The following is a 72089-nucleotide window of genomic DNA, read 5'->3' on the forward strand; positions in this document are numbered from 1 at the left end:
TACATATATGATATTATAATGTTAATAAAACAAGTATGTATTGAGAATGGGATCCAATGAAGTGAAGAGTTGGGGAATGGTGACCTAAAATACATGTCATTCAACTACCTATTTTTGGCACAATTGTTTCACTTAATTTTTATAACGAAATAAAATGAACTCATTTTACTGTTAATTTAAGGTTTCAAAAATTAAGCTCATAACATAAACTTCTTCGTCCTTTAACTCTGTTACAAAGATGAATTGTTAATCATGTTCAAAAACATAATGTTTAAACAATTACCTTAGGCATACAGTTGATGTGTATAATTTCCTTAACTGGATCTCTTTACCTACAGTAGTATGTACAATATTTCATGTCTTTTTATATTTTATTCCCTGAAATAAACAAAAATGCTGTTTACAGATCTCCTTCAGTTCGTGAACAAAAGTGGATTATAGACAACTGTAGAACGAATCCACTTCCTCCATTAGGACCTCGAAAAGATCTTTACGAAGAATGGAGCGAGCCGCTTTTAAATTTGCGATCTAAAGAACACCATCCCTCCACTATAATTTCTTCCAAGTCAATGTATTCTCTTAGCTATCAAGATATGGAAGTAAGTATATTAAAGTAATATTATATCAATGAATTTTCTTATAAAGCATAGAGCGTAATAATGCTGAAATTATCCAATCTTTAAATGACATAAAATAACACGGCAGTATCAAAAATTATATCAATTCTTGTAAGATCAAACATTGGTAGATAAAATACGTGAACACCAAACAGATATTTATCAACAATTTTTTCTTCAGGTGGACAAGCTAAAAAATATACGTCAATCCATATCAGAATTTTCTTCTGGTTAATAGAATATTTATATGTAAATTATGATATTCATTTAATAGATAGAACACTATTTATAATTTAACGCTTCAAAGGAATTAACACTAATAACAATAGATGATAGAAGTTTTAAAGATTAATTTAATATTAATGGATATTATACCTAATTCTTTTAATTTATTAAGATAATCGTTTTATGATTATAGAATTGTTATAGTTTTAAAAATATAAATTTGTAATATAATATTGAATTTTATTCTTATTTAAAAAGTGTACACCTAACCTTATTCTTTGAGAAAGTTACAAAGTTTTAAAATTGTGTTCTTAAATTTTACTTCTAATGCTCATGTTTACTCTAGAATCTAGATCATCTCCTATATGATATAAACCTATTTTTTCGTTTATATAATACTACGTTACCTATATTACATTCAACATATAATGCGTTTTATACGGTCTTATGATACTTTCCGTCCACGTTTTCAGAGAAAAATATAAACAATCCCGAGGTTTTACCGGTATAGCTATCGTTCCCGTAGTATTCAAATAATCTTTGTTCCAATTTTAATCCAAATCTGTTATGTAGTTTAGGCATGACGAATATACAGACAGACAGAGTTACTTTCACATTTATAATATTAATAGTGATTGTTTAAATTTATTGAAATGAAACGTTATTAATACTTTAATGAGACATTTTTTTGGCATTTTATTTTATTTTTTAAAAACATGTTGTTTATCATTACAGGATATCCATGAATACGGTACTTGCTATTGGAGGAAGCCTTCAGAAGGCCCTTGGACCAAACGTTTTATAACGTTCGAATCTTAATTATATATTTTTTTTAAATAATTGATTGATTTTTGTTTTAATTAAATAGTTATATTTGAATTTTAAATTTTATTTTTTATATTTAATTTGCTATACGTGTTTATACAAGTTACGCCATATTTCGCCATATTCGAAAGAAAAAGTTTGATTTAAATGGCTGTTGTTTTTCGATTTCAACATGAAAAAATTTTTTACCGTATATTGTGTTGTCCTCGCGGCTATTCAGGATTTTAAATTATTATTTTAAAAAGGGGATATCAAAGATTTTAAGTAATTCAAATAAAAATGGCGTTCTCACAACACTGTCTTATCAGAAATACACATATTATTTCTTTTTCTAGCCAAAAATATAGGACTATTAAAATAATAAAAAGTATTTACGTTTATTTATTCCATTCGTAGCCATAAAAGTCTTCAGGTATTTGGATATTGTGTAGGTTCAGCATAAGATTTAAGACTTACGTCAATGTCAACTCGTTATAAATTTACGAAAAAAGCATGGACGTCGTCTAAAATTTTAGACGGACGTCCTTTTACTGCTTAAAAAGTATAAGTGCAAATAAGTTAAAGAAATAAAATAAATGTAAGAAATCGTATATGAATGATCTCAATAATTTAGTTCCTATAATATATACGAACGTTAAAAAGTATTTAATCCTCGTTATATCTACCGAATATTGATATATTTTCACCCAGGTTATATATGTTTGCGGTCTTGCGGCACATTATTTGTTAGTGTTTGTGTGTTTTGCTGCATAAAATGAAAACAGAATGAAGTGCCACTACGAAGTTCTGTGTATCTCGCGAGATGCAAGTGCATCTGACATCAAAAAAGCCTACCGCAAACTTGCGTTGCAGTGGCATCCGGATAAAAACCTAGAAAACTTACAGGAAGCAAAAGAACAGTTTCAACTTGTTCAAACTGCCTATGAAGTTCTTTCTGATCCCCAAGAACGCGCTTGGTAAGTCTCAAAATAACTATATAATTATTTAAATACATTTTCACCATTCAAATACAACAATCAACTCATAAAAATAAAAAACATTAAATTATAATTTATAGGTATGACAATCACCGTGAGCAGCTATTGAAAGGAGCAGGGAGTTCATACAATGATGATAGCCTTGATGTATATCCTTACTTTAGTCCGTCCTGCTACAAAGGCTTTGGAGATGATCCACAAGGATTTTATGCAGTCTATTTTGAAGTAGGTTTTTAAAATTATTTTTTTATATATCGCAATTGTTTTGTAGGTATTAAAGTAAATATTATATTTATGATGTAGTTATTTGTGTATGTGTTACAAATAAAATGAAATTTCCTATAATCAATTTACATGAATATTAAGTGACAGAATTGTTTATATATTCTAAAAAAATGTTTAATTTCATTGAAGTATTAAGTAATAATATTTCAATGAAAAATTTTTCTTTATTATCTATTGCATGCTGTAGTTATAATGATTTATTTTTTAACCAGCTTGTATCTTTTTTAATTTCAGGTCTTCTCCAAATTGGCTACTGAAGAAACAGACTTCCTTGATGATCCTGAAGATGTGGCTAAAATTCCAAAGTTTGGAAATTCCTCAACCCCTTATGAAGAAGTCCATGAATTTTATGCATATTGGATGGCCTTCTCTACCAACAAAAGTAATGTTACAATTACCTAAATAATGTTACAGATATCATTCAAAACAAGTTACTGAACACAGATTACACAATTAAAGATGGTTGTTTAAAAAGAAACCCATATAATTTTGCAGCATGTATTGCATAGAAATACAATTATAAATTTAATTGTAGAATGCAGAATTTACGATATTGCTTGCTACATCATAATTTAGAGATATCTTTCTTATAAGAAATCTATATCGCACAGTGCAACCTTTAAAAATGTGAGATGTTATTTGATGCAAAAATTAGTGAACAGGGGCAGCTCTAGCTCATGGAGGGCCCATGTGCAATGTAACCCTGCACTATAGGTTAAGCCGCCCCTGCTAGTGAACTGATTTGATAACCATAAATTTTAGTAATAATATCCAGGTATGATACGAAACTGGGAACAGTAATTACAAGTCACTTGATAATGAAATCTTCCAGTGTAAGCTCATAATTACCTCAATTGGATGTAAAGTAAATCAAGAGTCATCTAAAGATATAAAGAATTAGTATTTTAGTTAAGGTATCCTGATATATATTTAATGCTAATTATTATGACATTTTCCAGGCTATGTTTGGCTCGATCAATATGAAATATCACAAGGCGATAACCGTCGCGTTATTAAATTAATGGAAAAGGAAAATAATAAAATTAGACAGAAAGCCCGCAAAGAAAGAAATGAAGAGATCAGAAGACTAGTCAGTTATGTTCGTAGACGAGATAAAAGAGTCCTCGAACATACCAAGCTATTGCAAGAGAAGGCTGAAGAAAATAAACGAAAGGTTTAATAAAAATATGTTTAAAATTATTTTTGACCTCCTCTTGTAGTGGTATAGTGATGCCTAACCAAAAATAGATGGCAAATAAATAAAATAGATTAATTACAACTTAAAACTAGATATGCTTTAATTATATTTATGTCATTTTACAGGCAGAACAAGTGAGACGTGAAAGGATAATTCAAAGACAAAAAGAAATAGAGGAGGCTAAAATGAAAGAAGGAGGTTCTTCATTTTTGCAAAGTGAAGATTATCAAAAAAAATTGAGTGAAATAGAATCATTGCTAGCTGAAGAGTTTGGCTTTTCTTCTGATGATGATACTATCTCTGAAGGAGGTATGGAGAGTAGCAATGAAGATAGTTCTAAAACAGAAGAGGTAATTTCGCAAAGTAATCTATTACTAGCTTGGTTAGACAGAGTTTTAAACAAAGTGTAGTTAATTATTAAAATGTTTTTATTATTCTTTTAGCCAAGTGAAGCATCGAGAGCTACAAAATTTTCACCAAAAGGGAAAGCTGCTCTAAAAAATCTCTACTGTTCAGCTTGCAATAAGCTATTCAAAAATATCAATTCTTTCGAAAATCATGAAAATAGTAAGAAACATAAGGAGAATGTTGCAAGTATGACACTTGATGATGATATTGACATATCTGATGGCCAAGAAGAAGATAGCGATGGTAAAAACAGTGACCAAATTGGGGAAGAGAAAGTCAAAAAAGTCAATGGACAAACAGAGGATGAAGAAGTGGGAAATTCTACTTCTGATATTGAAGACAATATAAGAGAGACTTTAAGTGATGATTCAGACAAGGTCCAGGTAACTAATAATTTTATATCTACTATATAAAAATAAGTCGGGTTTTCCTTCCTGACGCTATAACTCCAGAACGCACGAACCGATTTCCACGGTTTTGCATTCGTTGGAAAGGTCTTGGGCGTCGTGAGGTTTATAGCAAAGAAAATTCCGGAAAAATTTCAACAGAAAAGCGGGAAAAACGAAGCCATCTGGTGGCGAAACGGAGTTCGCCGAGTTTGCTAGTAATAGATAAAACTTTAATCCTTTCACTGTTAATAATAAATTGTCTGAATATATGTATTTTGAAAATCGGTTCTTTATTTAATTAGCTTTCTATGCAAGGTTTGACTTGATTACTTGACATAATCCAAAACAACCTTTTTAATATAAAATAATATTATCTTGTTTATTTCTGTTTTTGAAACAAAGAATTCATTTTTCTATATCTATAGAACAATTTGTCTTTATTCTTTTTTTTAAGACCAATTTTTCATACTGCTTCATTTTATTTTAGGCCCTACCAAAAAGTCACAAGAAGAAAAAGAATAAGAAGAAGTCATTTATTCCAATGCCAGAAAGTGAAGGTAATGACAGTCACGATGAAATGAGTTTTAATGAAATTGAAGGGCCGGCACGCAGCAGAAAAGCAAAGAAATTCAATATGCTCAAAAGTCAAATTCAAGCTAAGAAGGAAGCCAATCTCAAGAAAGGTTCACAGTCACAGACATCTACCGAAAACCTGTATGAAGTATCTAGCACTACACCTACTGATGATGCTCTAGGTGAAGCTGCTTTACCGAGAGATAGGCCTACATTACCCAAAGTACAAAGAAATGTAAAGCCTAAAAAACTAGTTGATAGGAAATCTGTACGGACAAAAGTAAGTGAGACAGAGGACTCCAGTAGTGCAGTTAATCTTAGATGTGTTGTTTGTCAAACAGACTTCCCATCCAAGAATAAACTCTTTGAACATTTGAAAAAGACAGGCCACTCTGTCCCACTTCCTCAAACTAGCTTTGCTCAAAAGAAAGGAAAAAGAGCAAATAGGTAAACATCAACATTTTAGTTAGGAAGAAATATGAATTATTATCTGAGAATCATAACGATTTTCTTTATCTCTCTACAAAATGTAAAATGACTATCATTCTATTTATTAAATAAAATTATGAATCATCAAACTATAGCTATATGAAGTGTTTAATTTAAAAACCAACTTACTTTAAATATTTATATTAAATCTTTAAGATTCCTTAAGCTAAATACATACAACTTACAGAACATATAAATAAATACACTTAAGTTGTATAGTCATGTATACAAAACTAGACTATTCAAATTCAGGAATGTCTGAAAAACTATAACCTGGATACTCTTTGTACGCACAGTATGCTATTCTCATATGATAAGCACCAGGCAGAAACATAATACATCCTAATAGAATTATTGGCCATAAACGATCAGAGTATTTTGTATCAATATGACCAGTTACTATTAGACTTCCTACAATCAATAATATCGAGCCCACGATGAACAAAAATGCGGCTAGAGATATTGCTTTCCAAGGTATCTTCTGTGGAGGTGTTTCAAATTGTGAGTCGCAAAAACCACTGTCATCGTTTGGGACACGAGTATATCCATTACCTGGTCTTCCAAACCTGAACCTTGACATATTCTCTGTAAATAAAAAAAAATTAACACATGGAAACTGCCATTTACATACATTTTATATATTTTAAATAAAATTAACCAATAAATGGAGCAACAACAACTACTACCTACAACCTCAACCACTCTGCTATATAGTAAAATAATTATTGTTTCTTTTTATAAAAATCTACAAATTTATTACAGATAACATTTCATGGCATTCTGCTGTAATCTTACTGAAATCAATATAAACACAATGATATCAGTTTGTAAATAAAAATTGACATTGACATTTATGACACAGTTAATACATTATACAGATATATAACTTAAAGCTCACAGATGTATAAAGAACCTGTACTGAATGGAAACCTTGGATGTTAATCCTACCATGGTTTATTCCTATAACACTGTGCCTTTTAGTTTTTGCTCGCAGATTCGGGACTAAGATGTTTTACCAAGATAAAAAGTAGTTTATATCGCTTCGACGCGAAGTGACAGGAGAACAAAAACATTTTCACAATTTATAATATAATGCTCTGATTATTCGACAAACGTGCGTTGTTACCCATTTATAAATGCAATGCATATTAAATTAAAAACCGACAATATGCTCGCTGAGTCTCCAATGTGGCGAACGCTCTACGATAACCGATTTTACTATTCGATCCCTGACGTATTTTTATATATAGGTATTTAACATAGTTGCATTAAATACCTTTTACATTATCGTGTTAAATAACGAAATATATCTATGTAAATTAAAGTAAGCAGTGGTGGCTCAGTGGTGAGAACCTCGGACTTCAAAATCGATAAGTCGAGTTTCGAGACCGGGCGAGCATGCAGGAAATAAATTGATTTTTCAATTTATCTGCGCATGTAGATAACATCACCACTGCTTAAAACGGTGAAGGAAAACATCGTGAGGAAACCGGCATGCCGAAAAAAAGAAACAGTATGGTAATCTGTGTGTTACAGAGCAATTATAAAGACTTATACTATATAAGACTTATAATATAACCCTAATGTTTACGTTTTTAAGACATATTCATCATTTACTAAATGTTGGGTTTTACAAAAATATACCGTATTTAATAAATTGCGCAAAAACTCTATTGTAATTATTTCTAAAAAAAGATTTACAGAATTAGATAAAAAAAATTCATATATGTCTCGAATTTCCGGAAATTACTGTACCTTTGACAATAGGATGTCTCGTGTTTTTTCTTATTCATAGCGGGCAACTGAGGCGGTGGTTTATCTGACGGAAAGCAATCACCACTGCCCGTGAACCTTTGAAGAGGTAGGGACTGCAAATGCGTTGCCCAATGTTAAGAGGGTACAAAGGAATGGACTCGGGGAGGAAAAGGATACGAGCTTCCGTCTCCTCCACTCACCGAACGAAACACAGTAGCAAAAATAGTAGCATTATTTCACGCCGATCTTGTATGGGGGTGTGGTACTGCAATATTTTGTTCAAAGTAATTTATGAGATAATAAAATAAAGGTTTGCTATTTCGGTTCATCGTACCGTTTAAAATTCACAAAGATTTTGATCGAATATTTACGAGGCATAAGCACAACACTTAGTAACTGCAATGCCCTTGACCTAACCGGACCTCCGCAGTATATTTACATATGAATAAATTCTGTTTTTGCATGGTTTCTCAGCAACATTTTAATAAGCACAGAGACAAATGTAATAAATACATTGATCGTGAATTGCATACAGAGGTTGACGGTCTTAAAATTTATTGAAAAAAGAAATAAATACTGTTACGGTAAATTTTATTGGTTGTATTGAAAGCTAAAGATGTTTATAAAATACTAGCTTTTACCGACGGCTTCGCATGCATTAAAGTCAGAGTAATATGGTTGCCCTTCCCTGATTTAAGACACAGAAAAGAACTTAATTCGATTTTGTAATTATTTTATTATTTCGTATATTTCGTATAATAAAACCTGTAAAAATTTTGCAAATTGTCTCATGAATTTCCATTCCCTCTTCTAGGAGCAGGGGAAAATTTCCAAAGAATTAATTAGGCAGGTTTATTCGCAATCAGATAATCAGACAAAATAATACTGACCATTGGTTTGAGATTTATAAATCATCCATATTGCATAGGACATGAAATAGGAATTACTCTTTTCTTAAAATGTTTAATGTACAGATATGATCTAGTTACCTTTTTATTATATGTATTCAGAAATAACGAGTAAAAACACGTAGTACCTACATATTTTTTTTTGATACAGTACTTTTATATATATTGTCGTGGAGCGAAGTGACGAATGTGTTAAGTTGTAAATGAACCACTACACAAGTCCAGCGAGCGAAGCGAGCATGGCGCGGCAGTGACTACCTACTCGTATATGGCATTTCTCACACAAACAGGGGAAAACTATGGTTTTCAAAGACTTGATTGCATGTTAATTGTGTATCAAGATACAAAATTAACATGCAATGCAATGCAAATTTCAGCTTAATTACAACTACATTATTTTTCAGTGATCAAACATTGTCTGTTATATTTAAGGTAGTTTTAAACAAAGTCCTAACTTAAAACAAGGGTTCAAGCGAATGATTAAACCGAACCAACCCAATTAGGTTTAAATAATGCCTTCAGCTAAAGACACTACACACTGTTTTTTGTAGTCAAAAATGCTTTGTCCAGTTATTAGATGACTGTAACTATATATTTCAATCGAAACATGAATTGCACACAATAATTACATCTTGCTGTTACAATTAATATACTCGGTAAATAGTTTGTGAATAAGGTTCTGAAAGAATGCCAAAATTATATTTTGCATAATGTATTGAAAAAATATATTAAAACTATTATACAACAACAATATTCAAACAGCTGGAAGTTTGAATATTGTTGTTATATAGCAGTAAGATCGATTTTTTAAGCGGAATGTAGTTATTCGTAACAACACCTCCAAATCAATCTTAGGGACTACCTGGTAGGTAATACATAATCACCACCAAGACTAAGCTCAGACATACATTTCCTATACTAGGTTATCGACAATGGTTGAATAACCTACAGAACAAACGAAAAATGAAAAATACCAATCCATTAAATGTGATAAACAAAGTTTATTAAAAATATCAAAGAACTCGTAAAATAAACCAAAACTCGAGTAAAAAATTATATTTTTTAAGCTTTTGCTTATTTTTTTTTCTGAGGCAACTGAGCTGGTGGTTCACCTGATAGTAAGTAATCACCACCGCCCATGAACTTTCGCAGTGGTAGTGGCTTTGCGCATGTGCTGTCCCCTATTAAGGAAAAGATTAAGATAAGAAAGTAAGAAACAAGGAAAAGATTATTGACAGGGAAGAAGGAATGGACTGGGAAGGGCGTGGAAAAAGAAGCGGGCCTCCGGTCCCGCCACTCACCATACGATTCACAATAGCATGCTATTATTTTACGCCGGTTTTCTGTGGGTTCGTGGCACTTCCCCAGCGCGAGCTAGCCCAATTCGTGCCGAAGCGTGCTCGACTCCCACATAAAAAATTATAATTTTATAATTAAGGCTTGGGCAGAAACTCTAAGATGAATTCATAGCTGCTTCCAAACTAACGATGAGGGGTTCTACTTGGTGCATAAGTGCAATATATACGCCGAGGGACAAACTTGCACTATGCGGGCTCTGGACTGCAGCCAAAACAATGAAATGTACAGCACTTAGTCAAGTATGTAGTACGATCGATACAGCATAATCTAACCTAATCCCAAACAGCTGATTTCCTACATATCATCTCAATCGGCCTATAACGACACAATTATAAAATGTAATCTCTATTACGACACATAATTATTTATTGACATTAAGATATACATTGTACGTGTCTAATGATTCGTTTGAATTAAATACTTATATAAATAAATATTGAGAAAGTATAAAACTCGAATTACAAAGGGTAAAAGCTGCGTAAATACAATGCGTAGATTAGTTAAATTGCTTGCGGTATCATCAAGGACGCATGCGCACTGATGTAGCGCGCGCAACCCACAGTCCCCGGCTGTCACTCGCCACTCCGCCGGCAAACTGATCTTGAGGCACACGCGCACCCAAGGTCCGCTACACCAAGCAACGCCGGCCCTTTGCGGCCAGGAGCCCTCCAAGGCGCTTCGTCACACTCACAGCACCACACCATCTGCGAGGGCACAGCCAGCGCCGGCGTTCGCAAACGGAGTACGGCGGATCAAAGGTACACCATTTTATTTTACCTGACATGTCCGCTCAATAATACAATCGCAATACCAGATTTCTTTCATCCCCTCTAGCATATTGCAGCTTTACAGGGCAGCCGCATTATGGCAGGGTTTAAATCAAACATTCTTTGTCGCATAGATCCCCACTGGCTATGCCGTAAAATTTGCGCTACACCTTCATGCGTGATTCAACTATACGTAATGTTGAATAGCCATATTAATAAATAATGATCCATTTTATTTATCACTATAAGAAGTTAAGCTGTTAAGTATTTAGTGCGAGCTTACCTCCCACGTTTTTTTTATTCTAAGGGAGCATATAACAGGTACGCAAAATCTCTTTTGATTATGCGCACTAACTGCCTACTAATCACACGACATACATTGCGAATATAAATTTACTTTGTCATTTCTTCTTATAACGACGTTACTGATTTTTTATCGAGTCTTATAACGACGTTTCTTATTTTACTTAAATGATGCGGCAAACGAGACTGTATGAAATCGCCATATAAACGGAAAAAAATACACGGAAAGTTTTCATAACGCTAAACAACTAAGAGTACACGTACAGTATTAAATTTCATAAATGATTTCATGATAATGTGTTTCTTATACAAATTACCGTGTCGGTAGGCAGGTATGTTCTTATTGGCTACGAGTTTTTATTCAGTATTGTTCAGACTAAAAGTAGGCTATTGAGGTGTTGAATCGGCATCTATTCAAGATTGCTATTGATCTCAACTTAAACGTGACCCAATGTCATAGTGAGCTTTTGTTGTAAATATTAGTGCAAGCTTTATTATTCTAGTGTCAGATCATTCAAATAAGAGCAAATTTTGTTTGTAGAAAATAATTTTTTTAAATATATAAACGTATTCATTTGATTGTTATGTTTTGAACCCAAAGAGAAAAATGGGACCCTATTACTTCGCTGTCCGTCTGTCTGTCGGTCAGTCCGCCGTGTGTATGTAATCAAAGATAATTACGTGAAAAGCGTATGTTCGTGTGGATTATAATATTGTTTTTATTAGCGAACTCTGTATCCAGGGTAAGTCTATTATTAGTAAGTTGGTAACAAGTAGCTTAATTGTTATACTTTTATATTATACAGGTTATACTTTTGTCTATGTATTACGCAATTTTACACTGAACTTCTTGATTATTATGTTGCGTTTATTTTAACTATTTTATGGCATATCCAACTGTCTTTGGTTTTTAATACGCTTTTATTAGCTTCATCTGTTCTTAATTTTAGGTAACTGCCTCTTTTGGACTCGATTTTGACCCACTTTGTAGCCTTATCAAGGATTAGAGATAGTGGAATAATTTCATGATTATATCTTATTATCCTGAGTAGGATCGCCATTAGCTAAATAGTGGTTTTGTAAGTAAATAACAAAAAATATATGTATTAATAAACAAATTAGCAAATATTTCTCTTCCACGTTACTCTTTAGATTGTTATTTCAAATGGGTAAAAACTGTTAAGCAAATAAAGGCCCGTTAAAGGTCTCTATTAGCGGTCCCATCGAGATCGATTAGAAATCCCAAAATATGAAACACGATCACAAGTGGAAACTAAAAATCTTTAATTCGCTTTGGGAAGGTCAAGATTGAACAACAAACTGCGGTCACGTTTTTTCAAACTCGATCTATAATGCCTCGTGTTTCGGTGAAAAAGAGGGGCAAACGAAATACGTTCAATTCCGATGGGCTTTTGAAACACATTCCTGGAATATCCAATCTTTAAGTAACAATTTTTTAAATCTATCAGGCTTAAATAAAACTATTAGCTATTCTTCTTTTATATTTCATATATTTGAATCATGCCTAATATTAAATTCATTCATATAAGAAGGATATAATATATAGAGTGTGCTTACAACCTTCCATATTTTTTTGCAATGGCAACCATCCAATAAAATATAAATTTCCCTTGACACAATGTTAGTTACCATACTCCACTGTAACGGCTTTTTATATTAGATAGAGTGATTCAAGAGGAAGGGGTATATGTATAATAACATCAATTAAACTATTCCCAATTTAGCGCGTGCGAAGCCGCGGGCAAAGACTAGCATAGCATATTTTCAAATGAGCCTTAGGTTAACGTCTCTTGTGAGCATGTTAAATTTCAACTCTACCGCGTTTCGTTTCACGCTACGCTTTGAGCACGCGATAATTTCTAGGTTAAAATTATAGTTAAATAAAGCACAAGCATCATTTTTAAAATAACCGCTTTTCAAGCACTATTCACTACATAACATAACTCTTTTTAAAATATTCAGAAGAAAGTTACCTCTCAAAAGTACATATATCTGTTTTGTTTGAATCAAATGGTGATAACATTAAATCAACCAATCTATTTTTGAGAAAAATCCCAAGTTCACGTTCAATCACGCACGATGGCGGATTCTGCCATTGAGATGAACGTTTGGTTCAAATTTATTTATAGAGAATGTGTGACATTCAAACATACACTTATACACAAGAAAACAAATAAATAAAATACGAAATATCGCATGGATAAACTAAAAATGTTTTGCTGCATAAATAGTTGTGCTGTATAAGGAGTTAGTATTTTATTCAATAAGAAATAAAAAAAACTGTATCTCTTAACTGTATAAAAAAACGAGAAATTTTGTATGAATGGATATCCAGGATGTTGTTACTCTTTTACGCGGAAACCACTAAACGAATTTTGATGATATTCCGCATTGATATTTGTACTAGACTAGCATAAATAAGCTAAAGAAATACCAGTTTTTGCCTGCGGGTTTCATCCGCGATTGAAATCGCGCGGCACATGTAGTTTAAAAAATAACCCTAAAAGCTCTAAAGTACACGTGCTCTTAAAAGCTTTATTTTCAAAGCATTTTCTTTAGAATTCAAGCACTAAGTCCGCCGCTATTTTCTACGTATTCTATTCAAATACTAAATGAAACATGTTTATTTTATAATTTATATGCGAAATACAGTTCAACTCAACTTTTGCAAGCGACTAAATGCTCATTTCAAATGCACCAAATTTTACTACTGCATTGCTGATTCTTTCACTTTGAAAACTTACGTGATAGACATTTGTTAGTTCAATAAAAGTTTGTTTCGGAAGAGTAATCATTACATTGGTGTGATAATCATAGATAGTTTTTTATTGCGAGTCTTTAAATTTTTAATTCACGATTATCATAGTCTCATGATAATATTATGAATATCAGTTCCATGCATTATATGCATGATACAAACCTTCCCCTTCAATAACTGTCTATTAAAAAAACTCGCGACATCCCTCCGTTCTTCATCATTTGCGTAGTTTTAAATATATAATTAGTTATGAAAAACTCTTTTAAACTGCTGAATAGATATTATCTAATATAGTTTCTAAAACAAGTTTAAGCTAATTTCAATTACATTCTATTTGTTCCGCATTAATGGATAATAAACTTTAGTTTTTTATTGCATATCGTTACATAAATTATGTGTATATGTATAGCTATATCTTTTTCAGCTCCAAAAACATAACAGACATTAATATTAAGAACACACGAATAGTAGTAAAATATTTAGAATCCCTCCCTTATATCTTATCCCTTCAGTCCTCTCAAAATTAATACCATGACGCATTTTGTTTTATACAAACATAAAACCATTAGACACTAAATAAACTTAAGTATATTAAATAGCACTGTAAATGATACAATTACTGACAGTCCAGACAGGTGATTATACAAGGAATTTCGTTTTGTTTTTAACTAATCTTCTCATATTTTCATTAGCCCTTCATATGAAAGAGGCCTACTTCACCCGCACTTTTATTTTTTTTCTAAATATTTATTTCTTTCGATACATTTGTTATATAAATGAATGCAGAAGTTATCTGTATTACTTTTAAAATCTTTATTCTATTCAAAACTATTGTGTTGCGTACCATCGTTCCTTTTTTAACTGTTTTGTTGGAATTGGCATCACAATATGTAGACAGCTCGTTCGTTAAAATCGGTTCAATTCTTTAGACACTACAGTGTAATGACAAACAAACAAAATAATCATTCCTTATGGTTTTATTCGAATAATAACAGAATGACACGGGTTCCGACACACAATTATATAATAGTTGACACTACCTAAATCTACTGTGACTGGCAGTGCCAATTATAATTAAAAAAAAAGTCAGAATAAGCTCTAATTTAATGTAGAATAAAATTCAGTTTAAAAAAATCATTGCTTGTCCGGACAACTCCCAAATATATCCAAAAGAAAAATGTTAATGTTGGCATAATTTTCAAAAGTGGTGAATCATTGCACAAAATTGGGCAAATAAATTTTTGAGTAATCGACACCAAACTGACTACCAAAAATAAGTCCACGTATATTTCTCATGTCATTCATGTCATTAAATTGCATTTAATATGCTACGACCTGATAAATGACACGCAATATCCATGATATATGTCCAAGCTTTCTTTAAAGTCATATAAAATCAACAATTTTTATTTACGATTAGGTAACCGTTTGACACATAAGAATGAGAATTTGTATATTGTACCTACCAAAAAATTGTATTCCTATGAAAAAAAACGAAAAGACAAATAATACAGGTATAAATAAATTAGGAAAGTGCCAATCTTTGGAGGAGGTGCCAACAATGTTACTGTCTACGGCTACCTTAATGCAATCAGGATGTCTATAATCTTTATACCCAGATAAACATAGATCTAATAATATAAAGCTCAAGAGATTGTTTCAACGCGTTAATCTCAGGAACTACTGAACCAATTTCACATATTTTTCGAGTTACACATTGTACAATCGTTTATATAATGTATAACTCTGTCTCGTTATCATCTTATTGTGAATCAAATCTTCGACTTATAAGAACTATTGAACAAAGCATCAAATATCAGTATCATCAATCAGTACATTATCATTATCATTTTCATGTTTGTTAAATATACAATGCAAAATAAAGAGACATAGAAAATAGGAAAATGTTTTTTTTAAATCTGCGACGCGAATGAATATCATATTATTAAAAACCGCTAATTAAAAACCCTGTACAACGGCGGCGCTAAACGCTCCCTTCCATTTCTCAACTAATGAAAACCCATCTGACCGTAAATGTAAATACATAGATTTCTCACAACACCGTTACTACACAAATAAATATTCATCACTGCAGATACGTTGTAAACGTGATCGATTCAGCCACTGCAGTGATTTTCCAGACTGTAGGGCGCGCAACTTTCACCAAGGGTTTGTTTTACACAATTTATACACGCTCTGGTGGATATTTAATGAGAAAACACTGCGTAATGAGCGGCCGACGCGAACGGTCTTGAATGTCTTTTGAATAGTTTTGATGTATTTTAATGAGGAACTACGTAAATGTTTCATGTATTTCTGAATTCTGTAAAATAAGTAACCATCAAAATATTCACCATTATTTTATATGTATTTTTTAATAAGGGACGCAAAATATTATTAGACATACTGATATTTAAAATGTAGAGTAATTATTTATATTTAAGAAGTACTAAATCTTTATAGGATTGAATTTGAATAAACATTTTAATGCGATTACAAATTCATACGAAATAGCGTAACACCTTATATATTACTTTCACAGATCACAAAATACTAAACTATGTATTGTGTTATCAATTTATAAATGCTACGTAACACTTAGCTACGTAGCTTTTATACATTTTATACAATTCTATTGGACGCTTTGAAATTTTATGAAGTCTAAATTTTAAATTAATTCAAGGGAAAGGTAAAAATTTTGCTAATATAAAGAGGTCAAGATATTATATATGTATATAATATCTTTATAATCTCTTTATATTAAACTTTATTGGAGATAATGCATTCTTTTCACAAAGTTGTAGATTTCGTTTAGTGTACAGAATTTAATTTTTATCACTATAATTGAATGAAATTTCCAAGTTACTGTCATATCACCACCCAAAGATTTTTTTATATGAGATTTGCGTGGAAAATGTAACTGAAATTAATTTCCGTTAAAAAGCTCCGAAATAACAATCACCTTAAACTTACCTATTAACAATTTTATGAATTTATATTGAGATATATAAATATATATCTGAATGTGTTCTTAAACAACCCGAATCATAAAGATTTTAATTTTAATAATCATATACTGTAAGTATATGATTATTAAAATTAAAATCTTTATGATTCGGGTACTTCAAAGTAGTCTGGTTTATGTATTTTCTGTTAATGGTTTAGGATCTTTGAAACATATTTAGCGCGACACTATCATCTTTAACCTTGTAGTTAAGTAGCCCTTGAAAAATGCTAACAATTCAAAACTAGGAGTGAGAAAATTAAAAGAAAGAGTAAATAACGAAGTCTCGAGTTTGGCTTCACGCCAATGCAGGGATCTACGAGTCTTTTGTTCTACACAATGATGTTTCTTTTTATCTTACGTAGTTTGTGACACTTTTAACTTATTTTTTCATATTTTTATAGCAATTATTTTTTTTCGTTTTAATACTCATTTTGTTCTATAATTAACCTTTTAATTTGAAACAAATAGTATTATTTTGCACCAATCCAATTTTAAAATTAGGATTATGTGTAGATTTGTAACATAAAATAACTACAGTCGTAAGTAAACTCCAATATCCCTAAGTGGTTACTTTTGAGAATATACATAATAAGCTTACAGGGTATTAGTAATATAATCGTACTGTCTTGTTATTGATCCGCATATACCATATACTTATTTCTATATAGCACATAAGTAGCACTTATTTAAATGCGCATCTTTAAAAGGCATTACTTATTCTCAGTAACATCAGAGTTTTCCATTGGATTTTTATATAAATCAAAAAAATAATAATAAATAGAAACGGGTAGAAAAATTACTGAAAGTTTTAGGGCTTAGGCCGTAATGGCTGGCTAATTGAGACTCGGTGGTTCGTAGGAAACTTGTAGTGAAACTTTTTGATTCTACGTTATATACATATAGATACGATTATTATAATAACAAATTACAAATAAGGAACATACCTAACAGCCAGGTTAAATAACTGAAACTTTACAATTGCAAGTCAAGGATAAGAATGTTACGGAAAACATATAAAAGTTCAAGTTTCTATTATGCCTGAATATTTTCAGGGTAATACAAGAACTTTTCGTAGTACTTATAAAATATAATTATTAATGCGTACAGTTATACGCATTTTTCTTGCACAAAAGCTATATTGTTTAAGTATTGTTCGAGAAATTCCGTTCGAAAAAAAAAATGGGTTTAAAACTTTATTACGGATTAAAATACGTTTACAAAGGATTGACACAAGGCAATATCACATTTGAAGCTCAATAAAACGTCATTCTCAGCATTGTCTACGTTGTTGCCACAACATAAATGCAGGAGCGTTTCAATCGATCGTTCACTCGCATGCCGCAAAACATTCGGACCTTGACCCACGATGCAGTGGCAATTAATGCAATTTGTGAACTGGGGTGTCGGCGATCCTTGGATACCGGTCGTTACCGGAAAGCATAATGTGGACGGACTACAGAATGCGTTCGTTATAGAGCTTCGTTGATAAACTTGCTTTTTATCAATAGAGTATCCTTATCTTTTCATCAATGTGAGCTACGTCAAAGTATAAAATTGCATCACCAAATAGAATTGCTCATTTGTTTTGCGTTGCTTTAGCATGACCGAAAAAGAAATGTTCTCAAATATGTAGATGTGAAAATAAAATTATATTTACATACATCAATGATGAATCAATCACACCATTGTTACAAGAAACTAGAGCACTTGCTTGTTAACATGCAACACCAGTGTGTTAAAAATATTTTAGAGTTCAAAAGTTACAAATTATTTTATGTATGTACCTAATAGTGATGATATTCATTCTGCCTAACATATAAAACAATGTATACAAAAGAAGTTGAAACAGTGGTTTGTTGTAATTTAACTGAAAAATTTTCATTAAAATTGGCCGCGTCCGGTCGAACGTATTTCTTATAGGTTACATTTTTAAAATAGATCTGCTTTAATAGCTAACCTATTGCAACTTTTCCTATATCGATTATTTTCATTCAATAATTTATTTGTGACATAGGCACATTCAATGTAGCGGTGCCTTTTAATCGTATTCTATCAAAGTCCATCCTTGAAGTTAGACTTGCTTCAATAAAAGCATTTAAAATTATTTAATATTTTAAATAGTAAATATTTCATATGTGTATTTTTTATGTTCAACGAATTGTCTACATTCTTGATAGAACTAAAAGCTTTTTATTAAAAAATAACGTTTTAGTGAAACCTTTTTATTTAGATTGCGTAAAAAAATATATCAAATTTATCTTCCTTAATTCCGCTATTACAAAGAACAAATTTTGTATAAAACTCTTATTGTTCTAACTTACCTAATTGCCACATTTGTTGACCATAAAAAATATTTCGAAATGTTTTCCCTAATTTCTTTAATGAAGCTTAAATGATTTCGTGACCAAATTAATTATGTCGCGTGTTTGTTTCAGAGATGGAAATCGTGCCTGAGGGGAAAAACTTCCGATTGGTAACAAAAGACGAGCTCCCAGCGGTGGCCGATTTTTTAGTGCAGTATATGCCTGAATCTCTCAAGGTACAACATGTTTATGTCAATAATTAAAACATATTGCTCTTTTTCCATTTGTCCTATTAAATTTGATCAAATTGCATTTCCCGTTTTAATTTATAATATACTTTTAGTTTCATCAGACGATTCAAACATATCTGAACAATAAGGTGTGGGACTTCCATTTTTATGTAGCGAAGAATTGGCCGGAGGACCCAATTTGCTTACACTTTCCTGGCTGTACTAGTACGGTAAGAATATTTTGACTATCTTTGAACAAAAAATTATAAGTATCACTTATTTCCACACGTGTCTCCACTAAGCTTGTTTTTATGAATAAGGATGTAGCGCAATAATGGAATCTTTGAACTCTTGCCAACACGGGACATTAGACAATTAAGCAAATTTGCAATTTTGTCATAGCATTTTTTGGAGACAAGAACCATAGTTGGTTTGAATTTTTTGAAATAAATTCATTATGAATTAAATCCGAATAAAAAAGAATGTATACTGAAAAGTACTGCTAAAAAATTATTTTTATTTATTCGTAGCGTCGAGTCGTTAATCCTCTGCTTACTTTATAATGCTTTATCCTATTAATATTATAAATGCGAAAGTTTGTAAGGATGTGTGTGTGTTAGTTGCTCTTTCACGCAAAAACTATTGAACCGAATGCAATGAAATTTAGTAGTTTATGTAGACTGCTGGACAACTGGAATAACATAAAGGCTACTTTTTATCCCGATATTTTTTAAGGATACGGACTTACGCGGGTGAAACCGCGGGGCGCAGCTAGTAACTTCATAATGCGTTAAATTATAAGCAGTATGGTACGGAAGGCAATTTTTCGATGGATTACTTATAATTTATCTTGCGAGTACCTTTCCGAAATTGTAATCTAACGATGTGTAAAACGATATTTCAATTTTACAGTTGTACATCCTCACAAAAGCTCTGCTATGGGTACTTCCATTTGAAATCTCATACACCACTATTCTTAAACTTTTTCAAACACTTCTACATTTCAGGCTTCTACGAAATACTATGTTTGCATTTAAATTGTTAAATCCAGCAAAATTACTAACATATTCTCAGAAAATGAAATAGGTTTTATACTGAGTAAGCATATTTTTCCGTGTCGTTTCCGTCACGTCGCGTCGTCGCGTCGTCGCGTCGTGCTGAGTGCTCTCCCCAAGAGATCTGGGAAAATGTTACATTTTTAATTTTGCTTCATAATGGCTTGGATGACGTGTTTCATATTGCAGTATGAGAAGTAGGTCACCAAATGTATAGAGATCTTATCCTCCATTTGGAAGCTTTTAGACAAATAGACTAAATGAATAATTTGAAAAACACAAAAGATTATCTCTCTGCTCAGCGATATTGAAGTTCATATCAAAACTCCAAGCCCACATTAAAAATATTATATTATTTTTTATGAAATATTCTAAAGGTTTTTACTTTTAATTATAATACGCGGTTCACACATAAACATACAATTTTTTAATCAAATATTATCTCTGATTATTTAATTTTTCTTCAATTTGCAGCCAAATAGTCATCCTTATGAAAGTGTAACCATATTCTGTCCATCGAGCCGCGCGGAACTAGTCGACCTGGTGACGTCCGAGGATATACTCCTCGACCTCACAAAACCCCTGTACCTGAACTTCACTCACGAATCCATCGTGGATCGCTTCGAGAAGCATTATGAAGCCCACGATAAAATCACTGGCGACGTCTATGTGTGTGATAATCCTCCCACGGAAAGCAATGACCAGTAAGCTGTATTTTTTAGCGTTTTTAATATTTACTAGCATAAGTTTTTTCTAAGTCCCATGTTTCAAAATATATACCTACTCTACACAAAGAGTCACATTGTAAGCTTTGTTTTCTTAATATTTAACGATGCGTTCTTATCTATAGACTGCCACCGGACGTGGAGCTAGTTCGCTTGCAGCCTGAGCACATGCAAGCTGTCCATGACTTGTATCCAGCGAGCGATATCGAATGTCGAGAGGTTTTCGAGAAACTCGTAGCCGAATTGCCTGCCTACGGGATATTCGTAGAGGGCCAACTGGCCGCGTGGATGGTACAATCATACTACGGCGCAATGTTCTCGATGCAAACCCGACCCGAATTTCGCAGAAAAGGCTATGGCATATACTTGGCGAGGCGCCTCACCAAGGAAGTTGCCGCACGTGGCTACAAACCGTTTGTTGTCATTCGTCCGGAAAATGACGCGTCCCGTTCTCTCTATTCGAAACTTGGATTCGAGAAACGTTTCCGAACGGTGCGCGCTGTCCTGCGTCCGCGCTAGACGTTGAAGTTGAACACTAGCAGATTTTATTTTTTTAAGACTTTTGAATAAATCAAATAGCTTGCGATCTTTGATCGTTAGAAAATTTAGTAGTAGCTTTAAGATTGGAGCGGCTGTTGCTGTCGATCTCAAAATTGAAATTAAAGTAAATCATGAGTTCAATGGTTATTTCTTTTTTTATAAAACAACGAATTATCACGTAAATAGTGGTATTATGTTTTATTCATGGATACGGGGGCAGCAGCCGTTCATTGCGTTTTAGCATGAGCCAATCAACGGTACTAACATGTCAAGAATTTAAAAACCTAACCTCGGTTTAAATAGTTTTCTGCTTGACTTAGATAGATTGACTTGAAATCGGTATACTGCGTTTTTCTAAATTACTGCCATTAAATTTTTTGATAGTTGTGAAAGGTTTCGATCGGAAGTTTTTTATTCTTGACACGGTTAGAATTAAATTCATATAGATGAATGCTTATAAACACTCGTTGATCGAGCGGTACTATTCTATCTCATGATGTTGAAAATACGGACCAGTTTCGATCGTGTAGAGTATGAATAATGAATGGAGTAGGAATCAATTAATGAGTGTGATATTAGACCATGAGAAAGATAGCGACCGTGTACACTCGAGATGCACAATTGTTCAAATACATTAAATGCACCATCACATTGTTATTTTCAATTAAATAATGTAAACTATAACGGTCACATTTGAAGGCTCGACAGTTTTGTATAACAAAATGTAAACCTGGATTTGGAAATATATAACGTCTATTTTGACTGTAGGACTTGATAGATTTTGATAGAATTATAAATGGGAAGTAATATTTATAATTTTATGTACCTATTGTATTTATTTTTGACGCTATATTGCATTTATAAAGATTTAAGTGTAGGGTATTTATTGTATTATTTAGTAATCAGTGCGACAAAATTCAATTTTGTCAATTGTATTCTTTTTATTATGTTTTGTAGCTATAATACAGCATTTCTACAGAACAAGTAACTTTGTTAAACTTAATAAATTATCAATGAGGTTTGATACAAAAAAACTAGGTAGGTAGGGATTTTAATATGGGAAACCAACTTTTTTACAAGTATTTAAATTGTAGGCTTCGTAAATTTTCTATATGATATTCAAAAATTGCCATAGAATAATCTTTTTTGATCTGGTATGAGTTGTAACTTGAGTTATTGTTTGTAATAACCGCGTTTATTTGCTTATAAATTATGCTTTGTATAAATATAATCATTTGATTAATATTCGTTACTTATTTAGGTCTTACTAGAGACGAATGTTTTAATATTTATCATGATTTAAATGGGAATGGATTCATGAAGGAAATTGTTGTGTAAGATAAAAAAGTAATTGTATATTCCAGCTCCCCTCACTATAACACTGGCACAGCATTGCTCATTAAATGTTTTAACTGGCAATGCTAATTTTAAATTTTGCTCAATTCCCAGAGCTTCCACTTTAAAATTGTGTCAATGCTTACCTTCTGAAATAATTATGAACGACGTTACAATTTTATTGATATACCCTCTCGTGGTACAAACTTGCTCGATAAATATGCCACAAGCTTATGTTATCACGACAAATAACCTAATTTTAAAACCAAACATATTTGATACCTAAATTGTAGACTAGAACCGTTTCAGGTGCATATTACGTGCTTAACATCTACACGGGAAATACAATTTCATGGTATTTAATATAAAAAAATTAATACTGAAATAAAATCAATTCCGCCTTTTGTTTTTTCATAAACAGTCATCAATTTGCAATCATGCTGAAGGCTTAATTCCAATTTCCTACTTTCTGCAAATTACGTAAGTAGGTCAAATTTCTTCAAATACTTATTGTTAATTGTAGGTACCTTTTTCTGAATATTTTCTCTAGCTCCTATAATATAAAATGCAAAGGACATATTTCCGTCCTTAAAACAGTTGATGTCTGCGGAATATTGTAATTATGGCATGTTACAAACCTATGCGCTACTTCAGTATGTAGTGACCGATCTGTATAATTAATTCATTACCTACCTTGCAAAGGTGATTACGAAAATAAAGAGATTAACTACAAATGTTGCATGTCTTTTATTTCTCATCCTTTAGCATATCCACTACCATGACAAATGAAACAAGTATTAGGTATGCATCGATCGGATCATCATCATCATCATCATCAGCCCATATAGATTCCCACGGCTGGTACACGGCCTCCTATGAAGCGGGTTATCAGATGTCACATGTGGGCGAACTTTTAATTCTCGGACATGCCGCTTTCCTTACGATGTTTTCCTTCACTTGACTGTTGTTGACTTTGCCAAGACAATTTTCAAGAACAAATGGTTTGAATCAGTGAGCAGATTTTCTTTTAATCCATAATTTTTGAAGTGAAACTTCTTTAGAATCGTTATGTTTTCAAACCTGATGCAACGGAAAAAACGACAGGCAAGATACACAAATACAAAAATGTTTAAAATGAAGCCGGCAAAGAATGAGTTTTGATGATTCATCTGTCTCAACAGAAATATACATACTATTTTATATTTTATATATATTCATCTCATCCTAATGTCGAATTACTGAAGTTTCACTTCTATCGTGTGTGAATCGCACACACACCTTTTTTTTATTTAATATCACAGCTTCCTACCAAGTGATCATTTTTAATATATACATATTTATTTTTAATTTAAATATTCAAAATATAACCAGCGATATCTCTAGCTCCTTTCGAAAGAACCTATCACAATAGGTTGATCCTATTGATTGAAAAAATAAAAAATAAAAAATAGAAATGAAAATAAATAAATCAACTAATTCATCACCTCTTCACTCTACACAGACTAAGACTGACCTCACACGGGTGTAATTCCGTCGAAAGCGTTAATTTTTAAAATATGTATAAAGCTTTTAAATATAGTACTAAAAACCGTATATGATTTTTTAATAATGTCAAAATGAATTAAAAAAAGGAATGACATTTTTTAATGTTTGTTTTCTCATAAGTTTTTTAACGATTGAACCGATTTTCATGATTGAATAAGGTAGCAAATATGTGCAAATTTTTTTTTACCTACTCTTATTGATATACTATCTATAAGTAGTAACTATGTACCTAATATAAAAATTCTTTTTTATTTTATTGCAATGTTCTATCTATTCTTAAATCTCATCTTTTTTTCAATATAACGGGACATAAATTTTTAGTGCCCTTTTCATGAAAACTAGACCAAACATCTGCCCAGCCTTGTTTGTCTTCTAAAAAGAAATTTCTCGGGTTTTATTGATACATGATGAACATAGCAAGAAAATTATTTGTTTTTTTGACATTTGACAATGTGTCAAAGTCAAAATAATGTCAAAACTTGTAAAATGGAGGAATTTCAATTTATTTTATAATGCTTGCTTTGCAAATAAATGTTACTGTAGACGTGTAGAGGTTTGTGATTAAGATCAATTCTTGCTCAAAGTGTATTATATAAATATGGCAACTTTAATCGATAAAATAGAGCAATTAATTAAAAGAGAGAAGACAACTCCAGAACGTAAAAAGGATGACACCAAAAAATCTTCGAATGAAATTCTTTCAGAACTTTTTAGTGCTTTCAACGCTGAACCTCCTAAAATAGAAGAAATAAGTATTAAGAAGGCTAAGAAAAGTAAAAAGAAACATAAAAAAGAAAAGAAAAAACGAAGTCGTTCTTGCAGTAGCACCAATTCAGATAGTGATTATGCTCGTAAACACAAGAAACGAAAGAAAAGCAAAACGAAAAAACATAAAGACCGTTCACCATCGCCGTACCGTTCCAGAACTCCGGCTAAAATCAAAAAAGACGAGAGTACTCCAAAAATTAAAAATGAAGTCAAGATTAAGAGTGAGTCTAAAATTAAGGATGAGTTTAAAATTAAACGTGAAGAAAAATTACCTAGCATCAAAACAGAGGATAAAAGTGTACGAAGTTTATCTCCGCCTATCGAGACTTTTGATGCTAGTCTTATCCCAATGCCAGACTCACCAAAAGACATGTCAAATGACCAAACTGATTTAAGATATAAGTTAGATAAGAAACAGGAATCTGAAAATGATAAAGCCAAAGGTAGAATACAAATTAAAAACTTGAAATTTAGTGCTGTGTTTGAGGAAACTGTGAAAAAAGCTGAGGAAGAGGCTAGAAAAAAAGCCGAAAGGGTTGAAGAGGGTGAATATACTGACTCCTCAAGTAGCTCAGCCAAAGACGAGGACTCCAATTCACAGTTTCCCAAATCCTCAGACCCTGGTGGGATTTTAAAGAAAGCTGCTGAAGAAGTCAAAATGTAAGTTAAATCATACTTGTATATCATAAATCTGTATTTCTCTTTCATCATCATCAGCCCATATATGTTCCCACTGCTGGGACACAGGCCTCCTATGAGGGTTCAGGCCATAATCCACCACGCTGGCCAAGTGCGGGTTGGCAGATGTCACATGTCGTCAAACTTTTAATTCTTGGACATGCCTGTTTCCTCACGATGTTTTCATTCACCGTTTAAGCAGTGGTGATGTTATCCATATTCGCAGATAAATTTAAAAAATCAATTTAATTCCTGCACACTCGCCCGGTCTCGAACCCCGACTTATCGATTTTGAAGTCCGAGGTTCTCACCACTGAGCCACCACTGCTTTACTTATTTGGAAACACATAGACAAATGGTAATTGAGATGAATGAAATCCAATTATTATAGGATACACATATTTTATAATGGAACGAAGAGCAATTTTTTAAACTTAACAATACTTAAACTGTGACAAAAGCATATTTGCTAATTAACAATTATGTGGACTGCTACTATGCTTGAAATAACTGGTCCCTTAAAGGATATGCTACCCGAATTTTTTCATAGGGATGCAAAGAAACTTTACCCTAGCAATAATGGAGCATTTTTAATGAAATAGTATGAACTTGAAAAATAACATTATAATTATTAAACTATGTAGCACAATTCTTATAATTTCACTTCTATAAGTCTCTAAAAAACTATTTTCTGTAAAGTAAAAGTTCATTGGTTTTCAATGATTTTTTAGAAATATCTATCTTTTAGTATATAATATAGTATATTGTTAACTTCCATTGATACCTTTGCCTCATCTACTCTACTATAAATTTTTTATCTCATGCTACTATATCGTGTAAAATATAATGCAAAATCAAAACATTCCATACTGATGACAAACTTGCTCTGTCCGTTATTTTAGCAATGAAGAAGAAATCTTGAAGAAAAGCAAAGCTGCTGAAATCGTACATAAGTCTTCCCATAGAGGTAGAAGTACATCCAGAAAAAGGTATGATTCCTTTAAATTAACAAGATTTCACTTTTGGTAATGAAATGATTAAATTACTGTCACTAATATATAGCTGATGTTATAAGGAGCAACAAAGGGTACAAATTATTTCTATTCAAAGGAAAAACTCATTTATGTAGGTAATACTGAGAAGAACATAGCATCATATATCATTATAATTACAAATTACAGGTCGTCAAGTAAAAAGCGTTCACGATCGCGTTCAACGTCCCGCCGTCACCGACACAGATCGACGTCGCGGTCTAGAAGGCGGAGTCGGTCAAAGCGATCACGCTCGAGACGCAGATCCGAGTCCAAGTCTAGGCGGAAGTCCAGGTCTCGCAGCCGACACAGGTCCACGTCGAGGAGCAGACACTGGCCAAGGCATACTTCTCCACGACACAGGAGTAGAAGGTATGTTATTGTCACTTGGCATTAAGTTTAATCGCTGTTATGAATGTAGAGTGTAGACCATAGTTTAGTTTTGTTTTAACTTTTATTGTGTAATGAAAATATAAATTGTAGTTTAGTAGAATAAGACCTATTATATAGGGCTTAAATAATTATAAATAGTTGGTCTGGTTATTATTACAAGCCATTCTATAGAGAGTTAATAAAGTAGTCAGTGAATTCTCCACATACAAAATGTATTTCTCTTTTCTATTTTATATAGCAAATAGTGGATTACTATGCAAGAACTTCACCTATATTCATCAATATCGTGTCAAAAAGATAGGTAGGTCTAACACTAACAATATATATCTTTTTAAACAACAACAGCAACCATTTATAAACCACATTTGTTTATTGTCACGTTTAATCATATTACATCTCGCTATCTCGCCTCGATACGAGTCGGGCAATTACCTGACTTTCGTCTTGTTGTAAGTGTACAAATCTACGCTATTATATTATAAAGTGGAAACTTTTGTATTTTTATATGTATGTAACGTTTTCACGCAAAAACGCACTGCACCGATTGCAAAAATTCTTTCACCATTAGAACGATGCAACTTCAGCAAGTGACATAGGCTATATATGTAGCACAGTCGGAACCAGGGCGAACAGCTTGTAAAATGTATAAAAAATCAAATAAAATGCATATATAGATCGTCGAGCGGTGTGAAGTTAGCAGACAGTGAGAAGAAGCGATTGCTGGAAGTGGCCCGACGTAACGCTATAAATATGCTGAAGAACGGAGCAGTGCCCGCGGGGGCCGCAGTCTTACCACCTCACACAAGGAACCAAGTCATGGCTGCTATACAGTCTGGAGGTGGGGAGAACATACATTGAACAATTTTAATAATAAAGCATACATCATGATGGTTTTTCAACAAAAAATAAATAAATGTTTGTTTAGTTGTTTTAAAAAGATCAATTTTGCAAATAATTTATTATTTATAAAAATATATTGTAATAATATTAACTCTTACAGGTAAATCAGTAGATGAGTTGACAGACTTTTGTAAACATCTATCGAAGAAGGAGGCTCTCGGAGAATTGTCATCTGTATCATCTAACGACGATAATATGAGCGAGAACGAAGACACTATTGCGTTCCATCATCCATTCCTTGTAAAGGAGAAAGCACCCATTGTCATGAATATCAGAGTAAGTTATTAAAGCAAAGAAATAGTTTAGAAGAGAAAAAGTTTATTGAACTTGCAAATTCCAACATTAAACCTTCATAGTATCTTAACAATTATTTGTAATGACCTCAGAAAAATGGAATGTTTATACCATATAATATTAATACATTTTTGTGTGTATGAGTCGAGCATTCATGAATCGGGTCAGCTCGCTTCTGGGAAGGTTTAGCATCTTACTGTATGTTCGTTCTGTGAGTGGGGATATTGGACGCCCGTATCATTTTCCTCACACTTCCCAATACACAATAATGTATCCTATAACTCATAACTAGAATATTGATGTATCTTAATAAAACCTAAAGAACCTAACCTTAGATTATTATTTTTTTTTTTTGTTGCTATAATATTAATTAAGTGTTAAATGTCCTTAGGGAGGCGCACCCCTACCCCTAAAGTCTAGTTCACTACCATTAGCTAATAAGGAGGAGTTGAGGCTACAGTTTCCCGTATCATCCGGAAGTCAACATAGAGAAAAAGCATCTGAATGGGTTCCGGTGTCACCTAAAAAGGATAACATGGTAATTTTTTTGTAATTTTGTAGTCATTTAACATTATTACAAAGTAGCTGCCTCACTCAATCAAAAGGATGTATCTCCATCTGTTTATAATGATCTAATCTTTATTTATTTCCTTACAGCAAATCGCAAAGTTAAACTCAAAACCGGAAGCAAAAGCACAATTGGGATTTGATCCATTATCCAAGTAAGTCGATAAATAATTTCTATTAAATTTTTCCTCATATATATATATTATGTTTTTTTCAGAGGTTGGATCTGAATAAAAATTTTAACTAAATTATCTACTATCTCTAAGTGCAAATGCTAAGTATTTACAATATAATGCCTTATTATTTGCAGAAAGTCGGAACCACTAGCGTTGCCTGCGCCGCCTGTAAACCCACCCGCCTATATGAAGAGTTTTACAACGGGGAGTCGTAAGTGTAAATCACACTATCTCGTTCGTCCGTCAATCACACTGAAACGACTGAACGGATTTTAATGAAATTTGGTATACAGACAGGGTATGGAGCTGACTTGGGTGATAGGATTACTTTTATCCCGGTTAAATGTTCCCTTGGGATAAAACAGGAATTATATGAGAATGGATCCTATCAAATTTAGCCAATTGATTCAGTGGGTAAAACCTTTAAAACAATAAAGAAAGCAAATATTGTAATGGAAATTTTGTGTTAGAGTTTGGGGAAATATTCATAGAAGATTCAGAATCATATGCCATATCTTTTAAGTTCATGTCACTGTAGTACCACAATGTTGGTTCATATATAGAATCAACATTTGCCCCAGATTTCATAGAATCCGCGTGTTTTTTTTTTTATTCTGTCCGATAGTTTTGTAAATCACGATATAATTGAATGCACTCGATAATTAATTCTGGTTTCTTTGCTTTTGCTGAAGTTTTTTGTGCCATTTTCGGTGCATAAATACATGCATGCGTAGGCAACCGCTCCTAACTGTAGATTAAAAAAAATTGGGCGACATAAAATATACAAGACGCAATAAATAAATATTGTACAATAACATTTAAAAGTCCTCAAATTTTTATCAAAAATTGCGCTCTCTCTCATATATAAAACTTAAAGGTGACTGACATAGTGGTCTATCAACGCATAGCCCAAACTACTGACCGGATTTTATGACATAGGCATCCGCTAAGAAGGTATTTTGAAAAATTCTACCCCCAAAGGGATAAAATAGGAGATGAAAGATTGTACCATGAAATTTATTAGAACCGTTGGCAACAGTTAGTACTACTTTATGTTTATGATATTGTGCAATCATCAACATTGCGCAATATCATTGTAGGTGTATTGGGTCGCCTAAGTTTCTATTTATGGTATAATTTTTTATATTGATTCAAATGTTTTTGACTTTATATCTTAGCAGATAATCTAATAGAACTAAGAGATTTGATAGAAAATATGTTTTCAAAATTTATAGCCAGCGAAAAAAAATTATAGTCATTACATTATTATGTTGTTTTCTTCTCAGAGCTAACCTCAGTACCTGCCATAACTGCTCCGGGACCGCAATATACTCCAGAGAGTGAAAATCCTGCTGTGGTTAGTGTCATATTAATAATTAGTCGACAAATTGTTGATATAATTTACAGTATAAAAGCATATTTCTATATTTCCGTATGAGATAATGGTATTGCATTTCAGATGAATTTTCTTTGGTAACAAATTTGATCAAAATCGTACCTCTCAGTCGAGGTATTTTTTTTTAATCTAGTAAATACATACTTTTTTTGTTTATTAATTTAAAGTTGGGATTGAAATTACTGTTATTACATAGGATGTGGCTGCCATCGTTTCACAGAAGCTGCTAATGATTAGGAGGGAACAAGAACAAAATGAATTGGATACCCCGAGAGGTGTAAGTATTAATTATTGATTAATTTTTTTGAAATCTCGAGCCTCCCGTCTGTTTCTATTTAAATTTTCTCTAGTTCTGGCAATATGAAGGCAATTTAGTTTTTGTTTAAAAAATAGTTAATTCATCTACATTAATATGATAAAGAAGAAACTTTTGTATTTTTATATGTTTGTAACGCTTTCACGCAAAAATCTGCTGGTCCAATTTAAAAAATTCTTTCACCATTAGAAAGCTGTAACTCCACCAAGTGACATGGGCTTTCAATATACAGCGGACGAAGCCGTGGCGAACATCCCATGTTATTATATTTATTTATTTTTTATTATAAAGTGAACCTTATACAATAACAATTCTCCACTATAATATCGTACACAAGGCGGCCCAATTGCTGAGCAGGCAATCTCCGCCAGGCAAGCCGGTATACTCTTACATGTATGTAAACGCTTCCAGTTCGGTTGGTCGTCGAACCCGTCGCTCGGGCAGTTCACGGGCTCGACGGGCGCGCACATCCTCACGCCGCGCGAGCTCGCGGCCGGCTCGCAGGCCTGGGCCAAGAAGGTAACCTCAGCTTCCCGAACCCGCCCGCCTTGCGCATCTTGCCATACGTTTACATACATACATACGTTTCGTTTTTAGTTTTATTGCATTGAAATCTATATCTATACTAATATTATGAAGCTGAAGAGTTTGTTTGTTTGTTCGCTCTAATCTCGGGAACTGTTGGTCCGATTTGAAAAAATTTTTTTTATGTTAGACAGCCCATTTATTGAAGAAGGCTAAAGGCTATATGTGTACCACGGGCGAACCGCTAGTGCTTTATAAATGAAAAAATTTTGAAAGAAAGAATTTCGATCGATTTCGATTATATTGCTGAGGTGGGATCATAGATGGCCGAGAGACTAGGCATTGCTTCGGTTTGGCAAAAAGACGCCGGTTCGGACCCCGCCTCGTAATCAATTTTTTCAAAATTGCTTACCTGCACACATGTCACATTTTTGTTTGATTTACGTGACTTAGACAAGAGATCTGGCCTTTGATTGACGTGAGATAGCCTAGGGGCCTTCGGTACAAGGGTGTATATAAGTATAGATTAGTTAGGAAAGGATGGTTAGGTGACCAAGAACTGATTATAAGCTAACTAGATAGGCTATGCGAGGGGTATAATAAATAAAATAGGGAAGAATAGTTAGGTGACCTAGAATCGACAATAAGCTGCATAGATAGGCTATGTGGGTATAATGAATAAATAGTGAGGGATGGTTAGATGACCTAGAACTGACACTAGACTGACTATAGCCTAGATACGCTGGGTCATCAGGTTATTTCTAAGGCCATTCTCTGATGGACAGATAGTTTTGATTAGAGCCCATCTTGTTTTACACTTTTTATTTATAGGTTCTGTTTTTGTTCTTTTTACTGGAAGTGCTTCTCCTGCTAGATTTGTGAAAAGAGAGGGAGGAAGAGTTACTTGAACTTCTTACCTCCTTGGTATAATGTCACACACTTACAGTTTAGTCCAATGACAATTAATGCTTAAATTATACAGAAAATGAATATGTATAACAGTGAAAAGAAATATTCTGAAAGTTTTATCTAAAAAATTAACGCGTCATGTAATATGTGGATGAAGAATACTAATGTTTTTATTATTACGATTATAACCGATGATAATAAATTTTATACCAGTAAAGATATGATGTATTCTTACCGTTTATTATTGCATTAGAAATGTTAGGTCAGTAGGTCGGACTAACGTGCTTGATACAAGAGCTCATGAAAATACATCTCTAGAACAATTTTGAAATATAAAAACTAAAATATCGCACATTCTCTCAATTAATTACATATAATATAATTAATAAAATTTTCATATAACGGTTCTTATTTATTTTTTATTCATAAAGTATTATTAATAAATTATACAAACAATTTATTATTTATAATGATGTATGATCTAAAAAAAAATTATCCAGAAACTTTAAGATATTTGAGGCAATGTGCGACTATTCCTACAATTATCACAAAATATGGTCATAAAGCCGTATCTTGTGATATCCTTCGATAAGCTTTTTATAAAGTATCGTATTCAATGAAACCAGACGATTTCCTTTAAAGTCAATACAAATCTATATATCATTATCAACAGCTCATATTTATCCCACTGCAGGTACACAATTCTAATCTGTTTATAATATAGTTCGAATCTGTATCTATTTTAATTCAAATTTTAAGTTCTTAAAGCTATTAATAATTGCACTAAGATAAATGTTTTATTATGTATCACCTTAAATATTTTTTAACCGTCTCAGACCTATCAGTCAAATATATTTAATACGAACAACGTCCGTGAGAAGCTATGATACGCATCTCACTTACGTTAATACACATATAAATCGCGTTCACATTGTCATATATATTTTATATATATATATATATATATATATATATATATATATATATATATACAACAAAAAAATAAATATTGAAATATAATACCTCTGGTTTTGTTGAATACAGCATGCTATCTGAAAAACTTTTCTTTCAGCCGTGCTCGCCGCAGTCGCGTTACAATGGTCCAGTCGGCTCGGTCGGGATTTATAATACTCAGTATTATATCTTCCGACCGTTGGTGCTTGTGTGATGGTTACGATTACATTATTTGTGTGAGACGTCCATAAATTATGTGGAAGGGTTTTTAAAGGCCTTTCCAGACCCCAGAATCAAAAATCAAATTCAATCAATTGAATTGACCTTGAACCTGTATGTGACATTTTTTCGTTAATTCAAATTTGCATTCTTAAAATAATGTTACCTCCTTACAACCATTGGCGGTAAAGGATTTTTTTTTTGAATACAGTTTTTTGTTCTTTTAATTATATAAAAAATAACTGTCACATATAACAATTGGCATTTCACATCAACATAACGTATGAATCACATTATTTTTCAACTGAAAGTGTTGTCGATTTTGTACGTGTTTTGATAAACTCGGTATCCATGTAGATAAATAACGGCGCATTCACATTTCACATTGACATGAAAGTGCTCCAGTCAGATTGTAGGTTTATATTATCGCATTTGATAATATTGCATAAGATCAATAGATAACAACTGTTATCAAACTTTCATATTAATACATTTATCTTTTCCTTGTTTTTTATTAAAACCAATTACACCAAGTAAAACGTTATTGCAATTAACATCATGAAAACTTTTGCTTGTTCATATCTTCACTTAACCATCGTGTAATTATTCCTATATAAAGAAATAAGTATTTTATACACAAAGAAAATACTTAAATCGGACCAAATAACAAAAAAATCCTATCATCACAAACAGAAAAAGTTAAATTGAAAAAATTGTCACTTGGCACCAATACATCTTTCTTTACAAGACTGCCTTAATATTTGCATACTTACTCTGTACTCAATAGGTGCATAATACAATGTACTTGTAACCATCACACACGGTATTCTATTTACCTGTACGTGTAACGAGTGAACTACTTAGTTCATTGGTTACACCGTGTGAGTCATTGCCCAAAGTGGTAGCTCTTATGCCATAATATTGGCATATTAGATATCACTGTAACATGCATACAAATATTCAGTCTTCCCCACATTGAAACACAGACTAAAATTCTGCTACATGAAAAAAAAAAAAAAACAAGAACTGCTCCATACATTTTAGTCCTGTAATGAAGCCTAGTGATTCTTCTTCAGTTTATATCGTATTTACGATGCTGTTGTAAGAAAAACGAGGCTTATAATGGGGAATTCGTGAATATTTGTTGCAGCTTTTAAAAGATAAGGAGACGCGAGCACTACGTTAGACGCATCCACGTCGACCTTACGTTACTTTCGAAGAGGTAAGTATTAATCGGTGGGGATAACTAGTTGTAGGATCAATGGTATAACATTTTGTTCAATTAAATGGTCATTTTTTCTTAGGTGTTTTAAAGGCAATTTGGGTAATGAAATGGTTATAATTCGATGTGTATAGAGTTGAATGGGAATAATTTTGAATCTTGATGTAGGATCAGTTGGTGAGAGCTGCCCCGGTGGAAGGTGGTATGGGAATGCACCTTCTCCAGAAGATGGGTTGGACTCCAGGTCAGGGTTTGGGTAAAGAGGGCACTGGTACCCTTCAGCCTCTGTTGCTCGAGGTCAAGTTGGACACGAGAGGCTTACAGGCTAAAGAAGAGGTCAGTAGCCGGTACAATAAAGGAGTAAGTGAATTATTTACTATTACGGCTTAGCGCTTTTAAGGTGGAGTCATGCATGTTGCTTGGCCAAGTGTTTGTGTTTTTTAACGGTGGGCTATTTTTAACGGTAACCTAACTGTATGCACTTGTATTCTGTGCTTACGTGTACAATGTACGTACATAATTGTTTTTTAATACTTTTGATTTTTAATTCGTGTTTTCTGCTTTGTATAACGTAAAAGATTTGTTTGTCACTTGTTTGGGAATACAATGTATATTATTAAAAAAATATTTTTGAAACGTATAACGTACTAGGAAAATATAGCAAATTTTTTATATAATCATATGTTTAAATTTTTGTTACATCAAATGAAAAATATTTGTTTTACGATTTCATTCTGGATGATGGTTATAAATATCACAAGAGCACTAACTAATTCTGATTGAACAATTTTAGATGAAACCCATTAGAATGTGTAGACGCGGCCCGGCGCCGCTCGTGGCCGGTGGCAAACATCCCGTCTCACTGCTTGGGGAATACTGCTCAAAACAAAAACTAGGACCACCCGAATATAATCTGTGTTTTGAGTGTGGACCAGATCATAAAAAAAATTTTCTTTTCAGGGTAAGTTCTCAATTTTTATCTTGTGTTTCCAAAGACGGAAGCGTGTTGAAGGTTCTCAATTCGTAGGGTATTTCTTTGCTTTTAAAAGTAGATTGTACTGTATTTGTAAGAATACAGAATTTTGAATGAGTTGAAAATAATAACTCACTCAAAAAAAAAAACGAAATTGACGATGTAAACACATTGTGCAAAGAGTGAGTGGGCTGAAGCATCATATGTCTATCTCTCTCCCACACTCTTCAACTAACTGTCCGTTGAGATTAACCGGTAATCTCAATAACTTACATATCAAAGACTATTCTACTGATAATAGCGGATATGTTAATCATAAACAACACTTATATTATAAAGAGAAAGCATTTGTTAGTAAAATTTGGCAAAAAATACTGGACTGATTTCAAAAATTCTTTTACCATTTAATTAAGCTATGTCTCCACTGACTAGCATGGGCACAGCCAGGGCGGACCGTTATATTTTAAAATATGGTAACAGTATATTCTTTATTGCTATCATTACAGGTAAAAGTGGCTGGTGTGGAATATCAACCAGCTGTAGCGAGCGCAAACAAAAAGCAAGCAAAAGCAGATGCAGCACAGCTGGCTCTACAAAAGCTTGGTATTGTGACATGAAAACTGATTTATATGTTTGTATTAAATAGTGTAAGTAATAATAATAGTATTAGGATTTATACAGCAATAAAAATTATACAAGTATATAATATGATGTTTTATTTAATGCTGAGTTACCACTAGTATATTATACTATATTCTCATGTGTATATATAGTAAAAATCCCAGTATTAACCTTAGTTGTAATAAAACATGCAGAACTCATTTTTTTAACCTTACTGATATTGTAAATACGTAAGTTTCTCTGTTTCACATTGCAATAACGCGATTTTATGTCTGGAGATAGTTAGGAATCAAGAGTCACATACATTCTTACTCTTGTATAACATAATGGGAATTTCCTTAGACTATGAAGCCACAGGCATAATGCAAGTATATTATATATTATGAAACAGAAGCATTGAAAAGAAAAAAAAAACATTGTAAGTGCATCATATGATAAAATAAATAAACAATAAAACAACTACTATATTCGGTTAAGTTTATTTTCTAATAGAACATTATTAAACAACTATTCAGACACTGTTCTAACGTGTTATATAGATCTGACTGTAGCAGCATATGCATACTATGTTTATACTAAATACTACATTATAATTTTTTCTTATCCCAACATCATTCAGTCAATCACAGATCTGTTCCAATATAACTTTCTACTGTATTTACTTCTTTTCCGGGTTTTGCTGCTTAATCCTGTAGTCTGATAAAGCAGCCTTAATAGCGTCTTCGGCAAGCACTGAAATTTTAATTACAGTGTTATGTTTAGTGACACACATCTTTTTATCATTATTTCAAAACTTTCTATATGTAAATGAAATAAAATAATATTGTTTCCATAGTAGGAATAGTAGGTTTGTGTTAGCTAGCCCCCCTTGCAGATAGCACTACTAGTAAGAATTGGTATAAAGTAAAAAAAAATAACTATTTCATACCAAACACTAATAAAAAGTTATCAGTTTATGACCTATTTAATATATATATACCATAGAGACTGTGATAAAATAGATAACAACAAATAAAGTGTATTTAATAGAAATAATTTTATTTAATGTATCATTGTTTTATTTATTTGAGTATTATTAAACTTACTTGAACAATGTAGTTTGACTGGCGGTAAAGACAACTCTTTGGCAATGTCAGTGTTTTTCAACTTCAAAGCCTCATCAACTGTTTTGCCCTTAACCCATTCTGTAGCCAATGAGCTGGAAGCAATAGCTGAACCGCAGCCAAATGTCTTAAATTTTGCATCGATAATCTTTCCATTATCATCGACTTTGATCTGCAATTTCATAACATCCCCGCACGCAGGAGCACCAACTAATCCTGTTCCCACATTCTTGTCTTTCTTATCCAACGAACCCACATTTCGAGGATTTTCGTAGTGATCGATAACCTATATCCAATGTTACAATATTACAACACTTAAAAACTAAGTGAAAAATCAATAAACCTTGACATTGGACATGAAAAATACTTACATTTGCATGGTATGACGCAGTTTGTATTATATTTATGCCACGATTTCTTAAACAAAGGCAACGGCACAAATTTGGAAGCAAATAAGCCATTTTAAATTAGTTGTCTCGCAAGGTTTATTTAAGAACGATTTGTGGATAATTATATTCTCCAACTTGAACTTGAATATTGTTCTAGGGAGATTGAGATCATGTCATGCTGAAACTGATTACTGAATTTTTTACTTGACGGCTGATGCTGTCAGCATTCAAATGTCATTTTTGACATTGAATAGTGAATACCTATTGTCTATCTTTTATCTAGATACGAGCATTCCATATCGATATAATTATCTGTGGACAATGGAGCGAAGACTATGGACGTCGTTTCATACACAGATAGAACTTAAAGGCCTCTTTTCATAATGGGCAATGATTTCGAGTGTAGCGAGTGGAAGCAATCACGATAGTGTAGAAGCCATAAATGTATGTGATCAGCTTCATCACGTGTTCACATGGTCACATTGCTAATCATGATGTTGTTAAATCATGTGAAATCACGCGTCCAGTCAATCGCCGAATACCCGTGATTACTTACGTAAAGTTACAAACTAAGGATCTTAATGCAGAAAAATAATATATAAAATTAGCTCATTCATCATTCATTCATTCAAGTTCATTCACTACTTATCACACATTTTGCTACTTTATTGTTTTTTTAAATCAAATTCCTAATATTTTTTACTATTCAAGTGCTGCCAATATACTATGAATGGGCATTATTATTTATACAAAAATAAAACTTTAACCGGCTGTTTCTACATATTGAATAGGAATGTTTTAAAAAGACTACCTGCTTTGTTCTTTCTTCGAAATTTCATGATGCATAAAAATTAGAAACCGCTGTAAAAAGCACTGTTACTTTTATTCCCCTTCATTAAATTTAATAATCAAAAGACAGTAGTAGTTCGACAAAGTGCAAGTACCAATGAAAGTTATGCTGTAACCTTTGATAAAAAAAAATATAATAGGGAATCCCTGAAAAATATTGAGCTACAAAAGTCAATAATAAGTAATTAAATAAGTCAAGTTTTAAGAGCTAAATGCGATTATACTCTCTAAATTCGCTCCTATTAATGCTTCTTAATGATTCGGTCAGTCAGAAACCATCCTAACTAATTTAGGATGTTAACTCGCTAAATGCGATTTAACTCTACGAAATTTAGTGTAAAGTAGTGTAGTAAATAAGCACCTAACTAATACTATTCAGGATGTTTTTGTTTATTGGGATTAAAAAAATCAGCAATGACTACACAATACGCATTACACATTGAAAATTGTACAGATTCGGTATAAAATATTAAGATTTTATTATCCAAAAGTAATGATAATTCAAAATATAAATAATCGGTAATCGGTAGTCATCCTTATTTGACAGGTGTAAATAATAATTAAAAAACATGACAATCGCGAATGGTTTTAGAACTTTTTCGAAGCTAGCGGTGCCTGCCGTATCAAATCTATTTTGTTTTGCGCGATTGCAGATAAGTACAGTGTGAGTAAAATAAGTTTGCATAAATATTATTGTATATTAAAACAATTGTTTTAATATTATGCAATAACTGGCCGGTAGCCGCCTTGATGACATTTAAAAAATAAAGAAATGAAAGATGTACTACCGCTAACCAGTGTCATTTTAATTATTTACATTTGACATTTAATGCTGCAATACATATTTAGTTTTTAATTATTTTACAACTTCGTGTTTTTACAATAGTTACTTGATTATAATATATATATATATATTATATATATAAAATATATTTTACAGAAAAATGGCTGCAAACAATCCCGATTATAAAGCGGCGACAAGTATTCATGAATTCACAGTGAAAAACATAAAAGGTGAAGATGTTAAGTTGGATGTTTACAAAGGGCATGTTTGTCTTATTGTAAACGTCGCATCTCAATGTGGTCTCACAGCGAATAATTACAAGCAAATGAATGAGTTATATGAACAGTACGCTGAAAGCAAAGGTGAATTTTGAAATTTGTTTTCGACCGTTATCTATATGATACTAAAGAAATACACATGAATCAATAATGTTTATATTATCTGATAAAGACATTTGCTTTTACTACTGATAGCAAGTCCATACATAACAGTATTTTATGGTCAGTTTTGCCATTTAACATTCATGATATATTTATTGCCTCATAGTTTTTGTAAATAATGTTGTATTCCAAAGTTATAATAATATAATAACATTGTATATTATGCTTATTTTATTGAAGTATCTTTTATTCAGTACAAATTATTCTTTATAATCTTCAGGACTAAGGATTTTGGCATTCCCTTGCAATCAATTTGCTGGTCAAGAGCCTGGTAACCCAGAAGAAATTGTTTGTTTTGCATCTGAGAGGAAGGTCAAGTTTGATTTGTTTGAAAAAATTGATGTCAATGGTGACTCAGCACATCCATTATGGAAATTCTTGAAGGTATATGATTATTCTATTTATGGAAGATAATCAATAGCACTTGATAAAAAATTCATAGATGAAGTCACCCTTCGTCAAGTATTGATTCTTTTTCACCTTCAGACCTCTGAAGGTCAAAAAGAATCAATAAGTATCTAATAAGCACCTGCTTATCACACAGTCAAGTAACTCAAACAACAAGTTCAAATGAATTTTATTTCAATTTAATTGTTTATTTATTTACAAGGTACATTGACTAAAATCTTTTTTTTAGCATAAGCAAGGAGGAATGTTGGGCAATTTCATCAAATGGAATTTCACAAAGTTCATTGTGGACAAAGACGGTGTTCCTGTGGAGAGACATGGACCTAATGTAGATCCATTAAATTTGGTCAAGTCTCTTGAAAAATACTGGTAAATTTTGACACAAAACGGCAACTGTTCAAGGACATCACATATATACACTATTGGTTTTATTTATGCATTTTATCACTTGTTAATTTTTTAAGATTGCAATGTTGCTTTTATAAGTTTTATTGATTGTTTTACAAATAAATGTGAATTTTGGACAAAGAAGTTTTATTTACATAATTTAAATTAGCTTTATTTAACTTTTTTGAAAAAGCACTATGAACCTCTGTCATTACTTGAGAATAAATTATGGGCTGAAATTCATTAACTCCTCATCGAAGGCCCAGCGACATCGACGTCGATTCTCTGGCGGGGGAAAAATTTTACATATCTGGACCAAACTCAACTGCATGCTGAAGGTAGGTAATGCTTTTCACTTTAAATTCATTGTTATGTTTCGAGAATGAGGCTCCTCAGGACCGGTTTGTGGTTGTAGGCAGTCGAATATCTTTTTCGACCTATCTGATGATGAAAAGTAAAAAAAAAAGACTGGAGAATAAAAGCCAATGAGACGCAAGTTAATGACTATTTTATTCTCAGCCCTTCCTATGTCCTGTGACCTGTCGCCTGCGTACATCGTAATTATTTCGCGTCATCCGTTGTTACGGATAGTTTCGATTACGGTTATACTCATACGATTAAAGTAAAATAAAAAATAAAAATTGATAATTTACTTTTATTTTGGGCTACTAGGCTAATACTTGAGTTGAATACCTCCTAACTGGAGTTTGAATTTTCTCGCCATAACGCATTAACTGCTTTAGTACTATTAGTTTGTGGTTATTGGTAAAAGTATTTTACAAATAATTAATATGTATATTTTCTTTTAAATCTACTTAATAAAATTGATTCTGATTGAACTAACTAATTTACAATGAATCTGTTCTGTATTTTTTTCATAATTTTTTGAAGCTACTTTATAAAAATGTAAAAAAAAAACGAATAATGTGTGGATCCTGTTTCATTCACTTAACTCGAGTTGCTTAACTCGAATTCAAGTCGAGTTACGAGAATTTCAACTCAGTAAAATTATGGGGTTGGCACATCACTAGACCACTTATAAATTTTTTTATGATCATGACAGCAGGATATGATGTCATCATTTACATAATCTTTTCTTCTTCTAACTATCACAGTTAGAGAGGGAGAGCATAAACCATTTCCGGAACGTTACGCGATAGCGCGAACAGTTTCTAACCAATCATAGTACATTTTTCAAAATTGTTCTAGCGTCGTTGACGCTTTTGCTGCGTTGCTTGTTGATGTTATGTCGGTTTGTTTAGTTTCGTAAATATTATTTTCTCATATTTTTAAACGTATATTTAAAAAATCGTGTGGCTATTATATAAAAAAGGGATTTCACTAAGTATCTGAATCAATTTAAATCACTAAAAATGAAAATGTTCAAAATGCTCATTTTTTCGTCGCGTGTGGCAAAGTGATAATTTTAGAAATTCAAAAGCAAAAGTTGAAAGTTATTTAAATCAAGATGTCTACTAGAAGTGGTCGTGTAAGATCCAGTATAGCAGACTCAAGTCCATCACGAACTCGAAAAGTTGCATCGCCGTCGCGATCTCCCGCCAGAAATCGAAAAAGTTCCACCGAGCGGAATACCGTTCGCCAGTCGCCTTCAAGGAAATCTCCAAGTAGAAAACCAGTATCTAAATATCCTGCTCGTAAATCACCTTCACGTACAGTTAAAGATAAGGATGCAAAAGAGGAATTAATTCCTAAATCACCAGGTAAACGGCCAGCTATAAGTTCTAATATCGAAGTTAAGTTAGAAGACTTTTCAGCAAAATTTGAAATATATCGGAGTACTAGATCTAAACGCACGGAATACTCAATCAAAGATATTTCTAGTACGACTCAATTAATTGAACAGGAAAACATTAATGGGACTGATAGTATTGACTCTACTAGTGATTATGGTATAAGAAACAGGCGATCCGTTGAAAATATTGTGCCACGACGCTCCAGTAGGTTGAAGGATTTTGTTGAAAACATCCCAGATATAAGGAGAAGTTTGAGTAAGTCAGTCAGTAAGTCGATTAGCAAGTCCATCAGTAAATCAATCGACACATATTCGGATGACGAAATTTCTGAACTAGCACCCATAAGGGAGAAATCATCATCAGTTACAAGGAAATTATCTACCCCGGTACCAAGCAATCTAGCATTGACACAATTCAGTAACAAGTTTGAGTTTGGTGGAAAAGTTGGATCTGTATTATTCTTGTTAGTGCTACCTGTAACAGTATTGGCAATATTATTAGCTTGCTCAAAATCTTGTTCGCACAATGTCTTCTTAGGATTGTCACAGTATAAATCAGTGTCAACCTGGTTTAGTGCACAGTCATTCAATGTTGTAGTCGGCCAGTATTTTCTGCAAGCTTCTATTTTATTTCTCCCTATATTAGGAAAAAGGCAAATTGATGATACTGGTAGAAGATTTTGCTTTAATGCATTATTCTCCTGTATTGTGACGTTAAATGTCTTATTTTTGTTGGATTACTACAAAATCATTGGTGGTTATGTTATTCTAGATTCATACTTACAATTGGGTATTATATCATATTTTATAGCTGTTTTATTATCAGTAATCTTATTCATAAAAAGCTGGAAAATTGATGAGAATAGTTTAAATCCATATGGCAAGACTGGTTTTGCATTGTATGACTTTTTTATGGGTAGGGAAATTCATCCACAAGTACATAGATTTAACATAAAACTATGGTCATACAGAGTCTGCAATATCAGCACTGTAAGTATCTATGGGTATTTATCTATGTCATTTGAATTATGATCTATTTTTAGCAAATTGAATTTGATTTGAACTCATTAAAATTTTATTTTCAGCTTGTTTTATTACTACTTCTATTCACTCATAGTTTCTACATTGATGATAAGGATCTGGAAAATATCTCTCTCAAGAACTACCAAGAATTAATAAGAATAGTCCATTGGAAGCCTACTGTATTACTATTTACAATGATGCAGATCATATACACTCTTAATTTTATTGTAAAGGAATATAGAGTTATATACACATTTTATTGGCAATATGAAGGATTGGGTTACATGCAACTTGTGGGAAGTGCTTTGTATCCATTCTATTTCACTACAATATCTAAATATGTGGTAGATTCAGAGATGATACTTCAAACAAATACTTTAATAGCTGCATCTGTTATATTTTTGCTGGGATTTATAGTAATGCTTATCAGTAACAATATAAAGTATGAATTCAGGAAAAACCCCCTGCAGCCAAGTATGGCACGTAAGTAAATTTCTTGTTTTCCTGCTTGTTCTAGTTCATTGTTAATTTAAGTTTTTGTACACAAAGGTTTCTTAATATGTATACTAATTATTCACAAATTCATTTAACATCTATATAAATTAAAATCATATCAATAAGAGTAATATTAATCTAATTTTAATTCTCGTTTTATACTAACGCCATCTCTTGAAAATTGGTCAACTGCAACCGGAAAAGTGTAAATCTAGACTACTATGTGGCCCTAACACAATCGCGAGTATAGCGAAGCGAAGAATGTACACGAATGTGAATGATCCATGTAAGATTAAACGCAATTTAAATACCTAATGCTAACCACCAACTTTCTTTTCAGACCTGGACTCTATGCCAACATTCCACGGTAAGAAATTACTTGTGTCCAACTTGTGGGGGATCGTCCGCCATCCGAATTATACGGGCGATATTTTGATACATATCGCTCTGGCTTTGCCGGGTATTTTGTCGTCGCGAGTATTAGCTTCGTTGCCGGCCTTGTTTACGATTCTAGTGTTATTGCATCGCGCGTGGCGGGATCATTGCAGATGTAGAAGGCGATATGGCGCTGCGTGGCAAAGATATTGTAAGCGAGTGCCATCCGTTGTTCTTCCGAAGATTCTTTAAATATAATAGGTTCTATTGTAGGTTTCGAATTCATTCGGATATTTTTAGGTACAAGTTGTATCTAGTAATCCGAAAACATTAAGGTTTGACAGTCTAGGAGGAATAATAATACATGTTACGGAATCTCTAATGTTAGTGGTTATTCTGACTTCTCAATTTAATAGGTATTATAGTTAATATTTGATCAAATTGAGTACAAGTAAATAGATCTTTTACGCATTTAAACTATTAAAAATTTAAATATCTGAATGAATTGCCAAATAGGCGTGTATGAATTATCTTAGTGGAATTTTGGATTATTTTATTCGTAGGTCTAATTAGTTAAGCTTTTAGATTATTATTATTAACATATTTAGCGCAAATTACGACGTATTTTCATATTAGAAGTTGATATCTAAGTTAGAAGTATTGTTTCTTTCATCGAATGACGTATTTAAGATAATAAATTTTACATTATATTGTATAATAATTTTAAATGGTTTTTGTAATTAAATGGATACAATATCTACTTATACATTATTGTTTTTGTGGATCTCACTTGAAGACATTGAGATTTTTGTTGTATAAAATTTATCGTAAGTTTTGCCATAATGAAACCACCGTAGATTAAATATATATTTCTGAGTAAGCTCTCTAGTTTTAGCACTCGGTATAAAGGAATATTATATTAAACCACTGTATTTAATATGGTTTATTAAATAGGTAAATTAATTACTTTTAGACAGATTTATGTCTAGCGCTCAATGAAGTCTGTTACTCTAAATAGATGAACAAATTTAGTACCTAGGTATATGCAATACCTAGATTTCTATTACGAGTGACAGATAGGAAATAAAGTTTCGATTTTAGGTAGCATAAAGGCGTTTAAACTTTAACTATTGCTCAAAATTTTATCTAACGAAATACAAGAAAATATCATCGTGTAAGTTGATTTTATATGAGGATTTATTCATAAGGTTTCTTAACGTGTTACGAGTGCCTCAAAATAAAATGTAAGATATATCGCTTAAGAAGCAAATTTTGTATCTTCAGGTAATAAAATTAATTCTTTATAAAAAGGATATATTATGAAAATTTACTTTAACTTGATTTATTTTTATTATGAAATAATTAATGGATTATGGAATTTATAAAAATTTACAATTTGCAGTCTTCACGCAACAGCTACCAGGTTTATAAGTATTTTAGTAATTACTTTAACTCTAAACAGTTCAAAATAGATGCCAAAGCCTCATTAGTTAAATGAAGTTATTCTGTTTGGCGGGTCAATGTTAGTAATACATATATGAATGTCTATCAAAGCCAATGTCGTCGACCTAATAGCAGCGTCTTTATTAATTTTTATATGCTATAAAACTATTTTAAATAATTATGAAAAATTGTATTGTGTGGAATATTAAAGATTTATAATAAAAAATTATGCATATTATTTTTGATCCACCAACCACTTCAAATGAGATTATTAGCTAGTTAGAATAATAAAACAACGGATTTAAATATTATGTTTAATTTTATACAAAATACACATACAATTTGTAAATAAACAATTCAGTATTTTCAAATATCTAATTACATGTATTTTCTAATATACATTCATTTCGACACAAACATTTTGAAATCTAATCTTTACTCTTGTTTCCTTCTCGTCGCCATTGTGCGCGTAAATAATATTTTGTTAACAATATGTTCTGCACGCTTCGGTATTGCATCTATAAGAAACTTTAACTTAGTACATTTACCCCTAATAGTTGAATAATTTGAATGTCGTACAATGATACCGTGTTAAACGTTTTAGATGAATAGATTTCAGAAATATTGCGATGATATCAGTACTAAACAGTACTTGTATAATCTACTTTAATGACAAACCAATTTTGTGAAGGAAATTCTACATTAGCCCCAAAATTGTAAGTAGAGTATTATTAAATATATGCAGTTTGTTCATGTATACTAACGTATATATTGTTAGTTTTAGACAGAACCAAATGTATTTTGTTTTATCATCAATAATTAATCTTTTAGGGTTCTGTACATCCAAAGAAAATACGGAAGCCTATAAGATCTCTTCTTCGTCGGACTGTCTATATAATAAAGTCCTTTTTCTCAGCAGCATCTTAAAATATCCAGATAAAGTTAATAACATAGTAGGTACATGAGTCGGTCTTGTGTAAAGGTTCTGAAAAAATTAAACTTGAGGGTCAACGCGATCAAAACCTACAGATAATTACTTTTGCATTTTTGCAATCAAGTTTAGATATCATATCAAAAACTATAGGGTAGGTACTTTCCGTTGCTGTGGAATCATAAAATTTGGTAAGAAGCAAGATGTTAATAGTAGGTACCTACATGTAAAAGTAACTTTCACCAGGGGGTTTGTTTGGAAACTGGTAAGGATACAAAACAGAAATTTACAAAAAAACCTTGAATCTATAGTTGCTTTTGATTTTTTTTTCAATTAAGGCGACCACCGTTGTTACTGGGTTTTAAATAAATCCGAGCTTAAAATAAAACTTAAGAGTTTCGTTGAGATTCTTTTGAGTTTGAAGACTAATAAAGCTACTATTTTCATAGGTATTTGAACTGCGCAAGATCCGAGTTAGTATTGATAATAATGCCAGAAATAGTCTGAATTTAACAATGCAAAGATTTTGTTTGTAGATATTACCAGTTAGGACACCTGACCTCATTATTAAGATAACACTGCGTAAACGTTGCCGTTGGTCGTACGATAAACCCATCGTAAGCACTATTTTGGTGACGACTTACGGCCAACGGCACTATTAAACACAGACAACAGACTACTCAATTAAATAAAAATAAAAGTTTCAACCCGTGGGTATTTCTTCTTTCCCAACCCATTTTCATAGTTTTTTACGAAATTAATCCATATATATTTAATTCAATAATTCATTTAATTTACTAACTACACTTTTGATCAGCTGTTGCCAACGATATCATAAATACGTAAACGTATTATCTACTCGTAAAGATAAAGTAGACATAGGGAAAGACGTAGTAGGAAATATTTTAAGACATTAACTGATATGTTATTTATTTCTAAACCGTTAAGTATATAAAATATCAGTATAGAATAAATACAATGACGATAATTATTTGGATTATAACAGCCACTACTCTATAATTACAAAAAATACCAGTTACATAGCAAACGAGTAATTTGCGATTCCTTGGAGATAGTTATGAATTGATGAACAAATTAATTATTCACAAATTGATTCAAATGCTTTTATGCAAATAACGCAAACGCTTTTATGCTAATAGCCAACAATAGTCTGATAATTCTCTTTACAATGCCTATAGGTAGGTACAACTTTTTGTGTCTGGGCATGTGGTAAGTTCCTATGTTAGAGAATTAAATATTTGTACAGCAACATATATTTTTGGCACTAGTATTTTTTTACCTAAATAGTAAAGCAATAAATACACAAATTTATTTAATCTATACAATTATGTACTTTACATTTTTTAGTCATTTGTAGTATTATTCATACATAAGGTTATTATTTATTCCTTCTGCTTATGGGATAGTTTACGTTTATATTATTCATAAGACATTGCACTATTCGAAACTCACTTACATAGCAACACCATAATAATGCGACTACCGCCTTCGCTACATTAGACATTATTCTTTATTTCCTCATGGTGGATCGAAGCAGACTTCGCTTTAGGAAGACTTTTTCAGATCTTATCTATTTAAGCTCGACCATCAGTTTTTATTTTGAACCAGTTCAAATAAATGTAGGTAAAAGCAAAATCAGCTTTGGTATACAACAAATAGTGGTAGATTTTGGGTAAACAGAAATTTTTTTATTGCTCTGATATAGGAAGGTGATAGGAAGGAACTTCACACAAGATAAAATAAAAATATTATATAGTACATAATTATTTCGCATTTGACCGAAATGTAATTTACGAGCGTATTTTGTTTATTATGAACTATTCCATCTACAGAATTTCTTCCATATAAATATGGAAGAAATTCTTACATATACATCATTGTTACCTACATGATACAATACCTACACCAAACCTGCACGGTGACTAGATAAGATCTTTTCCAATATGATTATTATTAATAATGTTTATTCTCTCTAGTTATTTGGTTCCATTTAACATTCACTATGAAAATATACATTTATTTCTAGTTCATCTATTTACATTGAATATTTACACTGAAAACTCTCTTAGAAAATATTTTTATTGCATGACACGCATTTATTAAGTAGGTAGCTAGGTACCTAAAGAACGATATATTTTTAAATTACATTGAGTGCTATTTTATAAAAGGAGGACTCCTGGAGAGCGCAGTAGACATGTAGGTATATAATTAAGTACATGGCGACAATTTATTTTTAGTAGAAGCAATTTGAAGTCTGTTGCAACAGTCTGTTTTTTTTTGTATTCTACCAGTAACTTAGGCATTGGCAAACTTATAAACAATTACAATACCCAACAATTGATATAGTATGTAAGTATTATGTATTTTTTTACAACTTTGCAATGTGAATTAACGAGTGAAATATTTATAGACTCTTATTTTTTGTTTTAATTTACGGAACCGTGGTTTGGAGTAATCTATACTTAAATGGTACAAGTCCTTTGATACTTTCCGATTAGAATAAAAGGACAAAGACGTTATTGTCGCCGTGATAGAGGTGCAGTAGAGAATATTTTATACTTTAGGTAAGTATATTGGCAGTGTCCTGTTTACCCAAGATTATTTTAAAACTGCAATTAATTTTAGGCCTAAACTTAAACGAAAAAAGCATAAAATTACACATTATACAGTATAGCAAATTTTATAGTGATATTAATTAAAATCTAAAGGTATGGATTCAATGAACAGTACAATATTAGTTTATTTCAGTCACGCATTTCAAAGGTTAAACTTATGACAATACAATGTTTATTAAGGTTATCCTTAAATGAATATTAATCCTACAGTTCTATAAAAAATGGCCGGAATAATTCAAAAGAAGTTGGTAGGAGAAAGAAGGTAGATTTAATTAGAGTGAATTTCAAAAAGGCATCACAACAGTCTGTGAATAAAGTCTAATATTAGAGAAATTCCCATAGATAAAAATAATACGTTTATGGATGCAAAAAAAAGCTTGCTTACTGTATTGACCTATTACATTTTTTTAAATAATCTATTAAGCTATGTTCTTAAATCTTAATCTTAGCAGGAAAAATAAACTTGTACCATACATAACATAATATCATTTGATAACTTTACATTGTATTTTTTTAGCATGTAGGTATTCTTTTTAATAATGAATATTTAATTAACACAGGAACTAAAATTAAACGAAACAAGAACACAAGAAAATACTCTAAAATTTGATAAATTGTGCGTGTGTGAGACATCGTATTGATTATATATATATGCTTATATAACATATCGCGGAAATTTACGCCAATATTTAAATGTCTATTAGAAAATTTTGAAGACGTGATTATTGTTTTCATACACACATATAAGTCAAATGCTTATTAAATTTCATTTGACTACAGTACGAGAACAGTTATTTCTTACGATAATAGATTTATTGTTAAAATAAGTAGGTATATCTACGTATCGATATACAAAAATATTGTTTTTACACTATTAAGTAACGATTAGATTAATTTCAACATCTTTAGGAATGTTACGACGTGTATTTGCCTACTAGGCATTCGATTAGCAATGTCAGCAATGTAATATCGTATCGAAAACGCTATGGAAATTACCAGTCATTAAATAATTAAATTCAAATGGAGTCAGCTATCCAGAACATCGAATTGTTTTATAGTATTAATTACCTATACATTATATAGGTATGTCTAATAACCAAGGTTCTCGTTAGATTAATAGGTAATCAGCTTATGAATTAATGGTCTAAATAGGCAATTAGAGTTCATGATTCACATTATTAGATACCTATGACCAGCAATAATTACGTAAAACTGTATCTAATCACACCCATGCATTATAGTGAACTTTTTTACACTCTTTGAAATTTATAGAATATAAACTATTATGATCACAATATATGTACACATACTCATCTATCTCGATAAAAGATGTTTTTATGAACAGAAGTTACGTAAATTACGAATTCGTAAACAGAATATTCTACGTAATTTTCATAACATTTATTAACTATTTCCTTCAGAAGAACTAGTTTTAAACACGGATTATTTTCAAAACGATTTCAACAGACACACACATTTTTAATACTTATAATTGTTTTCAATAAAGGGATCTTATTATTTAAATTTTTCTTTTCATGAAAAAAATAATGTTAAACTTAGATTTTTAGGTACAATTAACATGAGGTCTAACAGGCGCGACGGCGAGGTCGCCTGGCTGCAGGGCGTCAGAAGTTGCTATCAAATACGCCCATTGATCGTATAATGTCTTCATCACGCAGACAGCAATCAAGAAATTCATCTAGGGTGAGGACACCATCGCGGTTCAAGTCCATTTTCTGGAAAATATAAGTTAATTATTGTAAAAATTGAATAAAGGAATAAAATTTAGAATACAGGCAAATTTTAATGTATCATTTTCTTCTTCTTCAATTAAATGACGTAATTTCGGTGATCGGTGAAGTAGTACCTAGTCTGTGAATGTCTCTCTCAATTAAATAAAATACAGATCAATGAAAAATGTATAGATTTTTCTCTATTAGAAATGGGAAATCGATTATTTAAACCAAAAAAGTATGTGAGGAGGTGCTTACTTGAAACAATCTCTCAACTTTTTCTCGAATAGCATCATCGTCTATCATAGGTTCAACGATTTTTCCCATAAGGTCATATATTGCTGTGACGATTTCAGTCATCTCCTCTTTTGTAATGTATCCATCCCCATTTATGTCGTATAATGAAAACGTCCAACGTAATTTTTCTTCTATTGTCCCCCTCGATAAAACTGATAAGCCAGTTACGAATTCCTATAAAGATAAATTGTTTTAAGATCTTTTAGGTTGAAAGATGGATTTATTACATAAGATAACAACAAACAAAATGTAATGTAGCTATGTAATGATTAATAAAACATTGTATAATTTTTTATCTTTATCAGTTAGCAGTCCTATACTTAGTTACCAATTTTTTTTAAGATATTATTATGTCAATGAAAATAATAATGTATATAGCGCTTTTATAAATAAAATAATAGGTAAATCTGTAGAAGTAAGCATTAAAAATATAAAAAAATTCTAGCACAGAGAGTATTACTCCTTAGATCGATACTGATCCCAAAATAATGATTTAAAAATTTACAATAAATCTTGGTTAGTAATCTGTGGTAAAATTAGGGTAGTGGGTACTATTTATTGCGCTGAAAAGTGAAACATCTTAGTCCGTTGATTACTTCTTCTTACCGGGCGGAAATCTAGTTGTAAATAATGTCATCATTTATTAAAAATTACGTACTTCAAAACTCAGTAAGCCGCTTCTGTCTTGATCCAATGTGTTAAAAACGTAGTGGGCATATTGCGCAGTGTTGGCTGGAAATTATGTAATTAAAATTATAAAAAAAATACATTTATGTATTAACATCTTAATTAATTTACTATCTAATGTACCTAACTACTTACTTCTAAAGATTAAGCTTTAGATTAATTTCACAAATTTCAATTATGATTCCTAGAAAGTATCGACCGTACTAGTTAGCTGTATTTAATTAAATGTAAAGAAAATTAGAAATTACAGAAATCTGTTTACACAAATACAATATAATCATTCTTGTAAATAAGCTTGAGCATTTCATGACGATTGTTTTAGCCATTTATACTATGCAAACTAACGAATAGACCTTATGAGAGATATAGGTAACGTGTACCCCCAGGGATAAAGTTTCGAATTATTCAAAATTTAGTGTGTAATGTCGTCTAATCGTGTTGTAAATTTTTAATATTGTGTACAGCCGTTTCAGAGAAAATTGGTTGCCGCTGGGAGAACGTACCCCAAGCGGCAGCATTTTTTTAAATTGTCGAATCGAAAAATGGTATAATGCTTAGTTGATATAAAATAAAAATTAGGGATTTTGAGGTTAAATGCTTTAACTAACAGAACTAGAGACCATATAATTATGGCAGTTAATAGGTTATTATAGTAAGCCATTAGCTCTTCACAAATTGTAGTATTATTGTATGAGTATGGCATAAGATACGTAAAGTAATAAATCGGTATATTCACACTCGATCAAGCGAATGAAATTATTTAACAGGGGTATCTTATTTCACCGTAAAATTGGGAATATCGGCTACCAGCAATCTCACTGGATAGATCTGTTTTTTCATGAAGACGTTTTTGTGAAGGTATTAATAATCAAAATATACGTAGATTTAACAAAAATCTTAATGAAGGAAAACATCGTGAGGGTTTTATAAAAAATTCGACGTCTGTCAAAACGCACATAGACAGCGTGGTGGATTATAGCGTGTACCCTCATAGGAGGCCTGTGTCCCAGCAGTGGGAACATGTATGGGCTGATAATGATGATTGTCATTCAAGTGTTATTGCTTAAGAATGAATTCAGTTAATCAAGGAACACTTAAAATAAAAGACAAAATTATTATTACATTTACTTTATTTGAAAGGTACATCAATGGTTATAGATCTGAGACATAATATGGACTCAAGTCCACATAAATTACCAATCAACACATAGAAACATGGAAACGTCTTAAGTGCTTCAGCATTTACAATACTGGTTGATTCTAGAGACTTGTCAACTTAAATTATCACAATGGAATCATGTTGAAGCTACCTAGAATATTTGGTTTACCTCAAAATTTGACCACTATGAATGTTTTGTGATGAACACCACTGAAGTGATGAAACGTAGCAGGGAAAATCATGTTCATCACAAAAGATCCATGCCTTAGAATACAGATACAAATGTTATTAAAGTTAACTTAATGTTAAGTTTTGAGATGGGCAACACCCTGACGATTTCCCACTGAAATTAGATAGTTCCTTAAATATATTTTACACTATGGTGCCTCCGGTTTGCTGTTGGTACACTTCTATTGTGTCACCTTCTTCCATTTCTAGTGATGTTGGCGTGTCATTTTCATTTATTGGCTGTCCATCGAATCTGAATCGTACTACTTGCATTGATAGACCCTGGAATGAAATTTAAATGTATTAAAACATTTTTCTGTACATCAAGGTTCAGACATCTAGTCTGAATTTAGTGTTCAATCTTTGGTCAAATATAGTTATTGTCAAACCCCTAGTCCACTTTGAAGTTGCCGAGATGCTGTATAATAGCAAAAATTTACTGGTCACACTTGTAACACCTACTCAATAAGAAACTTATTTTTGATTCTTAGATTACACTACAAATGATTCTGTGAAATTATTTAGATATACATTTAATAATATAGTGCGAGATAAGTGCACATAGTTTGTTTGTGCGCTTATATCGCTGCTTCAAAGAAAACTACAAGTTCAGCGAGAACTAGAGAAATTAAAATTAAATTCCCACTTCCCAGAAATCTGTCTGTTAACTTAACATAACTGTGCTCCATCAAACCACATTCAAGGGCATGTCTCAGGTAGTGGGATTCAAGCGTATTCTTGAATACAAATATTCAATTTTATTTTTTTTTTAATAATGAAATTTTTTTATATATTAAAACAACTGACTTTAAAATTATTTAAAATAACACAAAAATGAGATAAGCTCATGACATTCAAGATAAATATTATAGAATTAAGTGATACTGGAGTTAGTATTAGTTTTCTTAATCATAACTTTATCTATTATCACTATGTTTCACCTAATTGTGCAATTTGTGTAATGTTTTTGTTCGTTTTTAACCATCCATGAAATATATATAAGTCAATATATAATAATTGTTTAGTAGTTAAGGTCCCACATATTTCTATAATCAAGTGATTAATTGGTTCATATATTTGATTATTACATACAATAATAAATTATAAAATCCAAAGAGATGAATATCCTTGACCATTTTTAGTCATTTACTTTTATTCACTATGCCTGGCATGCATAGAAAAGATAGTTGCTTATATATCAGTCAATATTTAAAGATTTTTTATGAATTTAATTTAAAAAACATAACAAAATTAGGTTTACAGTGTAACAAAACAAACAAAAATAATCGTAGCATCATCACCCATCAGCCATTGTATTATTACTTTAATCCTCGTCTTTCCTTCATTTCATTTAAAGATTTAACCTCATTTAAATTTATGATTAAGCCGGTTGTGTACGATACAACCGGCTTTTACCTATCCCTGTGACGGTTAGTCATTTAAGGGATTTTTGAAGAGGTCAAAGTATAACAAATTAATTTCTAGTAACATCTTTAATAAATAGGTACTCACCGCTCTGTCACAGTAAGCATTCATAAGCTTTCTGAGTGGAGTGTGTTTCTTTATTTTGAACTGAACAATGGCATTGTCTTGACCTAATACTTTTAAGTTGATATGTTCACTTTCCCCCTGAAAAACATATACATGAGCTGTTACAACAATATTCAGAAGCTGCAATCTAATAATCATAACCACATTGCATTTTCAACGCCATGTCTGAGCAAAGCTCCTTTCGAGTTCAACACAGAATAGTATAACGTATAATGCGTACCTTTTTTTCATCTGCCATCTTGTAGTGTATTGGTTATTAGATAAATTCAACACAATAACAAGGAACTCTTGTTATTACACGAAAAAATTTCACAGAACGAACTCTGACAGATTCTCGATCCGGTGGCGTGGTAATGGCGTCGGCTTGAGGAAACAGACAGTGCTGCCAACATGAATGCGCGAAAGTAACAGCGCAGTTGCCGCGCTTCTGCGCATTGCATATTGTTAGAATATTCTGATACGTTCTTTATTGTAAGTATAGAATTGATTATTGTAATTATTGTCATTTTTGGCATAATATATTTAAAAAATAAGCAAATTTTAAAACGGAAGTTAATATCTTTATTATATTAAATTCTTAGCAAAAAGCATTTTGGTAAAGACAAATATAAAAATAAAATTACTTGTAATTTACATTTCTCAAAATAAATATAGTTGTTATAGAAAGTACGTCTAATATTTTAAAAAGATACTAAAAATGGCTGTAACATCCTTATCCTGTAAAATACCAACATAATTTTTGAATGTTGGCGCCATGAAGTAGTAACGTGCATGTATCGATTCTTTAACCGGAAGTGCTTAGTGTTGTGGTAGCTTCTCCTGATTTGTAAGATTTTAGCGATTATTATCTATAATTTTATTTTACATAATAATTTTATTTGCAATAAACTAATTATCTAAGATATTACTTGTATATAATTATAAAATAGAGAAGAATGTACCTACTTATATAAGCTAAGATTAATAATTTTAAAATAATAGCAGTTTCATTATATTATTGGTTTTTCACTAATGTAATAAACATTAGTTTTCTAATCAAGAAAACTAATGGAAAACGGAGTGAAAAATATTTAATAGTTTTTTAATAAAATTGAAACGTGTTTTATAAAGGCGATTTTTTTGCAAAAGATAATTTTTGATATTTTTTGTTAACAAAGCCCAAATTTATCACACTGATTGCAAAGTGATTTGAAAATTACCTTGCTGACCTGTGAAAACATATATTACTAAATAGTTACTTTGTACGTAAGCACCATTTTTTTTTCTTTGTGAAATGTATTTATTCATCCACGTTACGTACATGGGACTCGTACAAAATTAAGCCGCTAAAACCCAACGGTGACCAATATTACCTAGCAGACAGGCCAGCCAGGCCCATTTTTGCCCGATAGATACTACCACTCTTTACTCAACAAAATTGATACTAAAATACTTTTTGCCTCTAAACAATACCAATAACAATGATGTAATCAAATCAGGTGTCATTCGATAAAAAATGAACGTTTTTAAATAGGTTTTTAGCTTTCATAAGCAATTGACAAGATTACACATATAAAGTCCGTAAGTCGTGTGATATCCTCTCATCTCCGAAAATCCTAAATAGGCTATCTTCTATCCATCTTATCTTAAATAGGTTTTCATACCGTGAGGACATTGCTTCGTCATAAAGTATATCTCGTGTTTTAAAATATGATTTTTAGGATGTTTTATTGCAATTAGAAAGTTCCACCCCGATTAATACATCATCCGTAATACAGCAAAGCAGTATTAATTCCATTATCGTTTTGTATGTGCATCACACTGATATTATAAACTAACTTGTGCTTGTGGCTTCGCTCGCGGATTTATTTCATTAATTCGGAGTAGTTTAGTAGATGTTATCATGCATATAAACCTTCCTCTTGAATCAAATCCCCATCAAAATTCGTTGCGTAGTTTTAAAAATTTAAGCATACATAGGGACATAGGGACATGTGGACAGAAAAGTGTGTTTGGATGTTTGTACGTCACATTGAAACTACTGAACGGATTTTGATAAAACTTGGTATACAGACAGAGCTTGAGCTGACTTGAGTGATAGGATACTTAACTCGATTAAATTCTTCTTTGGGATAAAACGGGAATCTTGATATCCGGGCGGAGCCGGGACGAGTAAGATAATATGTCTTTATATGCAATATAACTTCTGCTATTGTATAAAAAATAGATTGGGCATAAGTTCATTATTAAATTGGTTATCAAAATAATACCTAATTAGCTTGTACTTTGGCACAAGCAATTAGGTATTATTTGGCAATCTATGCGTTATAATATATGTTCAAGATAAATATGTATATATAGAGTACAAGTACAGTAACAGAGTCTTACATTTGCCACATTTTCATAAATTTTATAAGTAGGTGGATAGATGGATTGATAGATAAATCTTTTTTGGACACAAAATTGACAATAACACTGATAAAAGACAAGTAAAAGTGAAAATATGCACACATGGCGGTTTTATCGCTCGGTATTGGTTTTTTCGACAAATATTACGTTATTTTAATTTCTTCGCTTACAAAGGTAAGTTGAAGTCAACTTCTTATCAAATATAGAAAAATAAAAAAAAACAATAACATCTTGTTTTTTGGTTTATTAATAGATAGAGAGAAAAAATTGTATTTAATATCAGTTTTTTAATAATATTTTATATGATAAATATGTAGATAGGTTCAAGGTACTGAAATAAAAGCAGGCTTTTCTTTTTATGGCGTAATTTTGCAAAGATGGTAATTGTATCTAGTACAATTTGCTGCATCGATACAGGTAAGAAGAAAGGTATAGGGTACTGTCGAGGAATCATAACCATACTATGAGTAAAAACAGACTGAGTAAACAGCAGACCTTTTTTTTAAACATTGCAAGTGTAGCTGGTTGTAATGCTACATTTCATTAGAACAAGCTACAAGGTTTATGCCAGTTTTATGTATACTTACTCACCTTGCTTTGAAACAGTAGTTTTATTCCGAGGTTTAGGTCATTTTTAACAAAGTAAAGATTTTAATTTTATAGTCTTATAACATTTTACCTCTCAGACACATAAAACTGAAAGAGCAGAAAATTTTGTGAGGTCGGATTATAGTTGGCAGAGCGGTCAGGCGTCGCCATGATACGACATAAAGATCTGAATTGGAATCTCGCCTCAGTTTCGAATTTTTTCTATTCTTTAAAAATTTCGAAGTACATAAAGATTGCTACGTATAGATCAACAATACTCACGACTTATTCTTACTTACCTCCTTGGGGGAAGAACTGTGAATAAATGAGTTTGAAAGTGTCTTCCCGAACGACCCCTGTGGGACATTCGGCTTTGAAACCTCGATACAGCCGCTTCAGTTCTGGTTCCGTGAACCTCGTTTGTCTTCGAAGTGCTGCTATAGAGTCGGGGCGATACCGTGGTAATTGCTCACCGAGTTCTTCAAATTCGGAATCTGAAACAAATTATAACGTACGTATAGTTTAAATAAGCAATTGATTTAACAAAACTTTAAGAATAGTACAAGATTTTGTTTCTTTTTTTTTGCTATACAACATATTATGTACTTAATATGCCATAAGGAAATGATATACGGTCCGGGGTTTTCAGCGTTCAGTTCCTGTTCCTCAAATTACCGGTATACAAACTACCTTATGTCCTTTCTCGGGCCTCAAACTTCATCTGTACCAAATTTTATCCAAATTGGTTCTGTGGTTTAGGCGTGAAGAAGAGAAAGATAGACAGTTACACATTTATAGTTACTTGCGCATTTATAGTATTAGTTAGAATTTTTTGTCTTGGTATAATATTAACTTGTCTCGTTTGCCGACTTGCGTACCATTCTTGCAGGTTATGTTCAATTTTATAAATTGTAAATAACATTCAATAATAAACTATGTAGTATAAATTAAGCGGAAAATTGCATGGTAAAAAAGGATTTCTCATTTTTTAGTTTCTAACTGTATTTTGATCACACTCAGTATTTCTAAACTGTATAGTCCACACTAAAAAACTCGGTTAAAATATTTAATGTCTACAAGTAAACAATTTTGTTATTTCGTTGTAGTTAGTTTGGCAGATTGAATAAATGTTTATGTAGCCAATTTTATCGCGTTATTGTGGGGCTGGATTCATGTTAGGTAACAAACGTTGAAGCCATAGGTACGTAGACCATTACAGAAAATAACTACTTACATGACAATCCTCTACGAAGTTTTTATATAAGTAATATCCGTAGACAATCACAATCTGGTTATTAAATTGTTCATGTTTTATTCCAGATAACGACATTTAATGTCTGCATGTAATTAATTTGTATTATAATAAAATAAAACCAAATTTATTATAGAGCCCGTTGTAAAAATTGTATTTAAAACATCTTTTAATAAACAAAATTATTATCGTTGGTACAGCTATTGTTGTTCGTTGTTGGGATTAAATTTAATGTTCGTTTCAGCCAATAGAACCATCCAAGCCTTCCATAACACTTTGAATAAAGGAAACAATCGCAAATTGTTACGACTATTGCGCATTTTACATCTATATTATCACGAACAGTACGTTATTTTGATGAGTGTGAATTAATTCAATGTGTGGTAATACGTACTAAACACACACATTTTGTATTGAGGACGGGATAACTTAGAAGTAATCCTTATGAAAGTGTTTATCTCACTGCTTAAAGTACCCAAGAAGGAAATACTTAAGCACTTTTCTACTTAAAATGTAATTAAAATTCATAAAAGCATCGTTATATTTGTACGGAAGTTGTTATTGTCCTTTTATCATGAATCATCGAGAATATTTCATTGTATGTTATAAATCGACGATGTAGTAAATTTTATGATTCGATGATTTTTAAGTTTGACATGTCGACCGTAAAACTGTGTTTTTCTCAACTATTACTCTCTTTTAAAACGTTCACTAAAATCAAGAGAGAGGAGACAAGTCAAATTAATCTTTTGAGGTTATATAATGGATACTACTTAAATAATAATTCCTTGTCCTCGAGCTGTTCTACGACGTCTCCAGTTTCTGACGAGAATGTCTACATTCGAATAGTTTTTTAAGTAACTGTTTAAGCGATGATTCTATGAACAATCGATCTACAGGTATCTGAGCTAAAACGAAACTAGAATAAGCCTGAAAAAATGTATTGTATGTGTACACCAATAAGATATCTACCTATAAAATAAGTCGCGACGTCTTAAAAGCATTGAGGACGAAAGCCTTCCCTCTATCCATAGAATACGGTTTATGTTTTATCGATAAAGACGACAGTGCTTTATGTCTCCACAATGGAACGGACAATGGGGTCGAGATACGATAGATTATGTTTATATCCTTGTACATCTTCATTGGGTTTATTCTGTTCTTAAGTGTATATAAAATAATAAATAAATTTTAAAGTAGCAGTTAAATTATTAAATAAGTACGCAATAAATTTTCTGATTTCATATTGTTTAAACAATTTTTACTATTCTGACAATGATTTTAAAGTAATTGGATTATGGATTGCAACTTTTCCTTTTATTACTTTGACATAGGGTTCTTTCTAGATGCGTTACGATAAAATTTTGCATTTTTTACAAACCCTTAACATACTATTATATAATACAAGTATACAAGTCTACGTCATCGGGTGTGGATAACGTACAATATAAATTATGCACTCAAACGTTTATATTTAAATCGAGTAGAGCTACCGTAGCAAGTACACTGTAGGATATTGAAATACGAATTATATTAGCTGAGTTTTACTGCCCACGGGAGCGTTTTATCTTTAGAATAACAATTATTACGATGGAAATTCGTATTAAATCACGCATATCAATCATCAGCCTTCGTATGAAATTGATTCTTCAGAAAATAAGTATTTCGCATAATAACACCAAAACCCTTTTTAATAAGCGTTGTTGTTGTTGTAATAATCTTAATGATACAATATTTTTCTACCCTCTAGTGTCGTAGACCAGATCAAAATCATAACATTTGATAAAAAATAAGAAAAAAAAAAGAAAATTTCATTACCAAAAAGCTTAATCGGGACTACCGTTTGTCAATATATCAATATAAAAATAATTACGCTAAAGCCTATACGAATTAAAACGATTCTTTGGAAGTTTCGACTGTCGTGACAAAGCGTTTAATTGGTTTTTGGACTAATTGTTGGCAGCCAATTCGTTCCCTTTTCCCTATAATTAGAGCTGATAACGAGAAATTTATTGCATTCCCCAAAGTAAAAGCTGATGGCCCACCTGTTTAATGAAGGTGCGAGGAATGTGGGATGTAGGCTGTTTCAACGTTTGCTTTCGAATTACGTTTATTTTCCTTCGTGATTTTCTATATTGACTATGTTTTTGTATCTTTTAAGAACGCTTGAAAATAATTTTCAATAAGTTTTTTTTTATTAATTTAAATAGTTTTACAATAGCGTGATTTTGATCCGAGGCTTATATACATAGAAATTAAATAGTCACATTAGTCGAAAAATGGCAATAATAATTATAATTTTTATTTTTTAGTTCATTGTCGGCAAAGGCTGATTTGGAGGTCGGAAAGGATACGCACCCGTTCCACTGAAATAATATAAATATGAACTCATTTAAGACTTTACTGGCCATTCATTTATTTTCCATTACAGTTCTAACATTAAAACAATGTTCAATTCTACTACTTCTACTCTTTTTTGCCAAAAAAATCATAAGTTTAGATATTTTGCATATTAACTGATAAAGAGTATAATTAAAAAGCATATGATTAAATATTATATGAAGTAGTCCTCTGTCTCGAGCAACCACAATTCTTAAAATAATGTTTTCGGTAAAACATTACGAATTGTTGTCATTAAACAACTGCAATATTAAAGGACGTAACAGATCTGTACTGTCCAAAGCAAACATTTAAATGAGACGGAGTCGCCCCAGGGAATTGGGTTCTGATTAGAATATTAAACAAATGTATACGGGACATGGACCGGTGTTGAATTTGGACAATTTTCCATGCCATCCATGTCATTATGTAATTTCAATTTGAATACGCGCTACGGTACGTCTGCAAGGATTTAATTAATTTTATAAATATGTAACTTTATTTTCAAGTGATGTTAGGTAGACTATTGCTTTTTGAAAAGTTGTATAATAATCTAATTTAATTACTGATAGTAAGTATACATTTTTTTTCATTGGGAGGAGAGATATTTTATAATACTTATTATTAAATATATATTTAAAACTAATCTAAAACGTCTGTGTCGCTACAGCTTTTCTTTTTGGGAAAAGTCATGCCATAATTTAGTTAGCATTGTTCCTTTGAATCATTTTTGATGGAAAATATAACGTGTGTCTTCACTACCCACTACCTCTTCTTCAAAAGGGAGACTTATTTAATGCCATTAAACGATTAAATCACCGTTACCTCGGGTTAATAACGTTGTATATGGCTGTGATTCCAGAAATTTCGTTCGAACTTCAGTGATGTTGTTTAGTAAAATTATGCAGGTAGCGTGCCTGAAATATGCAATATGCTTGCCTCCATTATGTAGTCATAATAGTGCAGTTGCTACAACCCACAAGCACGCTTGTATGTGGACAGAATGTTTAGCCTTGTGAGAGGGACTTTGCTTGTTAAAGCTTGTGTAACAGTTAATGTTCTGTTTAACTAATTCCTTATGTGAATGTTAAGTAATCAATTAATAAGCACTGTGTTGTGATAATGTGAAAAAAATGTGTCTAAATAGTATTGGATGGCTGCGTGATAGAGCAAGTTTCATTTTATTACTATACAATGCATTTTTAAGACTTTGGTTAAACTATTTACGTATAAATGAAATGAAGTTTTTCTTCTCGAAGATTCTCTTCAGCTAGCATGCATTTATAGTGTCATGTAAAACAACTTGTGAAACCTGTATTCAAAATGTATAAGATTTAGTATAAAATTTGTCGTAGTTTTATTTCATATTTATGTCTATTATAATATTCTATCATGTCAAAAACTGACGCAGTAACGTACAATGAGGTGTGCGAAATAATCACGTACATATCTCATAATCTAAATCGGTTATTCATACTGTTTCAGATATTGTCGGGACTTTCAGTCAAGTCTGTGGTGGACGTGCGTAGCGTTCAGGCGATGTCATGAATAATAAATAGGTATTTTGATACTTCGTGATCACAGATTTGCTAACTGATTCGAGGTGTATGTTTCGAAATGGTTTCTATGATTTTATAATTGATTGTTATACAAATGTATGGTTTTGTTGTGATTATTTTGCAATTACGCGAAGCAAGTGTAAATTTTAGGGTGGCGAATAAAATTTCGTGTTTTATTTTATAATAGAGAAGAAATACTAATACTAATATAAGAAATACGTATTATGTTAAATTTACGTATTTGTAATTTTCACCTATTAGGTATTCTATTAAATCTAATTATTTCTGCGTTACCTGTATATTTTAACTTGTCCTTGTAACCACACTGCAATGGAACAAAAAAAAAGAATGTATTTGAAATTTTCGATTGAAGGGTAAATGAGCGAATCCAGGCTAAACCGATTATTACGAGTACGTACTAAAGAAGCAATTTCATAATCAGTACATGCGTCACGCATAATTTTTGAGTGGACAAACCCAGAGCACGTTTGTCGCATTGCGTCTCATTACATCTGGCTTTTTCAACGTTGTAACGAAACAAATCCACAGCCCACCAGGTGTAAGCGATCGCTGCCAACTTCGTAGGCTCACCGAGCTTCGAATTCCCTTCAGTTTTGATTTATTGCGCAATTCTGGTATATTCTCAAACTGAAAATTATTGTTTATAATTATTTTTTATTAGATGTTTTGTACACGATGTAAAAATTTATCAAATTGGTTCAAGCTTATGTACGGTATAATTCCAAGTATTTGTATGACTTGATGATCAATGTTAATCACACGGACAAAACTTGACATATCTTAATGAATTTTCTTGTGTTTGATTTTACGCGAGTATTTTACATTTAGAAATTAAAGAAATTTTTACGGAATTTAAACGCAACTTATTCATTATATTATTAACCCGACGTTTCGAACGAAGACTTTGCAGCGAGCGTGGTCAGTGGTCGTGGTACAGTCTCCCCGTGATCACGCTCGCTGTGAAGTATTCGAAACGTTACGTTAACATTAATAATATAATGAATAAATCGCGTTTTTAATCCGTTAAAAAAACTTAAATTTCTTAATGAACATTTCATAAGGTTACATAAAATTACAATAAATAAATGAAGATAACATTATGGTACGATTGTATTGAGTTTATTTGAGTAATAAATCTATTCAGAGGTTTTAGAGCGATTTATCAATGCCATGAGTCACTTTCCCTTTGGGCCATAATTTGTATGACTTGGTGTTTTTAGACGTTCTATGTCTTTAAACGTCGCTTGAGCTTATTATTAATTTAAAATGAATTTTCTATAATAATTGAACTTTAAAGGTCACGATGACAGACGTGGGAACCATATGTTGTAAGTCTTAATTATTAGGTGCGAGAACGATACACATACCACAAGAAGGAACATAATTTTTAAGATAAAATTTCACGTAGAGGACATTCAACTATCCCCTTTTCACACTATCTTTATCCAAAAATATAATGTAAATGAATTGTATAACTTTCAATGAATTATGTGTAATGCGAAAAGGGCATTTATTGCAGCATTACATGTCATATGCATGATTTCAAGTAATTAATGGTTAAACGATGAACCGCAAATGGTCAATAACAAAATCGTGCAATCGTGATATTAACACTCAATAATTAGACACCAATTTGATTTAATTCAGTGGAGATAATCTGGCTTGTAATAAATAAATATAAATATTTTTATTTGAGTAATATAACTTTGTTTGATTGCTATATAACTTCTGGGGTTAAGGTAGGCATTAAAGTTTTACTGAATATCTAAAATGTCAGGATGAAGAATGCACATTCAAGCACGTTGATTTTGATAAAATTTTAACTGTATGTTACTCCGAAGAAATATCTTCTTCTTTATTCATTCCATTTGTTTTCGCAACAGTTACTTTCATAATATATACTGATTTAAATACTCAGTTATTAATTTTATGTAAGTAGATACTTGTGCTTATGTTAAAGCTTTTAGAAATAAGGTCAACTCCAAGCTCCAAATATAAGCTGTGTGCCACCAGACGATACCTGCATCTCACCAGACGATGTAAGCAGCAATATATTCACAATATTCGAGCAAGCCATGCAGTAAGATTACGTGACGTCACACCACATCGGCATGGGCGACAGGAAATTGCTTTTTGCTGGTTCGCAGAGCGGAAGTATGTCCGCTTTGAGTGGACTGGCTGTATCGCAACATTATGTGTATCGGAACCAGTCAGAACTGTGTAAATATGAGTTATGAAGTCACATTATAGCATAATGAAGAATTTATTCGCAGAATACTCTCCAAAACATTATGGAAATAACCTGATTTAATCAAAAGAATATTGTTCTCTTATTCAAGTTCAAACATTCGATTTGAAACTATAAACGTAAAGAACTTGAAGCGTAAAAAAAGATAAAATGAAAACCGAATTCGGATTAGTCGAGTCTGGACAGAGAGACGTATATCTAACATCTCCGATACGTTAAATAAATCCATTGAATAAAAAGTTTCCGATTTCTTTGAATAGCATCGATTCTATCCAGATCTAGGACATACTGACAAATCTAGCTCGTAAAGCAGATAGCATTCACGCCAACACATTTGCCTGATCCGATTATCCCATATGCAGCTTGACAGAATGAAGGTTGGGCACTTGTTGGAACGTTTTAGATGCAATATATATTTTTGGACAGAATGTTTTGTCCAAAATTGTAATTTGCATATGGTATTTCAAAGGTCATTGGGCATTTTGTGCAGCAAAAATGGTGTTAGGTAAGTCTTAAAAACAATGATTAGGGGTTGTAATGTTCGACGTGTCTCCATGGCAGTCCTGTTTTGGAGTTCTTAGAGATTATATTGCTGTTATTCCTAACTATATGTTAGGCCTAACTGTAAGATTTAAAGGAATGGAGAAAATAGTAACCTAATTCTACAATGTTATTTGAAAATTTTAATTCTGCTCGATGAAAATCAACAAATAAGAAAATTATTTGATAGTATTTTCTTTTGTTTGATTTTACGCGAGTAATATAAAATTAACTAAGTAGTTAAAAGTTTTTAACGCATTTTAAACGCGATTTTTTTATTTCTAAATTACTAAATAGAGTTCTTTTCACTAAATAGACAAATATATTACTCCTCTTGTCAATCCATTCTTAATCCCTTTCTAATTTGAAGATGGCAATCCATTTGTAGAGGCGTAAGGTCTAAAATCGACCTCACACCTCTGCAAATGTTCGTGGGCGGTGGTAGCGTTTATCATAAGGCGACCAACCAACTCCATTGCCGACAAGGACATAAAAAAAGAACAGAGAGCTCCGGCCGTTTGGTCTCTCAGCCGGAGTTCCTCACACTCACCGCTGCAAAGCGAAATACTCGAAATATAATAAAACGAAGTTGTGCGAATGTACCGTAGCCTACGATGGGGAAAATAATGCATGGCTAAATAGAATAACTAACTATCTCACAAAAGATTTTTGTTCCCAGCGAGCAAAACTAAACGCTGTACTATAATTTATTATAAAGAAATCCTTTAAGCTTATGAGATTCAAGTACATTATTAAACATCGTGTTATACCGATTGGAGCGTATGTAATATTTAAAACATGAAAAAGGTATTGTAAAAATGCACATTCTCGTTATAGTGTCATTATTTATGCAGTGTATCCGAGTAAAGAACTGCGAGCACAATTTCCCGGCTGCATTCATATAGGAAATCGGCTCAGTCGTCTTTCCCTTATATCTAGATATTTCTTAGTTGATTCAAAAACAGATCAATGGGAAAGCATTTCGACTCTTTAATTGAAATACGTTCTGTCCTAAACGCATTCTGTCTATTTATTCACCTCATCAAGCAGTAGGACTAAGAATGAAGAAAAAAAACTTATTGTAAGCTGATTCATGTATACTTTTGAATAAAATTAAACTGATGAGAAATTTTGAAAGAATAGAAAACATTTGAACAAGGTGGGAATCGAACCGCGTTTTTTCCCAAACAAGCAACGCCTAACCTCTCGGCTAAAATTAAACACTTCCAAATACAGTTATCAATGCAATACACATTATTTATTACTAAATGATTAGCAATGTTTTCTTCAACCTTGAGAAATTGGAAGTGGTTCGTCTCTACGTATGCAATATCACACTATTGAGGGAACTGATATGAGCGGCAGTCAAAGAACGGAGAATATTTCAGCCATTCTGCGATTCCGCAGAGTGCTCTCCGTTCATAGACGATCTGCAGGGAATTGTGAATGATGTGACGTCACTTGAAAAATAAACTAGATAAACATTAATACAATATAGTTAAGAAATTAATAGAAGTTCTTCGAAAGAGTGTGTTTTTTAGATTATAATATGCATTTACGCTAAATCTCATTCAAGTAATAATTATGTTCGTACGTACATAGTAAGATGATGTAAAAATTTCTTATTTATCATTTATCATCATCTCATCATCATATCAGGATCACTTTTTGTGATACAGTTTTTAAAGAATACTTAAATAGTAGAGTTAGTTATTTATATATAGTATATTTATAAATAACTAACGGTTCGCCGCGGTTTCATCCATATTACATAGCCATTAGAACTAAGGGCTTTCAATTCAACAGTGAAAGAATTTTTGAAATCGGCTCACTACTGCGATTTTCGCGTTAGTCGATTATCGAAACAAACAAACAAATAGACTCTTCAGTTTTGTTATCTTCAGTTATATTGCTATTGCTAGTATAAAAGTATAGATATCTATTGTTGTTACGAGTGATGTAAATTATTTATAAGATATTGATAAAACTTAACATGACGTTGTCCCGAGCTACACTTGATGCTTGGTCCCACAAGTTCTCACGGTATTGACGTGTCTCAAAGGTATACGAGCTAGGGAATGATTTCCTCCTCTTAGAATAGCTATTATGCGGTTGCATGAAGAAAAGCGACCTGTATCTCGTCAATCAATGTTTAAAAATAAGTATTTTTCTGAGCAAGTTCTACGGGATAAGAATAATCGTTTTTAACAATAAACTAAACTGTCTTCAAATTGTCAGAGCCAGATCAAATTTAAATCACACCACATGGAAGGCTTTCGTAAATAAAAAAAGAATCAAAAAATCAAAATCGTACCCCACTCACCCAGTTGTAAGTTCTGATGTAACAATGCCAAAAATACAATGAACATGATAATCTCCTTTTTTGATGTCGGTTGGAAACAAATTAATTTTTACAATAAAATTACGACTGTACCGGCTGCGTGATCATTCATTCGCGTTTATATCTCTGAATATTTATTTAAGAAATGTTAATTTAAAAAAGTCCAATCTAAGAAGATCGTTTATAAAGTATTATTCTCGTGTAAAAATGGAAAAAATAATTACACAGGGTAATATTTTGTTTTCGCCGCTCTGTTTACCTGACAATGATATCGTGTTTCCGCGTGACTAACATTTATCTGAGGAAGCGCTTTATTCAATGGAAAAATAACTTTAAAAGAGCCACGTCCATTTGAACTTTGTTGAAAAATTATATTCCAGGAAATGATGTGAAATTGTAGCTCGGTGATATATTGTATAATGTACGTGGATTCGTATATACGTAAAAAAATTAAACACATTTTTCTACTTTAAATTTATTTGTTCTTTTTTTTGTAAAGCATTTTAATGCTAGGATGAGTAAAAATACCATTGCAACCACGAATCTTTCCTTTTTTGTCTTTTTTGTCACCGAATAGTGTTTATTGTATCATCCCATTTTTGCGTTAAAATCAAATATTTAAAAGTCCAGCTTTTAGGTTTTTAGGTAACATATTTAACAAACAAATACTATGAAGCATATCATTACGACGCTTTTAAATGGTCAAATAACAGCGATTACCAATTACCACGGATTCGGTAAGCAGTATTTCCGAAGTCAATAACAAATTATTTATTATCTGTTATATACAGGATGGTGGTGTATTATACTCAATGGAATTTATAATTTTTAATATACAAGGAATAAATCCTTATAAATAAATGAAAATACCCACGAGTTGAAAAACAACTGATGTTATAGATAGTGGATGAGATATGACAGCGGTAAATCTGAAAATTAATGTAGCCACTATCTAACTTTCATATAAAAGATTGTAAGCAAATATTCAACCGCTTCGTGGTTTGAAAAGTATAATTTATAGCATTCTAGGAATTTCTTTTTAGGGCAAGTTTTATCGAACGAATCGGGAACAAAAGGGACCGAGGAGGGACTCTTCACATAGGCTGAAGAGGAATCCATAGTTTAGAATAAAAAATCCTATAGTGTATAAACAATAGGTCCATTGAATTAAGGGTAGTTTATTATTCCATAGTTCCGTGGTAGGAAAACTAGCTTGTTCTCAATATATAGGCTAAGAAATAAGAACGCATATGCAATGTTTGCAGTGTGATCATAAAACCAAAATAGTATAATTAATAAAAACCAAATTAATAGATAAGACCACTTTGGATCTAATTTAAACAGAAACGTATTTTTGTGAAGGTATTTTACATGAAAAATCCACAATTTACATAAAGTGTGAGAGACGAACTGTGGGGTAAGCGATAAAACGTCGTATCGGACACGCGATCGCATGTCTCTGTCGTCTCTCCACGTTTTCCCAACGCGTAGGTCGTAACTATTTTATAAGCTTAATTTTATTTATCTTTCTTTATTTATCTAAATCTATGATAAAATATATAGAATTAGAACTATTTTAAAATAACTTTCCTACATTGGATTTGATATGCATATGAACAAAGGAGCCTATTTCTGGTTAATTATAGTTAGCATGTTAACTATAATTAACCAGAAATAGGCTCCTATGTCGTATACAAGTATTTCTGAAAAATCCTGAAATAAAACGAAGTTTCATGTTTATACAGATGCAAAATGATATTATCTATCGTTGTTATTTAATAGTTTTGACTATGATTATTAACAATAATAAATATTTACAAGTAACTAATAATAGCTTTAGCTAATCATGAATAAACATTTATTCAAACTACATTTATTGAAATTCACATTATCAATTGAATTCAGAGCAAAATTAATAATCTGCCATCATTAATTTTCCCGCCAATGCAGTATTATCGTTTTCACAAAGACTGCTTCGATAATTTGGTGCTAATGTACTCACGCTTCACTGAATCACATTTTGTTATTGTAATAACAACTTTAATAAATTTCAATTTACACATGGCACCAAAATTATACAAATTGTCTAATAATGGCTTAATTCTATTTAAGTTAGTGCAAAAATAAACAAAACTAGCTTACATATCCAAATAGTTATTTTTAACAAATAAGCTAAGTAGAACTACAGCAAATTTAGACTATATAGAAATACTGGACACATAAGCTTTCAAATAAGAAAAGAGTCTTCAAAATCGGTTCACCCAGTTGAAAGTTTTGAGATAATAAAACAAATAAAAATATAACCTCCTTCTCTTTTTTGAGTTCGGTTGAAAACAATAATTACACAAATTCAATTCAACATTTAGGATAAATCAAAGCCGATATAAAGAAAATAAATTCAATACAACGAACTTGTTCAAACATTTATTAGCTGTTTGACTACACGAGTGTATTCAGTTCGTGGAAATATTCTGTACAGCCAAAATATAAAGTTTAATATTTCACTTGTTTGTCGAAGTGCCCCTTTTATTGGGTTAAAGCCGTGGATAAAATGTACGTTTTATTTATATATTTCATAGGGATAAAGAGTTATAAATAAATTCTGATATTTTTACCGTAACGCTTGTATCAATTTAATATTACAATGCATGCAATAATGACGATTTTATTTATAAACTTGCCTAATAACGGATATTAAAAATTCGTAATATATTTTTTCCTATAAATCTTTATGTGATTTATCGATAAATTAATGGATTTTCAAATAAAGTTGATAGTTTGACACGATTTGGTCCCATTTAGAATCTGGAGCATATTAGAGATCATAGATACATTGTAGTAAGGATGAAAATCCGATAAACCTGTAGGTACTTGTGAGTATCGTTGGATAGGTTTTGGCGAATTAACTCGTAAGACAAGCTTCCTAGCACAACTTTTCATTTAGGGTTTTGCATTTTCAAGCGACTTTAAAAAAGAAGATGGTTATCAATTAGACTGAAGTTTTTGTTTGTAACCTCCGATTTTTTACTGGGTGAACCGATTTTAACGATTCTTTTTTCTGCCTGGTACCTGCCATGTTATATAAGGACAGTTCAGTTTTTTTAAAAGTGTTATGTAGAAATCCTACATGAATACTAAATTTATTAAGAATAATCCGTTCAACAGACGTTACAAGGAATCACAAAGGGAATTTGAAATACTCGATGCGAATAAATTATATCTTCGTAGATGTCCTAAATCAGGCGCAGGTACAATACATTTCAAAGCACGCTCTAATTCACTATTCGGTTTGACCGTTACTGGGATTTATTAGTTTGAAAATGGCCCAGCTCGTGACGATAAAACTGTTGATGGGTTGCTGATAGTTTTCACTTCATTTTCACGAACGTGTGAGATTCTATGTTTATTGAAACAAATATCTACAGATTTTTTCATGTCATTTACATGGGATGGTGGGTTGTTATTTTTAGAAATAATGCTGAATGAAATATGCGGTAGGTCATTTATATGTCTGAATCACACGCCATGCGTAACCCTTCAAGTCCACATCGTTGACAAAATCA

At 31.8% G+C, this 72089-nt stretch overlaps 9 protein-coding genes across 9 annotated transcripts in view; 6 read left to right on the top strand and 3 right to left on the bottom strand.

The window, feature by feature from the left end:
- Window positions 1–1661, top strand: part of LOC119834053 (MORN repeat-containing protein 5-like) — a 6053-nt gene extending 4392 nt beyond the window's left edge. The window contains exons 6-7 of the mRNA XM_038358330.1: window positions 407–599; window positions 1578–1661. Of these exons, the coding sequence (XP_038214258.1) occupies window positions 407–599; window positions 1578–1661 (277 nt within the window). The remainder of the gene's footprint in view (window positions 1–406; window positions 600–1577) is intronic.
- A 474-nt stretch (window positions 1662–2135) lies between these two features.
- LOC119833918 (dnaJ homolog subfamily C member 21) lies at window positions 2136–6084 on the top strand. Its single transcript, XM_038358150.1, has 7 exons — window positions 2136–2623; window positions 2725–2869; window positions 3164–3311; window positions 3889–4103; window positions 4253–4477; window positions 4571–4918; window positions 5412–6084. The coding sequence occupies exons 1-7, from the start codon at window positions 2433–2435 to the stop codon at window positions 5946–5948; spliced, it is 1809 nt and encodes a 602-aa protein (XP_038214078.1). The 5' UTR covers window positions 2136–2432; the 3' UTR covers window positions 5949–6084.
- A 4491-nt stretch (window positions 6085–10575) lies between these two features.
- Window positions 10576–23787, top strand: LOC119834117. Its single transcript, XM_038358406.1, has 5 exons — window positions 10576–10766; window positions 19300–19403; window positions 19511–19627; window positions 20927–21156; window positions 21303–23787. The coding sequence occupies exons 2-5, from the start codon at window positions 19302–19304 to the stop codon at window positions 21694–21696; spliced, it is 843 nt and encodes a 280-aa protein (XP_038214334.1). The 5' UTR covers window positions 10576–10766; window positions 19300–19301; the 3' UTR covers window positions 21697–23787.
- A 1280-nt stretch (window positions 23788–25067) lies between these two features.
- LOC119834054 (protein SON) lies at window positions 25068–36606 on the top strand. The gene is made up of 14 exons (XM_038358331.1): window positions 25068–26025; window positions 26946–27032; window positions 27225–27446; window positions 28142–28305; window positions 28468–28643; window positions 29053–29199; window positions 29319–29383; window positions 29539–29615; window positions 30691–30761; window positions 30997–31077; window positions 31528–31635; window positions 35114–35305; window positions 35739–35906; window positions 36425–36606. Exons 1-14 carry the CDS (start codon window positions 25196–25198, stop codon window positions 36533–36535), a joined length of 2499 nt encoding a protein of 832 aa, XP_038214259.1. The 5' UTR covers window positions 25068–25195; the 3' UTR covers window positions 36536–36606.
- Window positions 36607–37002: 396 nt separating this feature from the next.
- LOC119833791 (iron-sulfur cluster assembly scaffold protein IscU) lies at window positions 37003–38231 on the bottom strand. The gene is made up of 3 exons (XM_038357972.1): window positions 38014–38231; window positions 37625–37928; window positions 37003–37271 (listed from the first exon to the last, which is right to left on the bottom strand). The coding sequence occupies exons 1-3, from the start codon at window positions 38101–38103 to the stop codon at window positions 37198–37200; spliced, it is 468 nt and encodes a 155-aa protein (XP_038213900.1). The 5' UTR covers window positions 38104–38231; the 3' UTR covers window positions 37003–37197.
- A 1169-nt stretch (window positions 38232–39400) lies between these two features.
- Window positions 39401–40977, top strand: LOC119833957 (probable phospholipid hydroperoxide glutathione peroxidase). Its single transcript, XM_038358207.1, has 4 exons — window positions 39401–39544; window positions 39821–40026; window positions 40325–40488; window positions 40742–40977. Exons 1-4 carry the CDS (start codon window positions 39450–39452, stop codon window positions 40883–40885), a joined length of 609 nt encoding a protein of 202 aa, XP_038214135.1. The 5' UTR covers window positions 39401–39449; the 3' UTR covers window positions 40886–40977.
- A 1117-nt stretch (window positions 40978–42094) lies between these two features.
- On the top strand, window positions 42095–46212 carry LOC119834027 (delta(14)-sterol reductase TM7SF2). The gene is made up of 3 exons (XM_038358304.1): window positions 42095–43642; window positions 43738–44158; window positions 44511–46212. The coding sequence occupies exons 1-3, from the start codon at window positions 42368–42370 to the stop codon at window positions 44795–44797; spliced, it is 1983 nt and encodes a 660-aa protein (XP_038214232.1). The 5' UTR covers window positions 42095–42367; the 3' UTR covers window positions 44798–46212.
- A 3450-nt stretch (window positions 46213–49662) lies between these two features.
- Window positions 49663–72089, bottom strand: part of LOC119834055 (Kv channel-interacting protein 4-like) — a 73886-nt gene continuing 51459 nt past the window's right edge. The window contains exons 4-7 of the mRNA XM_038358332.1: window positions 58486–58680; window positions 52244–52317; window positions 51547–51759; window positions 49663–51291 (exon numbers count right to left, since the gene is read on the bottom strand). Of these exons, the coding sequence (XP_038214260.1) occupies window positions 51181–51291; window positions 51547–51759; window positions 52244–52317; window positions 58486–58680 (593 nt within the window). The 3' untranslated portion in view covers window positions 49663–51180. The remainder of the gene's footprint in view (window positions 51292–51546; window positions 51760–52243; window positions 52318–58485; window positions 58681–72089) is intronic.
- LOC119834028 (small ubiquitin-related modifier 3) lies at window positions 53385–55601 on the bottom strand. The gene is made up of 3 exons (XM_038358305.1): window positions 55431–55601; window positions 55172–55288; window positions 53385–53941 (listed from the first exon to the last, which is right to left on the bottom strand). Exons 1-3 carry the CDS (start codon window positions 55446–55448, stop codon window positions 53804–53806), a joined length of 273 nt encoding a protein of 90 aa, XP_038214233.1. The 5' UTR covers window positions 55449–55601; the 3' UTR covers window positions 53385–53803.

Source organism: Zerene cesonia, chromosome 18 (genome assembly GCF_012273895.1).
Source record: "Zerene cesonia ecotype Mississippi chromosome 18, Zerene_cesonia_1.1, whole genome shotgun sequence".
NCBI lineage: Eukaryota > Metazoa > Arthropoda > Insecta > Lepidoptera > Pieridae > Zerene > Zerene cesonia.

Bases quoted from the DNA above. Each gene is read 5' to 3' on its own strand.
- LOC119833918 (XM_038358150.1), top strand. From the start codon at position 2,433: ATGAAGTGCCACTACGAAGTTCTGTGTATCTCGCGAGATGCAAGTGCA. The intron at 4,478-4,570 runs GTAATTTCGCAA...TTATTCTTTTAG, and splicing joins ATAGTTCTAAAACAGAAGAG to CCAAGTGAAGCATCGAGAGC. The intron at 4,919-5,411 runs GTAACTAATAAT...ATTTTATTTTAG, and splicing joins ATGATTCAGACAAGGTCCAG to GCCCTACCAAAAAGTCACAA.
- LOC119834117 (XM_038358406.1), top strand. From the start codon at position 19,302: ATGGAAATCGTGCCTGAGGGGAAAAACTTCCGATTGGTAACAAAAGAC. The intron at 19,404-19,510 runs GTACAACATGTT...ATATACTTTTAG, and splicing joins ATATGCCTGAATCTCTCAAG to TTTCATCAGACGATTCAAAC. The intron at 21,157-21,302 runs GTAAGCTGTATT...TCTTATCTATAG, and splicing joins CCCACGGAAAGCAATGACCA to ACTGCCACCGGACGTGGAGC.
- LOC119834054 (XM_038358331.1), top strand. From the start codon at position 25,196: ATGGCAACTTTAATCGATAAAATAGAGCAATTAATTAAAAGAGAGAAG. The intron at 29,616-30,690 runs GTAAGTGTAAAT...TTTTCTTCTCAG, and splicing joins GAGTTTTACAACGGGGAGTC to AGCTAACCTCAGTACCTGCC. The intron at 30,762-30,996 runs GTTAGTGTCATA...GTTATTACATAG, and splicing joins AGAGTGAAAATCCTGCTGTG to GATGTGGCTGCCATCGTTTC.
- LOC119833791 (XM_038357972.1), bottom strand. From the start codon at position 38,103: ATGGCTTATTTGCTTCCAAATTTGTGCCGTTGCCTTTGTTTAAGAAAT. The intron at 37,929-38,013 runs GTAAGTATTTTT...CATTGGATATAG, and splicing joins CTGCGTCATACCATGCAAAT to GTTATCGATCACTACGAAAA. The intron at 37,272-37,624 runs GTAAGTTTAATA...TTAAAATTTCAG, and splicing joins AGTCAAACTACATTGTTCAA to TGCTTGCCGAAGACGCTATT.
- LOC119833957 (XM_038358207.1), top strand. From the start codon at position 39,450: ATGACAATCGCGAATGGTTTTAGAACTTTTTCGAAGCTAGCGGTGCCT. The intron at 39,545-39,820 runs GTGAGTAAAATA...TATATTTTACAG, and splicing joins CGATTGCAGATAAGTACAGT to AAAAATGGCTGCAAACAATC. The intron at 40,027-40,324 runs GTGAATTTTGAA...TATAATCTTCAG, and splicing joins ACAGTACGCTGAAAGCAAAG to GACTAAGGATTTTGGCATTC.
- LOC119834027 (XM_038358304.1), top strand. From the start codon at position 42,368: ATGTCTACTAGAAGTGGTCGTGTAAGATCCAGTATAGCAGACTCAAGT. The intron at 43,643-43,737 runs GTAAGTATCTAT...TTTTATTTTCAG, and splicing joins GAGTCTGCAATATCAGCACT to CTTGTTTTATTACTACTTCT. The intron at 44,159-44,510 runs GTAAGTAAATTT...CTTTCTTTTCAG, and splicing joins CCTGCAGCCAAGTATGGCAC to ACCTGGACTCTATGCCAACA.
- LOC119834028 (XM_038358305.1), bottom strand. The intron at 53,942-55,171 runs GTGAGTACCTAT...ATTTCATTCCAG, and splicing joins ATGCTTACTGTGACAGAGCG to GGTCTATCAATGCAAGTAGT.